Here is a 71465-nt window from a genome sequence, read left to right on the forward strand (position 1 = left end):
CACCGGCACTGTAAGGCAGCAGCTCTACCGCCGTGCCACTGTGCTGCCCAAGATAGTTTCTTGATGAGCAAATGGGTAAAAGTTTAAATATGTCGGAAGGAACTGCAGATGCTGGCTTATACCGAAGAGAGACATTTGGTCTCCAAATTTGAGGAAGGATATTCTTGCTATTGAGGGCGTGCAGCGTAGGTTTACTAGGTTAATTCCCGGAATGGCGGGACTGTCATATGTTGAAAGACTGGAGCGACTAGGCTTGTATACACTGGAATTTAGAAGGATGAGAGGAGATTTTATCGAAACGTATAAGATTATTAAGGGGTTGGACACGTTAGAGGCAGGAAACATGTTCCCAATGTTGGGGGAGTCCAGAACAAGGGGCCACAGTTTAAGAATAAGGGGTAGGCCATTTAGAACTGAGATGAGGAAAAACTTTTTCAGTCAGAGAGTTGTGAATCTGTGGAATTCTCTGCCTCAGAAGGCAGTGGAAGCCAATTCTCTGAATGCATTCAAGAGGGAGCTGGATAGAGCTCTTAAGGATAGCGGAGTCAGGGGGTACGGGGAGAAGGCAGGAACGGGGTACTGATTGAGAATGATCAGCCATGATCACATTGAATGGCGGTGCTGGCTCGATGGGCCGAATGGCCTCCTCCTGCACCTATTGTCTATTGTCTAAAATCCTGGGGTAACTTAGCGGTTCAGGCAGCACCTCTTCTTCAGAGACCCTTCTTCAGATGTGAAACGTCACCTTATTGTTTTCTCCAGAGATGCTGCATGACCCACTGAGTTACTCCAGCATTTTGTGTCTGTTTTCCATCTAACAGCCTGTTGGAGCCACTTTACTTCGCTTGGTCTTCCTATCCCAGGTCTCTCCACCGTCACCACCAGAAACTTCAGCAGAGCGCGTCAATGTTTTTTTTTAATATCAGAGGGAGATAGTTTCTTGATGAGCAGAAGGGGTAAAAGTTTAAATGTGTCAGAAGGAACTGCAGATGCTGGCTTATACCGAAGACAGACACAAAATGCTGGAGTAACTCAGCGGGACAGGCAGCAGCTCTGGAGAGAAGGAAAAGGTGACATTTTAGGTCAGAACCCTTCTTCAGACTGATAGAGAAGGCCAGAACGAAACACGGGCGGCCGTTAGTGAGTCCATCGACCCTTGCCTTGCCACCGCCCACCAGCACAACCTGAGTTCCAGACTCGGCTCCCCAAAGGTTAACTTGGGTGCACAAGAATCAGATCAGCGGAGTTAGCTTGGGGGACTGAATGGTCCACTTCTGCCACTTCATAGGTCCCATCTTTACACCCTCGCCTTCCCTACTAAGAATCTTACCACTGACTGTGGCATTGCCAGAGCACAGGAAGATAGATGAAAGAGGCCAGAGCAATGGATTAGAGGGAGGGAAGATGGTTGGACAAATATTGTCCATTTTCTCTTCTAAGATGCACAGTAATGTTTAGTTTAGTTTGGAGATACGTAGAAACATAGAAACCGAAAATAGGTGCAGAGTAGGCCATTCGGCCCTTCAAGCCAGCACCGCCATTCAATATGATCATGGCTGATCATCTAAAATCAGTACCCCGTTCCTGCTTTATCCCTTGATTCCGTTAGCCCGAAGAGCTAAATCTATGGGCGACACAGTGGCGCAGCGGTACAGTTGCTGCCTTACAGCGAATGCAGCTCCGGAGATTCAGGTTCGATCCTGACTACGGGCGCCGTCTGTACGGAGTTTGTATGTTCTCCCCGTGACCTGCGTGGGTTTTCTCCGAGATCTTCGGTTTCCTCCCACACTCCAAAGACGTACAGGTATGTAGGTTAATTGGCTGGGCAAATGTAAAAATTGTCACTAGTGTGTAGTGTTAATGTGCGGGGGTCGCTGGGCGGCGTGGACCTGGTGGGCCGAAGGGCCTGTTTCCGCGCTGTATCTCTAAATCTAAAAACAAAACCTAAAAAATCTACCTCTCTCTTGAAAACATCCAGTGAATTGGCCTCCACTGCCTTCTGTGGCAGAGAATTCCACAGATTCACAACTCTCTGGGTGAAAAGGTTTTTCCTCATCTCAGTCCTAAATGGCCTACCCCTTATTCTTAAACTGTGATCCCTGGTTCTGTTCAGCGTGGAAACAGGCGGTTTACCCCACCGAGTCCACGCCGGCCATCAATCTCCCGTACACTAGTTCAATGTTCAATGCACTTGCACATCCTACACACTAGCAGTAATTATCAGAAGCCAATTAACCTACAAACCTGCACGTCCTTGGAAAGTAGGAGGAAACTGGAGCACCTGGAGGAAACCCACGTGGTCCCAGGGAGAACCTATGAACTCTGCAGTTAGCACCCGTGGTCAGGATTGAACCTGGATCTCTGGCGCTGTGAGGCAGCAACTCTACCGCTGCGCCACCGTGCCGCCCTACAATCTTCCCCTGTAAGATAAGAATCAGTCAGGTCAGAGTGACCTGTGGTCTGATGGACAACAATAGGCTGGGTATCGTGACAGGGTACTTCTGTTACCCTATTTGGTAAGTGTCTAAAAAGATTTTTGCTCCCCGTGGTATTTCTTCTGACTTGTTTCCTAAAGCAGGAGAAATTGCGCTTCTGTTTATAATTCCTTCCAGCTGCAAGTGCTTCACGTGTCATTGCTAACCTTCCAGCCACAACCTGACAAATTGGTGAAAACTGTGCAGAGTGGTGCTTGAGAATATCCACATGGATGCTGGCATGTACGCCTCACTGGCTGAGATCAGCTTGGCTACTTCAAACCACTAGGGGTTATTATTTAACAACAAAGAACTTTTATTCAATTAAGCAGTCACAAAATCATTCCATTCCATTCCCCACCACCTCCCAACTGCTTCAAACCGCAGTGTCCACTCCAACCTCCCTCCTGCATGTGCCTGGGACACAGCGCACTGTCACTTAATCTCAGTCACCCTGCACATGTACGTTACTGTTAAAACTGCCAAAGAAAAAAGGCAGCCGCCACTTATCCTCAGGGCTAGTGGAATCGAGGGATATGGGGAGAAGGCAGGCACAGGTTACTGATTGTGGATGATCAGCCATGATCACAATGAATTTGGCTTGAAGGGTCAAATGGCCTCCTCCTGCACCTATTTTCTATGTTTCTATGAACTGTCACCGATCCACCCTGGTGTCTCCAAACCAGCAAAAGCAATCGGTAGAAAGGAAGGCAAATAGCAATGTTAGCATTCATTTTGAGAGGGCTAGAATGTAAAAACAGGGATGCAATGCTGAGGCTTTATAAGGCAGTGGTCAGACCACATTTGGAGTATGGTGAGCAGTTTTGGGCCCCACATCTGAGGAATGATGTGCTGACGTTGGGAAGGGTCCAGAGGTTTACGGGAATGATTGGGTTAACATTTGATGAGCGTTTGACGGCACTGGGCCTGTGGAATTTAGAAGGATGAGGTGGGGACCCCATTAAAACTTACTGCATAGTGAAAGGCCTGGATAGTGGATGCGAAGAGGATATTTCCACTAGTGGGAGAGTCTAGGACCGGTGGCCATGTTGTCGGAGTAAAAGAACATACTTTTAGAAAGATGATGAGGAGGAATTTCTTTAGTCAGAGGGTGGGGAATCTGTGGAATTCATTGCCACAAACAGCTGTGGAGGCCCTCAATGGATATTTTAAAGCGTAGATTGACAGATTCTTGATTAGTACGGGTGTTTGGGAAGGCAGCAGAATGGGGTAGGAGGGAGAGATAGATCAGCCAAGATTGAATGGCGGAGTAGACTTAATTGGCCGAATGGCCTAATTCTGCTCCTAGAACTTGTGAACAGTCAACCAGATACCGATTTCAAATTAATTTATTCAATCAGTTCACATGATCTCAGTACAAAAGGCAGTAAGTTACAGTACTGTGTGACTCATAATCCATAACATTTTATACAACAATGCCTATGACTTCAAGTTGATTATTAGTTATAAATCCTTTCACATTCGATGCAGGAACATTGAAAATCTTATTACATGAGTAATCATGTAATAATTAAGGTGTGGAAAGCCATTCAGCCCATCTAGTCTCCCTGTACTGCAATCTAATTCATCATATTTTTTCCATGTTTCCTCATGATATTGGAGGCCATTCTGGCCACCAGCCCTCAGAGTAAACCCATTCTCCCCCTCATTTCTCAACAATACTGCCTGGCTCAGATTTTACCAAACGCCAACACTTTAAGGTCAATTTACAATGGGCAATTAACCTGCCTACCTGCATGCCTGGCTTGTGGGAGGAAATCTGAGTTCCCGGAGAAAGCCCACGCAGTCACAGACAACATTGGACAGCACCGGATGTCGGGACTGAGTTTGGTCACTGTACTGATAGTGATATGAGCCACACCACTGTACTACCTGGTACAGTGGCGCAGCGGTAGTGTTGCTGCCTCACAGTGCCAGACTCGAGTTCCATCCTGACTACGGGTGCTGTCAGAACAAAGCTTTCCCATTTCATTCGACCTCACAAAGTGCAAATTGTTCGGATTAAACTCCATCTGCCATTTCTCTGCCCACTTCGACACCTGATCTAAGATCCAGCCGAACAATTTGACAGCCCTCCTGACTGACTGCAATTCCACCAATTTTGACGCCTTCTGCAAATTTACTAACCAACCCATCCACATTTACGCACAAGGTATTTATTCACAAAATGCTGGAGTAACTCAGCGGGTCAGGCAGCATCTCAGGAGAGAAGGAATGGGTGAAGTTTCGGGGCGAGACCCTTCTTCAGACTGGGTCTCGACCCGAAACGTCACCCATTCCTTCTCTCCTGAGATGCTGCCTGACCCGCTGAGTTACTCCAGCATTTTGTGAATAAACACCTTCGATTTGTACCAGCATCTGCAGTTATTTTCTTACACTACATATACGCACAAGTCGTTTATACAATTCACAAACAGAGATCCCAGCACATATCTCTGAAACTCCACTGGTCTCAGACCTGCAGCCAGAATACCTATCTTCCACCACAACCCTCTGTCTTCTATGAAGAAGACAGTTCTAAATCCATATGACCAAGACACCATGGATCCCATGCATCTTAATCTTCTGGATTAGTCAACCATGAGGGACTTTATCAGGTATCTTACTCAAATCCATACAGAGACAAGACAAAGAAACATGGCCTGTTTATAGAATCCTCCATCTACAGCAAGTATATGTTCAATCCACACATAGTTCACTAGGTATCAACTGAACGGTGAAAGTTCATGTGATAGGAGCAGAATTAGGTCATTCAGCCCATCAAGTCTACTCCGCCATTCAAATATGGCTGATCTAACTCTCCCCCTCAACTCCATTCTCCTGCCTACCCCCCATAACCCCTGATACCCTTAAAGAAAACTGAAGAACCAAAGAGCTGCACAAAAGGACACAAAGTGCTGGAGTAACTGGAGACCCGAAACATTGTCTATCCATGTTCTCTACAGATGCTGCCTGCCAGAGAAACATAGAAAATAGGTGCAGGCCATTCAGCCCTTTGAGCCAGCACCGCCATTCATTGTGATCATGGCTGATCATCCCGTGCCTGCCTTCTCCCCGTATCCCTTGATTCTGCTAGCCCCTAGAGCTCTATCTAACTCTCTTTTAAATTCATCCAGTGATTGACCTCCACTACTCTCTGTGGCAGAGAGTTCCACAAATTCACAACTCTCTGGGTGAAAAATCTTTTTTCTCACCTCAATTTTAAATAGCCTCCCCTTTATTCTTAGACTGTGTGGCCCCTGGTTCTGGACTCCCCCAACATTGGGAACATTTTTTTCTGCGTCTAGCTTGTCCAGTCCTTTTATAATTTTATACGTTTCTTTAAGATCCCCTCTCATCCTTCTAAATTCCAGTGAATGACCAGCTGAGTTACTCCAGCATCTTGTCCTTTTGTAGAGAAACACAAAACCAGTTTTTCAGTCGTGCACACTAGATACTAACCATCTGCTTGTGGTGAAATGGCCACAGCAACAAGGCACATGTGGGACAGAATGCAAGAGAAAAGATTACCCCAGCTGCTTGATGGGTGGGAGGTTACCGGTGAACACAAGGAAACGTCTTGCGTCATTGTAAACGCCAAGATTAAACAGAGTGGGCTGTTAACTTTGTTGAAGAGGAATTTTTAAGATATTGATCTGCAAAGCTTTTAATAAATGAACCAAGTACAGTCCAGTGAACATAAAATATAACTAAGCCAGGGTGAAAATAAAGAATTGAAGGTGTTTGTGCAGGGAGAAACATCAGCCAGAGCAGCAGTGGGAATGACAACCTCCCCAGATAATGTGTCTCTGTCCCTGCCCATTGCCATTTCTACCTGCTGCAGAATTAGCCATCGTCCTACGCACAATGTTCTCAGAGACAAACCCCTGACACTCGTCTTTGTGCACACCTGCTCACTACTGCTGCTTCTCCTTGCAAGCAAGACACAGCTTATATCTGCGGTCGGAAACGACAGCATGTCCTACGGCTTGTTTATGGCATCTCCAAGGCATCCCAAAAGTGCTTTGCTGGCAATTCCAGTGGAGTTATGTAGCAGCCAATTTTGCACAAAGTAACATTACACAAGCTCAAAGGGACAAAGAACTGCAGACGCTGGTTAATGCCCAAAAGGACACAAATTATGAAGAAGGGCCTCGACCCGAGACGTCAGCCATCCATGTTCTCCAGAGATGCTGCCTGACACGCTGAGTTACTCCAGCACTTTGTGTCCATTTATGCAAAGGGACAAATCTGTAAACGTAGCAACGAAAGGAGAACTATCAGAAGAAGCAAGTGGATCGGACAGCATCTCTGGGGGAAATGGATGGTCGAGATCCTTCATCGAGGGTTTGCTTTCGCATTATTCTTCATTTCTGCCATCTCCAACACGATCCCACCACCAGTCACATCTTCCCCTCCCCACCCCGTTCTGCAGGAACCACTCCAGGTGACTCCCTGGTTTATTCACCTATCTGTCACCTGACACTTTCACCTGAAACCACAGATGTCACACCTTCTTCCTCACCTCTATCCAGGGAGCAAGGAGATGTGGAAGCCGTCAATGGACATTTTTAAGGCGGAGATTGGCAGATTCTTAATTAGTAAGGGCGTCAAGGGGTTACGGGGAGAAGGCAGGAGAATGGGGTTGTGAGGGAAAGATGCATCAGCCATGGTTGAATGGTGGAGTAGACTTGATGGGCCGAATATCCTAATTCTGCTCCCATAATGTGAACATGAATAAGCACCGATGCGGTCTGACCCGCTGAGTATCTCCAGCAACTCTCCTTTGTCGTTAAGGAATCCAGCATCTGTGATCCCTTATGCCAACTTTTTAATGTCCTGGACTGATTTTAGTGATAACAATGACTATTAGTTGTGTGTAGGAAGGAACTGGTGATGCTGGTTTATACCGTAGACACAAAATGCTGGAGTAACTCAGTGGGACAAGCAGCATCTCTTTAGAGAAAGGAGTTTGTGGTTCTGACCTGAAACGTCACCTATTGCTTCTCTCCAGAGATGCTGCCTGACCCGCTGAGTTACTCCAGCACTTTGTCTATCTTCACTTTTAGTTGTGTGTTGGCAAAGCTCCCTGTGTGAAGACACAGCTGACAAGACATTATTCTGCAGCGTATCTCAGTATGTTTAGTTTAGCGATACAGTGCCCTTCGGCCCATCGAGTCCGCACTGACCTACGATCCCTGCATATTTACGCAATCCTACATGCTCTAGGGACAGTTTACACATACACCCAGCCAATTAACCTACAAACCTGTGCTTGTTTGGAGTGTGAGGAGAATCGGAGGAAACCCACACGGAGAACGTACAAACTCCCTGCATACAGCAGTCGGGATCGAAGCTGCAAAACGGTGTAAGGCAGCAAGTCTAGCCCTGCGCCACCCTGCCACACTGTGTGCAAACCACTCTCTGGGAGAGGATGTGGGCAAACAAGGCAACGTTGGAGGAAAGACTCCTGGTGTGCTGGAGGTGATGAGGCACAAATGTAGGATTTAGGAAGAAAGGGTGATGATGCCACTCCACAGGAGAACATCTGAACTTTCAGCATTGAGACTGGGAAGAATCTAGTCATGTGCAGGAAAGAACTGCAGATGCTGGTTTAAAACGTCGGCACAAAAAGCTGGAGTAACTCAGCGGGTCAGGCAGCATCTTGGAGAAAAGGAATGGGTGACGTTTCGGGTCGAGATTGAAGAAGGGTCTCGACCCGAAATGTCACCCATTCCTTCTCTCCAGAGATGCTGCCTGACCCGCTGAGTTACTCCAGCATTTTGTGTCTTTCTAAGAATCTAGTTATCCAGAGGCTGGTTGGTTTGTGTGTGGGAGGGAGAGGTGGGATGCATATCGGGAGGGGACACAATGGCTTTGATCCTTCCAGCAGGGTGTTGGGAGAAAGTCAGATCTCAATTCAGACTGTACAGTGGGCAAGCAATGGAGTAACAGAGATGTAGCGATATGACACAGGTACGGCCAGAATGACTTTGGAAACTGACCTACACATCTCCAGGTATCATCGTGGACACAATCCTCACAGGGATGAGATTGCTGAGGAAGTGCCCAGCCCATGAAAGTCCCACAAGATCCGCACGAGAGGAGTATGGAAACGAGAGTTGAATGGGAGAATCCGGGCAATTGGAGAAGGAAGGAAGGTGCACCAGCAAACCTCAGAGGATGTTGGTGCCGAGGATGGGTTTTTTTCTTTAAAGAGGATGTGAGAAGTGCTCTGGAGAAGTGTGAGATTTTTCAAAGCTGTGGCAGATAAGAGTTCAGTGTGGGGACATGTGGGGAGAAAGGTAACATTTCCTTTGCTCAGTTTTGCAGTCCCCAGAACTGAATACAGCCACTCCAAGCACACTCACTGGGAGAAGCTCAGGTTTCAGTGTATCTTCCTAAAGGATGTTTCTTTAGGAAGATGAGGAGGGTGGTGAATCTGTGGAATTCATTGCCACAGAACATTGTGGATGCCTAGTCAATGAATATCACTGCATCCCAACCCTCCATACCTAATGACTATCATTCCTTTAGTGTGTAAATTATTTTCTGTTCCTGATCAGTAACTTTTAATGCCTTCTATACACGGACCCCCTAAATCTTTCACAGTTCCTGGCATCCACTGTTGAAACAAATATTCCGATCCATCTCAGGTCTGGAGCCTGTGGTCTACACATGTCCCCACACTGAACTCTATCTGCCATAGCTTTGCCCACCCTGAACAACATTCTCTGCAACTTCCACTAACCTAGTGTTGACTTCTTATCCTGGAGCCATGGTCACAAATCCTTGACACGAGTCCCATCCCATTGTCCAAACTCATTTGCTCTAACCCTATCCAATTCCATACACTTACATTTCCTGACAGTTTCTTGTGTAAAACCTTGTCTAACACCTTAAAGTAGTCCTTCTATAAATAAAATGGCATTAACAGGCATTCCCGTACCTACAATGCTGGTTACCTGATTGAAAATTCAATGGACATCATGTCCAAATGATGAGTCCATGTTGGCTCTCGGATGAAATAATAATATATCAGCAGGAGATAATTACAAGTAACAATAAACACTCTTTTGAACGTGTGATAAGTGATCCAGTAAATCCCCTACATTTTACCAACTAAGCTGAAATTGAAAAAAAAAAAAAGTCTGCTAGAAGTTAATAAAGTGAAGCTGGTCACAATCGGTGTGGTGCATTGCTCGTGATGGCAATTGGATGTGCTTTGGTGGTTAGGGGAACAGCGTGTCCTGGTCACCATTGTGAGGCCAAGGAATGGAGTCTGTCTCCGTTACAATGAGGAAGGCAAATTCCTCATGAACCTTAGACGGCGCTTGAAAGTGAAAGGCCTGGATGGAGTGGATGTGGAGAGGATGTTTCCACCAGTGGGAGAGTCGAGGACCAGAGGACAAAGGGACGTTCCTTTAGGAAGGAGATGAGGAAGAATCTCTTTAGTCTGTGAGCGGTGAATCTCTGAAATTCACTGCAACAGAATGCCGCGGAGGCCAATTTTAATGGATATTTTTAAGGCAGAGATAGATAGATTCTTGAATAGGACGGGTGTCAGGGGTTATGGGGAGAAGGCAGGAGAATGGGATTGCGAGGAGAAGATAGATCAGCCACGATTGAATGGCGGAGTAGTCTTGCTGGGCTCGATGCCGTCAGTCTGCTCCTATCACACGAATTTATGAAATTATGAAACAGGAGTCATAAAGCTCTGGAGCGTGGGAGGGTTGCATTTGGAGGCTGCATAGTCTCTACAGTAGCTGGGGAATAGTTTGTGAGTTGGTGTACAGGGATACATCAGAAAGGCCAATTGATCTACAAAGGAGTGGGTGGGGGTGGGGGGGGGGGGGGGGGGAGAGGAAGACTAGGGGTTATTGCCTTAAAGTATGATACAAATCATTCAGATAAAACCTGACTCCAGGTCGTGTTCTGGAGCACAGCTCAACTAACAGTCTAGGACAGTGGATAAGGCATTGTACAGTGCAGCATTCTCTGGGCTGCAGATGCATGGGACTTCTGTAGTGCGGGCTTCTGTAGTACGTGAGCGGGGGCTGGCAATGGAGCACAGGGCGGAGAGAGCTGGCCCTGGAGCGCCAGCCTTGGGATGGCGAGAGGGGGCAGTGTATAATGCACCAGTCCCCTTTGCATCGAGGCACCTCCCACTCACAAGGCTCAGTTACCGGCAAGACGGGGAACTGAGATGCACTTCCGGGAGATTGTACAATAAAAACCTGGGAGTAATTAGTGTCATCTCTAGTCTCCTCCGAGTCTATATTTGGGAATACCAACATTTATAGATTTGCTGGATTTACTATAATAATTGAGACTTTTGAACTAATTATTTTAAACAGTGTTGATTTGCCACTGATCAATTGAATGATTAATGTAGAAGCAGATCAACTTGTCCACGTGCTTAGAAACTCTTGCTGGGTTCGGTTTTCCGATGCATGTGAGATCTGAAGAGAATTCTCCAGCAGCCTCTGGCGATTTTGTACATCCAGATTGTGTTGAGAATATCCAGGGCCAGGCTGGATATGATCCAAGCGCACTGTGGGCCGAGGCCAAGGCGGTAGAAGGCAGCCGTGCCGAAGCTGGAAGCCACTTGCTGATAGTAGGAGGGGATCACAGCGATCCTCACGAGAAAGAAGCTGACGGACATGGCCGTGCCGTTCAGCATCACCAGGCGGGCACTTCGGGGGACTCTCAGCACCTCGAAAAACCATCTGCAGGGACACACACATACGCACAGGACTGTCAATAGTACACTGCTCCCACACACGGCCTTCATTCGCACACCCTTCCGAACAACAGCTTAGTCTAGGAAGGAACTGCAGATGCTAGTTTACACCAAAGATAGACACAAAATGCTGGAGTAACTCAGCAGGTCAAGGGAGCATCTCTGATGGAAAAGAATAGGCGACGTTTCGGGTTGAGACCCTCCAGTCTGAAGAAGGGTTTCGCACGTTGGAGGCAGGAAACATGTTCCCAATGTTGGGGGAGTCCAGAAACAGGGGCCACAGTTTAAGAATAAGGGGTAGGCCATTTAGAACTGAGATGAGGAAAAAAAAATTCAGTCAGAGAGTTGTAAATCTGTGGAATTCTCTGCCTCAGAAGGCAGTGGAGGCCAATTCTCTGGATGCTTTCAAGAGGGAGCTAGATAGAGCTCTTAATGATAGTGGAGTCAGGGGGTATGGGGAGAGGGCAGGAACGGGGTACTGATTGTGAATGATCAGCCATGATCACATTGAATGGCGGTGCTGGCTCGAAGGGCCGAATGGCCTACTCCTGCACCTATTGTCTATTGACCCGAAGCGTCACCTATTCCTTCTCAGCGGGTCAGGCAGCATCTCTGGAGCGAAGGAAAGGAATTCCTTCGCTCCAGAGATGCTGCCTGAGCCACTGAGTTACTCCAGCATTTTGTGTCTACCTTCGATTTTAACCAGCATCTGCAGTTTTTGTCCCTACACACTACACCTATTCCTTCTCTCCAGAGATGCTGCCTGTCCCGCTGAGTTACTCCAGCTTTTTATGTGTATCTTCGGTTTAAACCAGCATCGGAAGTTCCTCGCTATACATTTCACCAGCTTAGTTTAGTTTAGTTTAGAGATACAACACGGAAACAGGTACTTCAGCCCTCGACAAACACCAATCCCTGTACTATCCTACTATCCTATCTATCCTACACTATCCTACAAACAGGAGGGACAATTTATAATTTTACCAAGTCAACTGATCGACTAGAAACATAGAAAATAGGTGCAGGAGTAGGCCATTCGGCCCTTCGAGCCTGCACCGCCATTCAATATGATCATGGCTGATCATCCAACTTAGTATCCCGTACCTGCCTTCTCTCCATACCCCCTGATCTCTTTAGCCACAAGGGCCACATCTAACTCCCTCTTAAATATAGCCAATGAACTGGCATCAACTACCTTCTGTGGCAGAGAATTCCACAGATTCACCACTCTCTGTGTGAAAAAAAACGTTCTCATCTTGGTCCTAAAAGACTTCCCTCTTATCCTTAAACAGTGACCCCTTGTTCTGGACTTCCCCAACATCGGGAACAATCTTCCTGCATCTAGCCTGTCCAACACCTTAAATTTTTTGTAAGTTTCTATAAGATCCCCCCTCAATCTTCTAAATTCCAGCGAGTACAAGCCGAGTCTATCCAGTCTTTCTTCATATGAAAGTCCTGCCATGACCAACCTGCACGTCATTGGAGTGTGGGAGGAAACCGGAGCACCCGGAGAAAGCCCACGCCGGTCACGTGGATAACGTACAAACTGCATACAGACAGCACCGGTAGTCAGGATGGAACCCGGGTCACTGGTGCTGTGAAGCAGCAACTCTACCGCTACGCCACCGTGTCGCACCAGCTGTGGTACAGAATCCCGCACCACCGTCCCCACAGTGACCAATCACTTCCATGGCAACCAAGCCCAGTGCCTGCCATCCCACCCACCGCCAGGGATGGAAATCCTCAATCTCAATGCTCTAAGATGTGGTACCTCTGCTCACCCTTTCAATTGATCGCTGCCTTTTCCGTGGTCGGCTGCATGATGATGCATTGACTATCCCATCGTTTAAGAAACAGTTGGACAGGTACATGGATAGGACAGGTTTGGAGGGTTATGGACCAAGCGCAGGCAAGTGGGACTAGGGTAGCTGGGACATTGTTGTGCGAGTTGAGCCGAAGGGCCTGTTTCAACACTGTATCACTCTATGATTCTATGACTCTATCTGCTGCTTTCAGGTACATGGACGGGACAGATTTAGAGGGATATGGGCCAAACTCAGGCAGGTGGGACAGATGTAGATGGGACATTGTTGGTCGGCGTGGGCAAGTTGGGCTGAAGGGCCTGGTTCCACGCTGTATCACTCCATGACCCATATTTATCCAACTGGTCGAACATCCCAAACAGGTTCCGCTCTTACCCATCCATGGATAACTACCAGATAGAAAATGCCACAATGGTTTTCCTCACAACCCCAGATAGAATCCACATCCCCCACCACCGTCAGCCCCATAGACGTTGGCTTTTACTGGACTAAAGGATTGCATAAAGGCAAGTTTTTGGTGAGTGTGCGTGTGAGCTACGAGCCCACAGAGGCGGGGATTCACATTCTAAGTGAACTGGAAAAATAGATTCATAGAAGAGTACAGCACAGGAACAGGCCCTTCAGCCCACAATTTCAGTGCTGCACTTGGTGCCAGATTAAACTAGAGACAAGGAACTTTAGATGCTGGTTAATACACAAAAGGACTCAAATTGCTGGAGTATCTCAGCAGGTCAGACAGCATCTCTGGAGGACACGGGGTCAGGTGGTGTTTCGGGTCGCGACCTGAAGAATGGTCTGAAGAAGGATTTCGACCCAAAAGGTCACCTGTCCATGTTCTCCAGAGATGCTGCCTGACCTGCTGAGATACTCCAGCACTCTATGCCCCCAAGTGAAACTAATCTCTTCTGCCTCCACGAGAACTTATTCTAACCAACAAAACACCAAACTGGGCAAATAAGATGTCCATTATTTTAGGTTTTAATAGAAACTTCCTTGAGAAAAGTGAAGGCACTGCTAAGTTTCCCTGAAACTGGGGCAAATGAGCTCCTGTAAGCTGGGTCACGTTCTGTTTCCCATGAGATAGGCTCATAAGGTCATAGAAACATAGAAAACAGGTGCAGGAGTAGGCCATTCAGCCCTTCGAGCCTGTACGCACCGCCATTCAATATGATCATGGCTGATCATCCAACTCAGTATCCCGTACCTGCCTTCTCTCCATACCCCCTGATCCCTTTAGCCACAAGGGCCACATCTAACTCCCTCTTAAATATAGCCAATGAACTGGCCTCAACTACCTTCTGTGGCAGAGAATTCCACAGATTCACCACTCTGTGTGAAAAAAAACGTTCTCATCTCGGTCCTAAAAGACTTCCCCCTTATCCTTAAACTGTGACCCCTTGTTCTGGACTTCCCCAACATCGGGAACAATCTTCCTGCATCGAGCCTGTCCAACCCCTTAAGAATCTTGTAAGTTTCTATAAGATCCCCCCTCAATCTTCTAAATTCCAGCGAGTACAAGCCGAGTCTATCCAGTCATAAGTGAAAGGAGCAAAATTAGGCCATTCAGCCCATGGCGTCTACTCCGCCATTCAATCATGGCCGATCTATCTCTCCTTTCTAACCCCATTCTCCTGCCTTCTCCTGATATAAAAGCAGTCCAAAACTGAAATGAAACTTACCGCTGGTTTACAAAGGGCGTGGACAGTTCTGCAATCAGTCGGAAATTGGCAAAGTACGGTAGGAGACCTCGAGCCTGTGAAGGAGAACCAAGGTGGTAAAAATGATCCGGGATAAGGATGGGAACAGAGCATTGGGTTCATTCCTGCACCCACCAAGGACCGATGAGGAAAGCTGCTTGCCCCTCAACTTACCAGCACGTACTGGTAGGCATACAGCGCTGCCAAGTGGTGACTGATGAAATACCTGTCTCCTAAAGTCTTCCAGTGCCACAGGAGAAGCACTAAATCTGCAATAAGAGTGAGAGTGTAAGCCAGGCATAGCCAGCGACCAGTGGCAGCAAGTGTGTGTGAACTGGGCACCAAACCAGTGAGGGCAAGAGGACAAAGCGCACAAAGCCAAACGCCAAGGATGAAGTGGGCAAAGCCAGCAGCCGACAAGAGCAAGAGATTGAAACGCACAGAGCCACCAGCCAATGGGTGAAGATGCAGAGATGGGCACAGCCGCCAGCCAATGAGAGCAAGGTTATGAAGTGGGCAAAGCAGGCAACCAATTAGAGCAGCTGTCGTGGAGCGGGCAAAGCCAGCGGCCAATGGGAGCCGGGTGTCCGTGTGGTCAAAGCCAATGGGCAGAGCAGGAGGCGGGAGGGCACTGCCAGGGACCAGAGAACCCATCAGGTGCGGAGAGAGTGGATGATAGAGAGGGCAGTGAGCTACGTGCAAAGCCAGCAACGCACCTGAGACAGGTTAGTTCAAGAACGTGACAAGGTTAGGTTAAATAGTCTTTTTGTAGGAAAGAACTGCAGATAGATGCTGGTTTAAATCGAAGGTAGACACAAAATGCTGGAGTAACTCAGCGGGACAGGCAGCATCTCTGGAGAGAAGGAATGGGTGGAGAAGAAGGGTTTCGACCCGAAACGTGACCCATTCCTTCTCTCCAGAGATGCTGCCTGTCCCGCTGAATTACTCCAGCATTTTGTGGATACATTAGGTTAAATAGTCTTTGGACAATCTCTGATTACACACTGGCCAGTAATCAAGTGCAGAACAATCAGTCATTTAACGTCTACCTGCAATAGCCGAGGCAAGTTTGATGGATGGTACAGTACACAGAATGCTTTACACAATCTCATTCATGTTGTTGACACTTGGTAATGTTACACAGCACAGATGGGGGAGTGCCTTGTTTAGCATTTAACCCTTGCCGTCTCAGCCAAGGGAGCGTTAGACAGGACAATGTGGATGGAGCACCATTCTGTACCTGATCTCTCTTTATGTGGTCTTTATCCCCGGGCATCTATCTTGTGCTTATTTAAAATAACTTGATCAAAACATCAACTTGGTTTCAATTAAGATGTTAACCTCACTGTCCACGATACTCTTATTGCTATAGTACCCACTAGTCCAAAAGGCTTCCAATAGGTTTGCAGGTACTATTGCAATTGTGTGATGTAAGTAAAGTAAAGGGGGAGATGTGATGTAATTAAAGTAAAGGGGGAGATGTGATGTATATGTAATATAAATGCCAGTGCCCCCTTGAGGCCAAGAGCAGAAGCTGGCCAATGGGCTTGTGCCTTGTGACTGAGGTCAGGTGACCTTCTAGAAGTTTCCTGGTGAAGGATCATTACATATAAAATCTTCTTACAAGATGTCGGGCGTATATTCATTGTGCTAGCCACAACAGGGTCTTACAGAGGACATTACAGCAATGTTTAAGAAGCATTTGGACAAGAACGTGGGTGGGACAGGTTTAGAGGGACATGGGCCAAACGCAGGCAGGTGGGACTAGTGCAGATGGGACATGTTGGTCGGTGTGGGCAAGTTGGTCCGAAGGGTCTGTTTCCACGCTGTATCACTAGGGTTTTATTAAAACTCTAAACCAAGTAAAGCGAGCAAGTTGTTGAGAATGTGCATGGTAGTAACGTTGACTAGAATGTTCCATCATAAAATCACCCATCACAGGCACAGATGTGCATCAAGATCCATATACTCTACACCACTCTAAGTTAGTGGACACTACGTACTTCCTTTCCAAGGACACCATGGCATAGACGTCAACTCCAGAGAGGGGTTAGAGTTGGCACAGAGGCTGAAGGCTCACTGCCTAGTTCGTGAATGGTTACCTTTCCGACCCATGCCATATCTGTCCTGGGAGGGTTTAGTGGGATAGTTCAGAGGGAGCTTTATTCTGCATCAGTTGCATTAGCCCTGCAGTGTTAGATGGGACAGTTAGAGTGAGTTGTACTGTATATCTAACCGTACTGGCCCTGCCTTGGGAGTGTTAGATGGGACTGCGTAAAGGGAGTTTCATTCTGTATCTAACTTTTTTCTGCCTCTTTCCTGGGTGTTTGACGGAATGGTGCAGAGAAAATGTACTCCCTGTCTAACCAGTGCCTGTGCCAACCCTGGGAGTGGGTGAAGGAATGGAACACAGGAAGCTTCACGATGCATTACCTACCCAGAATGGGAAGAGTAAAAGGCCCGGAATGAAAGCTCAGAGACATTCAGGTGTGAAGGTGGTCGATCTAAAGACTTGGTGGGGGTGTGTGCAATGCTCACCATTGATCAAGTAGCCTGAGGCGATTGCTATGTTAACCTTCACTAGCCTGGGATCCCCCCTGTAAAACACAAGAGCAAAAGCTTCAGTTGTCAAAGGCTCCTGTGCTCATTCCCCCAATTGTCCGCAAGAATCACATATCGGCAACTAGCACAGTTCACAGGCAAGATTTCACAGAGATGATCCCCAGGGCACGCAACTCCCGATCGAGGAAATGTTTGAAGACAGATGAGAGGAACCAAATGTTAAAGAGTGGTTGGCGGTTGGCAACAGCTTGAGTAGACTCTGAATCTCATGGGGAACCACAGTAATTGGGTGCGATTCGGGAAAAGTGAGGGGGATGAGGTTGGAGGAAAGCAACAATTGCCCAGGAAAGCACATTTGGATAGACTTGATCAAACACGCGAAGAAACAACAGGAAGCAATGGAGATGAACAAGTTAAAGGAAACAATCTGAAATCCTGCCTGAGAGATCAGAACTTCTTCAAGGTAGGCTTTCCTGGAAAAGAAGTGGCAATTAATTAAATAATCGACATGCCTGCCCTTTGAATCTCTAGCACAGATTTGAAGGACCATCTCACCTGCAGAACGTCTATGGACTGTGTGGCTAGTTGCTGTAACGATCATTAGAGAGAACATAATTGAAACATACAGAATAGTGAAAGGTTTGGATAGAGTGGATGTGTAGAGGATGTTTCCACTAGTGGGCGAGTCTAGGACTAGAGATCATAGGCTCAGAATTAAAGGATGTTATAGACAATAGACAATAGGTGCAGGAGGAGGCCATTCGGCCCTTTGAGCCAGCACCGCCATTCAATGTGATCATGGCTGATCATTCTCAATCAGTACCCGTTCCTGCCTTCTCCCCATACCCCCTGACTCCGCTATCCTTAAAAGCTCTATCTAGCTCTCTCTTGAATGCATTCAGAGAATTGGCCTCCACTGCCTTCTGAGGCGGAGAATTCCACAGATTCACAACTCTCTGACTGAAAATGTTTTTCCTCATCTCAGTACTAAATGGCCTACCCCATATTCTTTAACTGTGGCCCCTTGTTCTGGACTCCCCCAACATTGGGAACATGTTTCCTGTCTCTAACATGTCCAACCCTATAATAATCTTACACGTTTCGATAAGATCTCCTCTCATTCTTCTAAATTCCAGTGTATACAAGCCTAGCCGCTCCAGTCCTTCAACATATGACAGTCCCTTTTAGGAAGGAGATGAGGAGGAATTTCTGTAGTCAGAGGGTGGAGAATATGTGGAATTCATTGCCACAGAAGGCTGTGGAGGCCAAGTCAATGGATATTTAAGGCAGAGATAGATTGATTCTTGATTAGTACAGGTGTCAGAGGTTACGGGGAGAAGGCAGGAGAATGGGCTTAGGAGGGAGAGATAGATCAGCCATGATTGAATGGCGGAGCTGGGCCGAATGGCCTAATTCTACTCCTATCACTTATCACATGTTCGAGGGATAATCCACAATCACAAGAATAATCTTTTTGGCAGAGAACTGGGATGCCATGCGATCCAAGGCAGATTAAGTGGAAATCCGCAGACTAGGCACCGTGCTTGATCCTTGCCAATGGGCTCAGAATGCAGGGCATGTGGGTGGCATGGTGGCACAGCAGTAGAGTTGCTGCCACACAGCACCAAAGACCCGGGTTCTATTCTGACTAAGGGTGCTGTCTGTATGGAGATTGTACGTTCTCCCCGTGACCTGCGTGGGTTTTCTCCGGGTGCTCCGGTTTCCTCCCACACTCCTATGACGTACAGGTTTGTAGGTTAATTGGCTTCTGTAAATTGCCCCTGGTGTTGGATAGAACTAGTGTATGGGTGATGGCTTGTTGGCACAGACTCGGTGGGCGAGTTTTCATGCTGTATCTCTAAACTGAAGTAAAACATCGGGATCCCGAGATTCCCGAGAGTCACTGAGATTCAAAGGGTGAGGTCTGAACCAGAGGGAGATGCAAGACATGTCAGTAGCTTACAGCAGCTTACAGTAAGGTGAAAGGCCTGGATAGAGTGGATGTGGAGAGGATATTTCCACTGGCGGGGGAGTCTAGAACCAGAGGGCACAGCCTCAGAATTAAAAGGCATTCCTTTAGGAAGGAGATTAGGAGGGATTATTTGGTCAGAAGGCAGTGAATATGTAGAATTCATTGCCACAGAAGCCTGTGGAGGCCAAGTCAATGGATATTTTTAAGGCAGAAATAGATAGATTAGTGATTGAATAGTGTAAGAAAATAACTGCAGATGCTGGTACAAATCGAAGGTATTTATTCACAAAATGCTGGAGTAACTCAGCGGGTCAGGCAGCATCTCAGGAGAGAAGGAATGGGTGACGTTTCGGGTCGAGACCCTTCTTCAGACTGAAGAAGGGTCTCGACCCGAAACGTCACCCATTCCTTCTCTCCTGAGATGCTGCCTGACCTACCGAGTTACTCCAGCATTTTGTAGATTAGTGATTAGTACAGTGTCACGGGTTTATGGGGAGAAGACAGGAGAATGGGGTTAAGAGGGAAAGATGGAGCAGCCTTGATTGAATGGCGGAGTGGACTTGAAGACTTGAGTAGACTTGAAGGGCTGAATGGCCCAATTCTGTTCCTAGAACTTAACAACTGGCAACAAGATCTTAACACGCAGTGGAACAGGAGGGACACGTGTGATTGAAGGGGAAAATCACAGGTGAAATAGAGGAAAGAAAACTGAGTGTGGCAATATAGATGGAGACAATTAGTGAGCCAACAGCAACACCCAGCCAATTGTGGGCTGGGGCCCCATTATATTGTCTCCAGACCACCATCTTAAGCTAGGGAACACTGCTGTTCCATACCTACCACCCCAGCCCTACTTAGGGTTGGTGGACATTGGTTGGCGGGCGGTCACGGTGGCGCAGCGGTAGAGTTGCTGCCTTACAGCGAATGCAGCACCAGAGACCCGGGTTCGATCCTGACTACGGGTGATGTCTGTATGGAGTTTGCACGTTCTCCCCGTGACCTGCGTGGGTTTTGTCCGAGATCTTCAGTTTCCTTCCACACTCCAAAGACGTACAGGTGTGTAGGTTAATTGGCTTGGTAAATTTAAAAGTTGTCCCTGGTGTGTGTAGGATAGTGTTAACATGCGGGGATCGCTGGGCGGCGCTGACCTGGTGGGCCGAAGGGCCTGTTTCCGCGCTGTATCTCAAAAACATTGCTACTATCCGGGCTGCTGCTTGTGCCACCTTTGCACCAGCTCCTACTCTTGGTGACTGCCGTGAGTCCTGATTCACTAGGGGGCCCACTCTTTGTATCCGGCAGGTTTCACTTCAAGGTCCAAGCTGTGACATTTCAGGCTCTTACCAAATGCGGTCTCTGTTTACGTCATCGTCGAACCAAAGGATGTACAACGCTAGACCTCCAACGAATAGAGCATGAATGGTGGAAACACACCTGGAGAGAAACAGCTGAGAATGAGGCCAGGCAACAGTAACTGTGTGCGTTACACAAGACTCCGTCTTGGGTTAGACTGAACGAGTGCTTGTGTTGAAGACTCCAACTGCAGGTGAGTTACTCAGTGAGGCAGCAATAATTCTGTAACTAAGACCAACATGAACCACTGCATTTGGATGGAACTACAGGTGCTCCCTGACATACGATGGGGTTACGTTCCGAGAAACCCATCGCAAACCGAAAATCGAAATGTATTTAATACACGCGATCACGTGGCCGGAAGTAGCTGTGGCTCGCTACGGGTCACTGCCATTTGCACCATCGCAAAGTCGAAATATTGTAAGTCAAAGCATTCTAAGGTAGGGAGCATCTGTACTCAGCTGCATTGACCAGTATCTAACATCACACAAAGTGCTGGAGGAACTCAGAGGGTCAGGCAGTACCTGTAGAGGGGAGGGACAGATGATTTTTCGGGTCACGACACTTTGTCAGATTGAAAGTGTACCACTGAGTTCCTTCAGCAATTTTACTCAAGATTGTTATATCTATTCTTATAGGGGCAGCACGGTGGCTCAGCGGTAGAGTTGCTGCCTCATAGCGCCAGAGACTCGGGTTCCATCCTGACTAAGGGTGCTGCCTGCACGGAGTTTGTACGTTCTCCCCGTGGCCTGCGTGGGTTTTCTCCGGGTACTCTGGTTTCCTCCCACACTCCAAAGGCGCGCAGGCTTGTAGGTTAATTGGTTTAAATGTAAATTGTCTCTGGGATGCGTAGGATAGTGCTTGTGTGCGTGGGGGGAAATGCTGGTTGGCGCGGACCCGGTGGGCCGAAGGGCCTGTTTCCGCGCTGTATCTCTAAACTAAACAAAAAATATCACTCGGGTCAGTGGACTATATTCCAGGTTACTGAGGGAAGAAAGGGTGGAAATTGTGAAGATTCTAGCCACAATCTCTCAGCCCTCTTCCGTTATATGGGGTAGTTTCACAGACTGACATTCTCGCATGGTTAATAACTGACACCAAACAAGATTAGAACTGAAGGGACATTTAGATCTGACAATCACTCCAAAGACGTACAGGTATTTTGTTTAATTGGCTTGGTATGAGTGTAAATTGGCCCTAGTGTGTGTAGGATAGCGTTAATGTGCGGGGATCGCTGGTCGGTGCGGACTCGGTGGGCTGAAGGGCCTGTTTCCATGCTGGATCTCTAAACTAAACTAAATTAAAATCACATGCAAACAATGACACCTCAAGTGCATTTACATTTGCAGAATACAAGTTGGACCTGGAGGCAATAGACAATAGGTGCAGGAGGAGGCCATTCGGCCCTACGAGCCAGCACTGACATTCAATGTGACCATGGCTGATCATTCTCGATCAGTACCCCGTTCCTGCCTTCTCCCCATACCCCCTGACTCCGCTATCCTTAAGAGCTCTATCTAGCTCTCTCTTGAATGCATTCAGAGAATTGGCCTCCACTGCCTTCTGAGGCAGAGAATTCCACAGATTCACAACTCCTACCCCTATGGCCTACCCCTTATTCTTAAACTGTGGCCCCTTGTTCTGGACTCCCCCAACATTGGGAACATGTTTCCTGCCTCCAACGTGTCCAACCCCTTAATAATCTTATACGTTTCGATAAGATCTCCTCTCATCCTTCTAAATTCCAATGCATACAAGCCTAGTCGCTCCAGTCTTTCAACATATGACAGTCCCGCCATTCCGGGAATTAACCTAGTAAACCTACGCTGCACGCCCTCAATAGCAAGACATCTGAAGAAGGGTCTCTCCAGAGATGCTGCCAGTCCCGCTGAGTTACTCCAGCTTCTTGTGTCGAGCAGGGGTCACGTACCTGGAGTGCCATTCGGTTTTCTGCGCCCCAGACAGGTTGCTGTACCCCCAGCTGAGCTGTGCAGAGAGGCGCGGGGTGACCACGTGAAAGAGGACCTGGAAGACAAGGAAGCTGCCGATGACCACCTGGTACGAGCTGTCCATTCCTGCAGGACTCCTGAGGAGAGAGCACAACCCAATGAATAACGTGTCACGCACGCAGCAGTCTACTCACAACCCAGAGGTATGACCGACTCCCGCCCGATGTTGTACATCCGTGCGCCTCAGCACCTATTTCTGGACAGGAACGGCAAGCATGTTTGTAGTACTTCAAGTAACCCTTGCTCTCCCTCTCTCTCTCTCTCTCTCTCTCTCTCTCTCTCTCTCTCTCTCTCTCTCTCTCTCTCTCTCTCTCTCTCCATCCCTCCCCCTTCCCAGTTCTCCGACCAGTCTCCGACTACATTTTATATATAAACCCTATTTAGTTTGGTGTTGTTACCTTCTCCCAGCTAACAATGATCTATTCTACATTTTCATAGATCTGCATTCCCTTTGCCCTGTTTTCACACCTTCACACTTCCTTATCTATCTCTCCCCCCCCCTCCCCGACGTCAGTCTGAAGAAGGGTCTCGACCCGAAACGTCACCCATTCCTTCTCTCCAGAGATGCTGCCTGACCCGCTGAGTTACTCCAGATTTTTGTGTCTATCTTCGGTTTAAAACAGCATCTGTAGTCACTTCCTGCACATTCGTAACACTGCTCACTTGAAGAGTGGCATGTCGAATGTGGCCCGATCACTGCACTAAATACAAGTGCCTCGTTCCCACAGCTATAAAGTTAATCCTCTCCGATTTCTGCGTGAAAACTGAAGCACAGGCCATTTCCGGATTAACAGCTCACCAGACTCCAAGAGTTACAGAGAACACCAAACTCTTCCAGTGTCCCGCTTTACCAAATCCCACTACCCCATTCAGAAAAGGTCGTTCCCAACAAACTACCCTCAAAGCCTCTGGATGTTTGCAAAGTAAAAACAAATATCCTAAATCAGAATATTATTCATCACGTCAGACATTATCCTGCAGCTTATATGGCAATTCATTCTTACATATACTGATGGTAGACACAAAATGCTGGAGTAACTCAGCGCGACAGGTAGCATCTCTGGGGAGAAGGAATGGGTGACGTTTCGGGTCGAGACCCTTCTTCAATCTCGAAACGTCACCCATTCCTTCTCTCCAGAGATGCTGCCTGTCCTGCTGAGTTACTCCAGCATTTTGTGTCTACCTTCGATTTAAACACACAAGCAAGGTCCATGCCACTTGGTATGTCAGTCGTGATTAAAAAGATAACTAATCTTTTATCACAATACTTCCTGCACCAACCCAATTTTCTTGATTTCCTGAATATTCAAATATCTACCCATTCTTTCCGTCCAGAGATGCTGCCTGACCCGCTGAGTTACTCCAGCATCTTGTGTCTACCTTCGATTTAAACCAGCATCTGCAGTTCTTTCCTACATATTCAAATATCTACCCAGCTCTGTTCTGAACGTACCTTACTGTGCTTTAATTCATTTGAAACACACGAGAATGTGAATGCTTTCAAGAGAGAGCTAGATAGAGCTCTTAAGGATAGCGGAGTCAGGGGGTATGGGGAGAAGGCAGGAACGGGGTACTGATTGTGAATGATCAGCCATGATCACATTGAATGGCGGCGCTGGCTAGAAGGGCCGAATGGCCTACTCCTGCACCTATTGTCTATGAAGGAAATTTTGAAAGATTGCAAGCTGTACATCCATACAGACTTTGGACTTTAGAGACACAACACGGAAATACGCCCTTCGGCCCACCAAGTCCGTGCCGACTAGTGTTCACCCCGTATACTAGCGTTATCCAGCACACTAAGGACAATTCTACAATTTGTCCTCCTATCGGTATCTTGTTGACTCTTTTCATAAGTTCTAGGAGCAGAATGAGGCCATTCAGCCCATCAAGTCTACTCCGCCATTCAATCATGGCTGGTCTATCTCTCCCTCCCAACCCCATTCTCCTGCCTTCTCCTTCATGTCACTTATTCCATGCATCTACCAATCAAACCCCCCTCACCCGTATCGACCTATCACTTGGTGCCAGGCTGTGTCTTTTTCAGCTTTCTCTCCCTTTGTCAGTTTGAAGAAGGGCCTTGACCCGAGACGTCACCTGCCCTCCACGGATGCTGCCTGACCCGTCGAGTTCCTCCAGCATTTTATAGACAATAGACAATAGGTGCAGGAGGAGGCCATTCGGCCCTTCGAGCCAGCACCGCCATTCAATGTGATCATGGCTGATCATTCTCAATCAGTACCCCGTTCCTGCCTTCTCCCCATACCCCCTGACTCCGCTATCCTTAAGAGCTCTATCTAGCTCTCTCTTGAATGCATTCAGAGAATTGGCCTCCACTGCCTTCTGAGGCAGAGAATTCCACAGATTCACAACTCTCAGTTCTAAATGGCCTACCCCTTATTCTTAAACTGTGGCCCCTGGTTCTGGACTCCCCCAACATTGGGAACATGTTTCCTGCCTCTAACGTGTCCAACCCCTTAATAATCTTATACGTTTCCATAAGATCTTCTCTCATCCTTCTAAATTCCAGTGTATACAAGCCTAGTCGCTCCAGTCTTTCAACATATGACAGTCCCGCCATTCCGGGAATTAACCTAGTAAACCTACGCTGCATGCCCTCAATAGCAAGAATATCCTTCCTCAAATTTGGAGACCAAAACTGCACACAGTACTCCAGGTGCGGTCTCACTAGGGCCCTGTACAACTGCAGAAGGACCTCTTTGCTCCTATACTCAACTCCTCTTGTTATGAAGGCCAACATTCCATTGGCTTTCTTCACTGCCTGCTGTACCTGCATGCTTCCTTTCAGTGACTGATGCACTAGGACACCCAGATCTCGTTGTACGTCCCCTTTCCCTAACTTGACACCATTCAGATAATACTCTGCCTTCCTATTCTTACCACCAAAGTGGATAACCTCATACTTATCCACATTAAACTGCATCTGCCATGCATCCGCCCACTCGCACAACCTGTCAAAGTCACCCTGCAACCTCATAACATCTTCCTCACAGTTCACACTACCACCCAGCTTTGTATCATCTGCAAATTTGCTAATCAATAGTCAATAGTCAATAGTCGTTTATTTGTTACATACACATAAATGTGTAGTAAAATGAAAAATTACCCGCAGTTGAACAATAAGACCAATAAGATTAATCAATAAAAATGCAATAACACATACAATCACAACTAACACCAAACAAAAAGAAACATCCATCACAGTGAGTCTCCTCCAGTCCCTCCTCACTGTGATGGAAGGCCAGAATGTCTTTTTCTCTTCCCTGACGTCTTGTCCCTTCATCCCTTAATCCCTTCATCCAAATCATTAATGTTTTGTTTTTGGCTTGATATTTCCAAATTGATTGCAAACAGCTGGGGTTCCAGCACCAATCCCTGTGGTACTTTCCACAGTGTAGGGCGACTGGATAAATATGTTGAATGGGTTAGGCTCAGAACACATACCGATAAGAAACAAATATGTAGACAGATTACAGATTACAAAGCAACAGGGTTATCACATTGGGTGATTTAACTTCCGTAATGGTGACTGGGGCTTCCTTAGTGCAAAATGCTTAGAATTTGCTAGTTGTATTTAAGAGGGTTTCTTGAAACAGTATGTGGATAGTTCAACTTGAGAGGGGATGGTACTGGATCTCGTGTTGGGAAAACAAGCCTGGTCAGCAAACTGCTGTTTTAGCAGAAGAGCATTTTGGTTCCAGCGATCACAACATCACAGGTTTTATGTGCAGGATGGAACCGCAGATGCTGGTTTACACCAAAGATAGACACAAAAAGCTGGAGTAACTCAGCGGGACAGGCAGCATCTCTGGAGAGAAGGAATGGGTGACGTTTCGGGTCAGGGATCTTCAAGAATTAATCAGGGACAGTCATCGTGGCTTTGTCCACTGTAGATAATATCTTACTAACGAGGAGGTGCCAAAGATGACCGATGAGGGTAGATGTTGTCTACGTGGGTTTTAGGGAGGCATTTGATAAAGACCATCATGAGAGACTAATGCAGGAGATTAAGATGCATGGCATCCATTGTGGCTTGGTGGTTTGGTACATGTGACAATAAACTGACCTTGAAACCGTGACCTTGAAACCTTGAGACCTGGCTTACCCATAGAAGACAAAGGGAGGTAGTGGAAGGGTATTATTGTGGCTGGAGATCGGAGTCTAGTGGTGTTCCACAGGGATCTGTGATGGAAACTCTGTTGTTTGTGATATGTATAAACATTGGACATACATGCAAGACAGACACAAAATGCTGGAGTAACTCAGCGGGACAGCGTAGCATCTTCGGAGAGAAGGAATGGGTGACGTTTCCGGTTGAGACCCTTCTTCAGACTGAGTCAGGAGAGAGTGAGACAGAGATAAAGAAGGGCAAGGTGTGAAAATGAGGCATCAAAGGAGATAAAGTTCAAGGAAAATAGAGAATAGATCATTATTAGCTAGGAGAAGGTGACAAAAAAGCATACACAGATAGAATTTAGTCAGACTAAAAGACAGGCAGACTGGTCGGAGAACTAGAAGGGGGGGGAGGAATGGAGAGAGAGGGAAAACAAGGGTTACTTGAAGTTAGAGAAGTCAATATTTATACCGCTGGGGTGTAAGCTGCCTAAGCGAAATATGAGGTGCTGTTCCTCCAATTTGCGCTGGGCGTACGTGTAAATAGGTCGGTTGGTAAGTTTGCAGATTGCACCAAAATTAATGTAGTTGCATTCAGCGAGGAAGGCCGTCAAAGGATACAGCAGAATATCGATATGTGACAGGTGTGCAGAGAAATGTGAGACGTAGTGTAATCTGAGCAAGTGTGAGGTGTTGCACTTTGTGACGTGGAACTGTTTCTTGGCTGATCATCCACAACCTGTACATGGATAGGACAGGTGTGGAGGGATATGGACCAAGCGCAGGCAGGTGGGACTAGTGTAGCTGGGACATGTTGGCCGGTGTGGGCAAGTTGGGCTGAAGGGCCTATTTCTACACTGTATCACTCTATGACTCTATCTTGAAGACTAAACTAAAAGGTGAGGTGAGAGTGACCGGCCCTTGATATCAAGGCAGTATTTGATAGAGTCTGATATCACGGTAGCCAAATAAAACTGGTGTTAATGGCCATTCAAGTAGTTGAAATCGTACTTCACTCAAAGGGATTGTCACGGGGCAATTACCCCTGACCGAGGATATCACAGCAGGGGTTCCTCAGAGCAGTGCCTGGGCCCAAACTGTTTCATTAACGACATCCATCCTAATATAGACGGTTCACTAATGATTGCACAGTGAAACATAGAAACCTAAAATAGGTACAGGAGGAGGTTATTCAGCCCTTCGAGCCAGCACCGCCATTCAATATGATCATGGCTGATCATCCACAGTACCCCCATTCCTGCTTTCTCCCCCATTTCCCTTGATTCCGTTTGCCCGAAGAGTTAAATCTCTCTCTTGAAAACATCCAGTGAATTCGCCTCCACTGCCTTCTGTGGCGGAGAATTCCACAGATTCACAACTCTCTGGGTGAAGAAGTTTTTCCTCATCTCAGTCCTCAATGGCCTACCCCTTATTCTTAAAACTGTGGCCCCTGGTTCTGGACTCCCCCAACATTGGAAACATTTTTCCTGCATCTAGCCTGTCTAATCCTTTAAGAACTTTATATGTTTCTAAAAGATCCCTTCTCATCCTTCTAAATTCCAGTGAATACAAGGCCAGTCGATCCAGTCTTTCATCATATGTCAGTCCCGCCATCCCGGGAATTAACCTGGTGAACCTACGCTGCACGCCCTCAATAGCAAGAATGTCCTTCCGCAAATTAGGAGACCAAAACCGCACACAATACTCCAGGTGTGGTCTCACCAGGGCCCTGTACAACTGCAGTAGGACCTCCTTCCTCCCAGGAGATGACCAATTCCATTTGCCAACATACTCCTTGGCAAAGGCACGACGTCACGCCTGCTTGCCACATAGACCACATTGAATCAATGATTTGTAGCAAGCAACATTTACAGGCATCAGATCAAGAACCCTGCACTTACAACAACCGGGACTTGTAAATGGCGCCAAACTGGCGGCTCTGTGTACTGTCTTAGTACACTTCTGCTACACACTTGGATTGTATCTGACATGCTTATGTAATATATATCTCAGTGCTTATGTGCAGTGATACCGATACTGAACTGTATAAAACAATGAATTTCACTGCACATCGGAACAAGTGACGAATAAAATGCCATACCAATGACGTGTGGCAGGTAGACACAAAACGCTGGAGTAACTCAGCGGCACAGGCAGCATCTCTGGAGAGAAGGAATGGGTGACGTTTCAGCCTGAAGAAGGTTCTCGACCTGAAACATCACCCATTCTTTCTCCCCAGAGATAGATGCCGCCTGTCCCGCTGAGTTACTCAGGCATTTTGTGTCTTTCTTTGGTTTAAAGCAGCATCTGCAGTTCCTTCCGACAATAAGTGTGGCAGGTAACGGGCATCTCCAACCACATGCCCTGGAGCAAAACACACAGTGCTGGAGCAACTCAGTGGGTTCGGCAGCATGTGCGTGGGGAGTGGACAAAGTTGGGACATTTCTTCAGTCTGAAACTGAAAAGTCGCCTGCCCAATCCCTCAAACTGGGGATAATTTACAACTTACAGAAGTAAATGAACGTACAAACCTGTACGTCGTTGGAGTGTGGGAGGAAACCCGGAGAAAACCCACGCAGGTCACGGGGAGAACGTACAAACTTCGTACAGGCAGCACCCGTAGTCGGGATCGAACCCGGGTCTGTAGCGCTGTAAGGCAGCAACTCTACTGCTGCGCCACCGTGCCGGCCTTCTATCATCTGCAAAGTGTAAATTAGGTGCTTATTGAACACTATCTACTCTCCTAGATGAGAACAGAGGAAACAACTTACAAGAAGCACAAGATAGACACAAAATGCTGGAGCAACTCAGCGGGTCAGACAGCATCTCTGGCGAGAAGGAATGGGTGACGTTTTGGGTCGACACCATTCTTCAGACCTCTCTCTTACAAGAAGCACAACTCAATTCATTACAAAGCACCTCATCCACCAACATAAATATTCATTCCCACCACCACAAGCCACAGTGGCTTCAGTGTGCACCATTTCCAAGTTGAGTCAAGTATGGTTATTTTAGTTTAGTTTAATTTAGTTTAGTGAAACAGCACGGAAACAGGCCCTTCGGTCCACCAAGCCCGCACCGACCAGCGATTCCTGCACATTAACAATTTACACGTATACCAAGCCAATTAATCTACAAACCTGTACGTCTTTGGAGTGTGGGAGGAAACCAAAGATCTCAGAGAAAACCTACGCAGGTTACGGGGAGAACATACAAACTCCGTACAGATAGCGCCCATAGTCGGGATCAAACCCAGGTCTCTGGCAATGCAAGCGCTGTAATGGCCCCATTTATCGTTATATACACAAAGATGGTGAGGTAAAGGTACAATTATATTCATGTTTGCAGCAGCATTACAGACGTATAAACTAAAACAACACACAAAAACATAAGTATAAGAAGATAACTGCAGATGCTGGTACAAATCGATTTATTCACAAAATGCTGGAGTAACTCAGCAGGTCAGGCAGCATCTCTGGAGAAACAGAATAGGTGATGTTTGGGGTCAAGTCCCTTCTTCAGATAAAGACAGACTGCACAGCTGTCACCTATTCCTTTTCTCCAGAGATGCTGCCTGTCCCGCTGAGTTTTTCCAACGGTTTGCGCCTATCTTTGGTATAAATCAGCATCTACAGTTCCTACACAAAAACATTAATTGCACATCAATTACAGTTACTTGTCCCAGGCAACTCTGACAAAACTTTCAAAATTCACCAACTCTATCACCATGAAATGAAAGGGCAGCAGGGACACAGTACACCAGCAGTTTCTCCTCTGAGATTGAACACGTCATTGATTAGTAAGGAACACCAGATGCTAATTTACACCGAAGATAGACACAAAATCACCTGTATCCCATCAAGTTGCTCAATGCTTTTTAAAACCATTGCTAGTTTCTCTGGCTCGCCAGTGATTTCAACTGGTTCTGCTAGAATTTCTGTGCAGATAAGACACACACGGTTTAATTCTCCAGCCATTTCCTTGTGCCCCAACATAATTCCTCCAGTTTTGGTCTGAATGCTTGCAAAACTCTTCCCCTTCTCTTCTCCACTCTTCCCCCCTCCTCCCCAATCTTCCCCCTCCTCTTCCCCCTCTACCCCCACCTCTTCCCCCTCTACCCCCACCTCTTCCCCCTCTACCCCCACCTCTACCCCCTCTTCCCCACTCTTCTCCCTCTCTTCCCACCTCTTCCCCCTCCTCCTCCCCACTCTTCTCCCCTCCTCCTCCCCACTCTACCCCCCTCTACTCCTCTTCCCCACTCTACCCCCCTCTTCCCAACTCTACCCCCTCCTCCTCCCCACTCTTCTCCCCTCCTCCTCCTCCTCCCCACTCTACCCCCCTCTACTCCTCTTCCCCACTCTACCCCCCTCTTCCCCCCTCTTCCCAACTCTACCCCCTCTTCCCCACTTCTCCCCTCCTCCTCCTCCCCCCTCTACCCCCCTCTACCCCTCTTCCCCACTCTACCCCCCCTTCACCAACTCTACCCCTCTTCCCCACTCTACCCCCCTCTACTCCTCTTCCCCCCTCTTCCCAACTCTACCCTCCTCTATCCCACTCTCCCCCCCTCTCCCTCCCTCCCCCCCCAGCCCCCATTTCAGCATTGACTGGGACCATTCACTCACTGCACCTACTGGTTCATGATGGACCACCACACATGCTCAAAGCCTCTTCCACATCAATAGGACTCTCAGCCGGAAGACGTGACGCGCATTTCCGGACTCCTCGACGCGCAAGGTGGCGCAGTACCGGCGCGTCGCCAGCAGGGGGCGGCGCAACACACAGTGAGCCTGCAGTGGCGCCCCCTCACCAGCGGAGTCAAGGAGGGCAGTACTAACCGCGAGTGGTCGGCAGAGGGAGCAGCCGAGCGCCTGCAGCAGCCCTTGCTCACCAGCGGCGGCGCAGCGGAGTCAAGGGCAGTAGTAACCGCGAGTGGTCGGCAGAGGGAGCAGCCGAGCGCCTGCAGCAGCCCTTGCTCACCAGCGGCGGCGCAGCGGAGTCAAGGGCAGTAGTAACCGCGAGTGGTCGGCGGAGGGAGCAGCCGAGCGCCTGCAGTAGCTCTTGCTCACCAGCGGCGGCGCAGCGGAGTAAATCCCCATCGTCAAGACACAAGAGCAAGGCAAGGGGCAGTAGTAACCGCAAGTGGTCGGCAGAGGGAGCAGCTGAGCGCCTGCAGAGGCTCTTACTCAACAGCGGCGGCGCAGCGGAGTAAATCAGTCGCCAAGATCAAGGGCAGTAGTAATCGCGAGTGGTCGGCAGAGGGAGCAGGTGAGCGCCTGCAGTAGCTCTTGCTCACCAGCAGGGCAAGGGGTGTATCATACAGGATAATGGCAATGTGTTGGAAACACTCAACAGGTCAGGCAGCATTACTGGACAATAGACAATAGGTGCAGGAGGAGGCCATTCGGCCCTTCGAGCCAGCACCGCCATTCAATGTGATCATGGCTGATCATTCTCAATCAGTGCCCCGTTCCTGCCTTCTCCCCATACCCCCTGACTCCGCTATCCTTAAGAGCTCTATCCAGCTCTCTCTTGAATGCATTCAGAGAATTGGCCTCCACTGCCTTCTGAGGCAGAGAATTCCACAGATTCACAACTCTCTGACTGAAAAAGTTTTTCCTCATCTCCGTTCTAAATGGCCTACCCCTTATTCTTAAACTGTGGGCCCTTGTTCTGGACTCCCCCAACATTGGGAACATGTTTCCTGCCTCTAACGTGTCCAACCCCTTAATAATCTTATACGTTTCGATAAGATCCCCTCTCATCCTTCTAAATTCCAGTGTATACAAACCTAGCCGCTCCAGTCTTTCAACATATGACAGTCCCGCCATTCCGGGAATTAACCTAGTAAACCTACGCTGCACGCCCTCAATAGCAAGAATATCCTTCCTCAAATTTGGAGACCAAAAATGCACACACTACTCCAGGTGCGGTCTCACCAGGGCCCTAAACAACTGCAGAAGGACCTCTTTGCTCCTATACTCAACTCCTCTTGTTATGAAGGCCACCATTCCATTGCTTTCTTCACTGCGTGCTGTACCTGCATGCTTCCTTTCAGTGACTGATGCACTAGGGCACCCAGATCTCGTTGTGTGTCCCCTTTTCCTAACTTGACACCATTCAGATAATAATCTGCCTTCTTATTCTTACCACCAAAGTGGATAACCCTCGCACTTATCCACATTAAACTGCATCTGCCATGCATCCGCCCACTCACACAACCTGTCCAAGTCACCCTGCAACCTCATAGCATCATCCTCACAGTTCACACTACCACCCAGCTTTGTATCATTTACAAATTTGCTAATGTTACTTTTAACCCCTTCATCCAAGTCATTAATGGAGAACATGGATAGGTGACGATTCAAGGCTCGGAGCTCAACCCGAGAAGTCACCCTTCTCCAGAGATGCTGCCCGACCTGCTGAGTTACTCCAGCACTCTGTGTCCTTTTGTGCGTTAACTGGCATCTTGTAGTTCCTTGTTTCTACATTGAATATACTTGATAATTGTATTCAAGTCAGTGACAAAGATTGTAAACAGCTGGGATCCAACAACTGCAATCATCCGTGACCATCCTTATATCTGACCGTGCGATGGAAAGCCTTCGATGAAGCAAGTGAAGATAGTTGAGCCTCGCACACCGTCATGAAGAACTCCTGCAATGATGTCCTCGTGCTGCGATGATTGTTCTCCACCAGCCAAGACCATCTTTCTTTGTACGTGATAAGACACAAAAAGCTGGAGTAACTCAGCGGGTCAGACAGCATCTCTGGAGAAAAGGAATACGTGACGTTTCAGGTCGAGACCCTTGATTCCTTTTCTCCAGAGATGATGCCTGGCCCGCTGAGTTACTCCAGCTTTTTGAGTCTATCTTCAGTGTAAACCAGCATCTGCAGTTCCTTCCTGCACGTTACTTTGCACGAGATATAATTCTAACCATTGCTGTGTTTCCCCTTGATGCCCATTGACTTCAGATTCATCATGGATCTTTGATGCAGCACACCACGAACTGCTGCCCTGATGTCAATGACAGACACTGTAACCTCATGGAAGATAGACATGGTGCTGGCTCGAAGGGCCAAATGGCCTCCTCCTGCACCTATTTTCTACAGACACAAAATGATAAGTAACTCAGCGGGTCAGGCAGCTTCTCTGGAGAAAAGAAATGGGTGACGTTTCGGATCAAAACTCTTTTTCGGGTTTCGACCCGAAACGTCACCGATTCCCCTTCTCCAGAGATGCTGCCTTACCTGCTGAGTTACTTCAGCATTTTGTGTCTTTCTTTGGTGTAAATCTGCATCTGCAGTTACATCCTACACTGGTACCTCATCTCTGGAGTTCAGTTTTTTGCTCCTGTTATGGACCAAGGCTCAGATGAAGTCCAAAGCTTCGTGGTCTTAGTGAACTCCACACTTGGCACAGTGTGCAGATTGTTGGTGAGTAAATACAGTTTGATAGCATGTTATCCAATAACACTTTCCATAACTTTGCTGATGTTTGGAATTGGACTGATTGGAAGGTAATTAAGTGATTGTATTTGATCTGGGCAATCTTCTTGTGGTCAGGTAGATGTCAACATTGCTTATCCTGGAATAGCCTCACCTGAGGCACAACTAGTCCTGGGGGGCAAGGTTTAAACAATATAATTCAACTATATTATGATTAAGGGTGCTTTAAACCACATATATAACACTTGATTCCATGACATGGTGAACAGGTGCCAGGGTAACTAGTGATCGGCAATTCTATGCCCTCTTGAAAAAGCACTGTAACGTCTGCTGCCTTTCATTGTGCGTTGCATTGGGAGACAGTGCCTGGTCGGGGGGGAGTGGGCCGTTGGAGGCCCTGCAGCAACCTGGGGCTCGGCTGGACCAGATGCCCAGCACGTGGACCCCACGCGGCCTGCAGCGGTGAAGGACACCACGGCTACACTTGGCCAGGGCAACAGACCTTCATGGTCAGATCACGACCCCTGCACTTACAACTACTGGGACTTGGTAATGATGCCAAATTGGCGACTCAGTGTACCACTGCTATACACTTGTACTGCATCTGAGATGCTTATCTAAGATGTACCTAAGTGCTTATGTATAGTGATACCTGTACTATAAGAGAATAACTGCAGATGCTGCTACAAATCGAAGGTATTTATTCACAAAATGCTGGAGTGAATCAGCGGGTCAGGCAGCATCTCAGGAGAGAAGGAATGGGCGACGTTTCAGGTCGAGACCCTTCTTCAGACTGATCTGAAGAAGGGTCTCGACCCGAAACGTCGCCCATTCCTTCCCTCCTGAGATGCTGCCTGACCTGCTGAGTTACTCCAGCATTTTGTGATACCTGTACTGATCTGTATACAAGGATGAATTTCACTGTACCTCAGTACACGCGACAAATATAGTAACAAACCATACCATTTAACTGGGGATGGTTGAGAATCAAATGAACTTGGGAAAATCATGATTATTGCATTCAATATTTCTGCAGCCATTTCTTTTCGAATCCTTGGAGTGCAAGCAAACTCAAGTGTAATCTTCTTCACAGATACTTCACCATTCACTGCCGTTTAGGGTTTGTGTATCTCCATCAAATGGGCACTTCCCATTCAGAGTCCACATTTCCACTAAGTGTGCTTGGACACGTCCAAGAAACGATCATGCATTTTATTCTAATGATATTATTAATTTAATCCACACAAACCACATGTTGCTTTTTTTTTTTCTTCCCCCAACCGTAAAAGTACTTCAACATTTAATGAAGATTCATGTTCTGCAACGGGGCAGGGAAGATCAGTCACTGCCCCACCAGGGGATTTGTTCATTTCTGAGGAACACTTCACAATGATCTTCTCCCCAATGTCTCCAGCAACCTTGCCCCAACCACTGCCATAGTTGCTTGACACAGTGACTGATAATGTCATTGGGAGCTGAGAGGTGATGTGTGAGTGTCTATCACACGCAAACCATACCTGGGTGAAAACTGCCCTTTTCTAACTCAAAGAGTTGGAGCAAACTCCCTTTCTGCTTGGCGGAGATTTCCCCTATTACACAGTTTGCCAAAGTAACAATCCTGGACTGCTTCATTCTGGTGAAGCTGCAGATATTTTGCACCATATCATATAATTACACCAACATCCACAAAGTTACTGCTCTCCGGAGAATTACCCGAGATCTTCACGCAATAGTGATGGACTGAGGGTCCAATCAGCAGCCTATCCGTACCTCGACCAACCACTTGGCCATCCCATGCCATTCGAGGGGAGCACATGAGTTGTTGCATTAATCTCTTAGCATCCTATTACACTGACGTCTGGTAATGTCCAAGATGGCCGTCACTAGACGTTCAGGCAATCCCCATGCTTTGTCCCTTGCACCTTCACCAAGTGTTAAGATGGTCCCAGATGCTCCATACCCAAGTCAAACTGCACCCTTTGTCCAATGAACCCATTCCCAATGTCCAGATGGAGCCTAGACAGTTCCCATCGAAAGGCCAGGTAGTTCCTACCCAATGTTTATTCCATCCCTACTTATCCCTGCCCAATGTCCGAATGGATCCTATCCCAAATCCGGATTATCCTCATGCAAAGTCCAGGCAGCCTACCCAAGGCCACTGAAGTTGAGACATTCTCCAACTAGTTTAGACAGTCCCCATCTGATGTCCATAGATGATCTGTATTCATGTCAATCTGATTCAAGCCAATATCCCCAGCTGATGCCCACCCAATGTCTGGAGGCCTCCAACTGACGACCAACCCGTGTGACCCTCCTAGATGCTGTGCCAGCCCTCACCAGATGTCCAGATGGTACCCACCTGGCCAAGAACATCCAGACGATCCCACACATTCCTGACCTGGGGTCCAGGAGATCCCTACACTGGCACCCACCAGGTTCCCACCCAACATTGAGAAGGTGCCTCTGCTTATTCACACAGTCCGAGGAGGGGTGAAGGAATATTGCAGGGTTCCAGCATTGAAGATCAGAGCCCACCTGCTGGAAGACCCCAGGCTGGCGAAGTGCGGAGAAGTCTTCCCTCGTCCAGTTACTATGGCAGAAGTGGAGACTCTCTCGGCTCCAGGACCAGTTACAACCTTCAGCTCCGTGTGGCCGGTGGGGAACAGCAACACCGACTGGTCTACCGGTTGACACAGCCGTACAACTACTGGGGTCTTGTGCTTGCTCGGAGAGATGGCGCTTGTGTTCTGCACAGAGGGTCGAGGAGAAGAACAGAAACTAACAGGTGACAGCACAGGGGGAATGTTCCTACTAATCTGACAATGACTAGACTCTACAGGAGTGAAGGTGCTGTTCATGCAAAACTGTACAAACACTGGGCTCCGTCTGGACCTCAGACCTCACTCATCACCGACCGAGTGGCGATCAACACATCCGGCGTCGAGGGGAAGAAGCACGAGGGGCGTTCATGTTCCTTCTGGGAATTCAGCTGGACGATTCTGAAATGGAAAGAATGAACGAATGAATGAATGAACGAATACTTTATTGTCACATGTGCCAAGTCACAGTGAAATTCTTTGCTTGCACACCCAAGGTATGCAAATAGTCGCCACATAAAGGGCGCCAACAAAGTAAAAAAGTATTCCGCGCCAGGTCCTCCTTTTGTTCTCCCCCTCCTCCCTCTCACTCCAGGTCATAGAGTCATAGAGTGATACAGTGTGGAAACAAGCCCCTCAGCCCAACTTGCCCACACCGGCCAACATGTCCCAGCTACACTAGTCCCACCTGCCCCACTTTGATCCATATCCCTCTAAATCTGTCCGATCCATGTACCAGATCAGTCTGAAGAAGGGTCTCGACCCGAAAAGTCACCCATTCCTTCTCTCCCGAGATGCTGCCTGACCTGCTGAGTTACTCCAGCATTTTGTGAATGAATCTATCCGTGTACCTATCTTAAATGTTTCTTAAATGTTGGGGTAATCCCTGCCTCAACTACCTCCTCTGGCAGCTTGTTCCATACACCCACCATCCTTTGTGTGAAAAAGTTACCCCTCAGTTTCCTATTAAATCTTTTCCCCTTCACCTTGAACCTATGTCCTCTGGTCCTCGATTCCCCTACTCTGGGCAAGAGATTCTGTGCATCTACCCGATCTATTCCTCTCATGATTTTATACACCTCTATAAGATCACCCCTCATCCTCCTGTGCTCCAAGGAATAGAGACCCAGCCTACTCAACCTCTCCCAGTAATTCACACCCTCTAGTCCTGGCACCATCCTTGTAAATCTTCTCGGTATCCTCTCCAGCTTGATCTCTTTCCTATAACATGGTGCCCAGAATTGAACACAATACTCTAAATGCGGCCTCACCAACGTCTTAAACTGCATTATGACCTCCCAACCTCTATACTCAATACTCTGACTGATGAAGGTCAATGTGCCAAATGCTTTTTTGACCACCTTATCTACCTTTGACTCCACCTTCAAGGAACCATGCACCTGCACTCCTAGATTCCTCTGCTCTACAACACTACCCAGAGCCCTACCATTCACTGTGTAGGTCCTGCCCTTTCCAAAATGCAACACTTCACATTTCTCTGTTTTGAATTTCATCAACCATTCCTCAGCCCACTTGACCAATCGATCAAGATCCTGCTGCAATTTTTCACAACCATCAGATAATGATCTGCAAAACCAACCACCTTTGTATCATCTGCAAACTTGCTAATCTTGTGATCCACCTCCCCCCCTCCCCCTCCCCCCCCCCCCCCCCTACGGTGGTCTCCACACATAGGGTCCTCCAATTTGAAACTGTGCCCAAGTCATTCTAAGTCTCACAATGAAGGTGTAACCAAATAAATAGAAAAATGTGAAGCCACCCTTTTTGGTTTATGTAACACTAGGCAAGAGCACAGAAGTGTGAACACACACACACCTCCAGATTCACGGACAGTTTCTTCCCAGCTGTTATCAGGCAACTGAACCATCCTACCACAACCAGAGAGTGGACCTGACCTACCATCTACCTCATTGGAGACCTTCAGACTATCTTTAATCTGAATTTACTAAACTGCATCTTGCAGTAAAGGTTATTCCCTTTATCCTGTACACTGAAAGACTTGATTGCAATCATATATAGTCTGTTCACTGTCTGGAACTCATTGCCACAGAGGGGAGTGGAGGCCAAGTCAGTGGATATTTTTAAGGCAGAGATAGACAAATTCTTGATAAGTACAGGTGTCAAGGGTTATGGGGAGAAGGCAGGGAAATGGGATTAGGAGGCAGAGATCAGCCATGATTGAATGGCGGAGTGGACCCGATGGGCCGAATGGCCTAATTCTGCTCCTATAACTTGTGATAGCATGCAACAAAAATCTTTTCACTGTTACCTGTGACAAAAACTAAGCGAAGAGTGGAGCATTTATTGACTAATGAGAGAGTGGGGAACGTCAATCTTCAAAAGGACCACTGTAAACTTGTACACAAGCCACCAATATATATGCATAAAATGTGAAACATAAACACTTTCTTTAGTCAGAGGGTGGTAAATCTGTGGAATTCCTAGCTGTGGAGAGGATGTTTCCATGAGTGGGAGTCTAGGACCAGAGGCCACAGCCTCAGAATTAAAGGACGTTCCTTTAGTAGGGAGACGAGCAGGAATTTCTTTAGTCAGAGGGTGGTGAATCTGTGGAATTCATTGCAACAGAAGGCTGTGGAGGCCAAGTCAATGGATATATTTAAGGCAGAGATAGATAGATTCTTGATTAGTGCGGGTGTCAGAGGTTATGGGGAGAAGGCAGGAGAATTGGGTCAGCAGGCAGAGATAGATCAGCCATGATTGAATGGCGGAGTGGACTTGATGGGCCGAATGGCCTAATTCTGCTCCTATTGAGGCCAATTCATTGGCTATATTTAAGAGGGAGTTAGATGTGGCCCTTGTGGCTAAAGGGATCAGGGGGTATGGAGAGAAGGCAGGTACGGGATACTGAGTTGGATGATCAGCCATGATCATATTGAATGGCGGTGCAGGCTCGAAGGGCCAAATGGCCTACTCCTGCACCTATTTTTCTATGTTTCTATTCCTTGTGGCCTTATGTATATTCCTTGTGTATATTTGTGGAAGCATGAGTGGGATAACTGGAGATATTTCATATTTAGATCTGATTTACGGTGCTGGTCCTGAAGAGATGCAGGATCGGAGAGCGGATTGTCCACCACACCCTCAGATCCTCCTTCGTCCGCACAGCCGGGCAAAGGCAGGCCGCCCTTGGCTGGCAACCCGCCCGCTCGCATTTTGGTGTCGACCTCTTACCTGAACAACACTTAACTTTTCTAGTGGACTTTCCACACAGGGCAGGGTGAGCATTGCGCACACAGGTTTCGAGAACGTCCCCACCTTCTTACAAACAGGGTTCTTCCCTTTAAACTTATGGACCACGCAGCAGACCTGTGGGAAGTCATTGAAGAGTCTCAGAACATGCAGCAGAATGTAGTACAGCACAGCAATAGGCTCCCCGGCCCACGATGTCTGTGCCAAACATGGTACCAAGTGAAGGAAAATAACTGCAGATGCTGGTTCAAATCGAAGGCACACACAAAATGCTGGAGTAACTCAGCAGGTAACTCCCCGGCCACCCCAGTAACGGACTGTTGCAGTCGCTACGGTCAGGCAAGTGCCTCCGCTGTCACGCTGTGAAAACGGAGAGGATGAGACGGAGTTTCTTCCCACAGGCCATCAGGACTGTTAACTTTTATAACTCCAGGGACTAAATTTTGTCTTCTCCGTATTAACTTTAATTTATATGCTGTAACTGTAATTCTTTTTTTGCACAATCCGCAGGCATTGCCACTTTCATTTCACTGCACATCGTGTATGTGAATGTGACAAATAGACTTGACTTGACTTGAGGTCAGGCAGCATCTCAGGAGAGAAGGAATGGGTGACATTTTGGGTCGAGACCCTTAAACGCGAACTCGGTGGGCCAAAGGGCCTGTTTCCGTGCTGTATCTCTACAGTCTAAAGGCAGCTCAGTGGCACAGTTGGTCGAGTTGCTGCCTTGCATGCCAGAGACCCGGGTTCGATCCTGACCTCCGGTGCTGTCTGTGTGGAGTTTGCACGTTCTAGAAACATAGAAACATAGAAAATAGGTGCAGGAGTAGGCCATTCGGCCCTTCGAGCCTGCACCGCCATTCAATATGATCATGGCTGATCATCCAACTCAGTATCCCGTACCTGCCTTCTCTCCATACCCCCTGATCCCTTTAGCCACAAGGGCCACATCTAACTCCCTCTTAAATATAGCCAATGAACTGGCCTCAACTACCTTCTGTGGCAGAGAATTCCACAGATTCACCACTCTCTGTGTGAAAAAAAACGTTCTCATCTCGGTCCTAAAAGACTTCCCCCTTATCCTTAAACTGTGACCCCTTGTTCTGGACTTCCCCAACATCGGGAACAATCTTCCTGCATCTAGCCTGTCCAACCCCTTAAGAATTTTGTAAGTTTCTATAAGATCCCCCCTCAATCTTCTAAATTCCAGCGAGTACAAGCCGAGTCTATCCAGTCTTTCTTCATATGAAAGTCCTGCTATCCCAGGAATCAATCTGGTGAACCTTCTCTGTACTCCCTCTATGGCAAGAATGTATTTCCTTAGATTAGGAGACCAAAACTGTACGCAATACTCCAGGTGTGGTCTCACCAAGGCCCTGTACAACTGCAGCAGAACCTCCCTGCTCCTATACTCAAATCCCCTCGCTATGAATGCCAACATACCATTCGCTTTCTTCACTGCCTGCTGCACCTGCATGCCTACTTTCAATGACTGGTGCACCACGACACCCAGGTCTTGTTGCATCTCCCCTTCTCCTAATCGGCCCCTGTGGACGGTGTAGGTTTCTGAAGGGTGCTCTGGTTTCCTCTAACGCCTCTACGACCGTGCGGCCTTCTGCACGTTTCCCCTTAGTGTGTAGGGAGTGGATGGGAATGTGGGATAGCGTGGAACTGGCGCGAATGGGGTGATCGGTGTGGACTCGGTGGGCTGAAGGGCCTGTTTCCTTCCAATCGATCTGTACAATCTGGGCACTTACCAAAAACACGGCGATGGCGGCCCCGGTGACGAAGCCCACCAGCACGTCCGACCAATGGTTGCGGTGTTCGGACACGCGCACCACGCCCGTGAGGAAGGTCAGGCATAGGAGCGTGAGACACACCACTGGCTTGGTCAGTCGCGTGCCCTTGGCCCGGAACATAATGGTGACGTACATCTGTGGACAACAAGAAGCTTCAATCACACTGCAAAACCAGCCGGACACCAAAGACCTCTCAGCGTCACCACCAACGCCCACTGGTGGCTCACACCGCCAGGGCCAGACCACCCGGCTTCACAGTCGCAACGAGGCAGCAGCGGGTTCTAGCAGAGTGGAATGATAATATCAATCCTTGATGGAAGAGGACACTTGCAACCGTGTGTGGACACAGCAAGGAAATTCACTCACGACTTCAAGATCAAGATCAATTTATTGTCTCATGTACCACTTCATAACAAGAGGAGTTGAGTATCGGAGCAAAGGGGTCCTTCTGCAGTTGTACAGGGCCCTAGTGAGACCTCACCTGGAGTACTGTGTGCAGTTTTGGTCTCCAAATTTGAGGAAGGATATTCTTGCAACTGAGGGCGTGCAGCGTAGGTTTACTAGGTTAATTCCCGGAATGGCGGGACTGTCGTATGCTGAAAGACTGGAGCGACTGGGCTTGTATACACTGGAATTTAGAAGGGTGAGAGGAGATCTCATGAGTATTAAGGGGTTGGACACGTTAGAGGCAGGAAACATGTTCCCAATGTTGGGGGAGTCCAGAACAAGGGGCCACAGTTTAAGAATAAGGGGTAGGTCATTTAGAACTGAGATGAGGAAAAACATTTTCAGTCAGAGAGTTGTGAATCTGTGGAATTCTCTACCTCAGAAGGCAGTGGAGGCCAATTCTCTGAATGCATTCAAGAGAGAGCTAGATAGAGCTCTTAAGGATAGCGGAGTCAGGGGGTATGGGGAGAAGGCAGGAACGGGGTACTGATTGAGAATAATCAGCCATGATCACATTGAATGGTGGTGCTGGCTCAAAGGGCCAAATGGCCTCCTCCTGCACCTATTGTCCATTGTCTATTGTCTAATTAAGGTACAGTGAAATTTGAGTTACCGTACAGCCATACTAAGTAAAAAGCAACAAGACACACAGCCACGTAAAATAAAATTTAACATAAACATCCACCGCTGCGGAATCCAAATTCCTCACTGTGATGGAAGGTAATAAAGTTCAACCAGGGCCTGTTTCCATGCTGAAGATAGGCACAAAATGCTGGAGTAACTCAGCGGGTCAGTCAGCATCTCTGGAAATTGATCGATCAATCAATCAATCAATCAATAGGTCCCCATTCCTTTTCTCCAGAGATGCTGCCTGACCCGCTGAGTTACTCCAGCACTTTGTGTCTATCTTTGGTATAAACCAGCATCTGCGGTTCCTTCCTACACTATTTCCCTGCTGTATCTCTAATCTAAACTGATGAAGTTCTCCAAAGATAGACACAAAATGCTGGAATATCATCATATCATATCATATATATACAGCCGGAAACAGGCCTTTTCGGCCCACCAAGTCCGTGCCGCCCAGCGATCCCCGCACATTAACACTATCCTACACACACTAGGGACAATTTTTACATTTTACCCAGCCAATTAACCTACATACCTGTACGTCTTTGGAGTGTGGGAGGAAACCGAAGATCTCGGAGAAAACCCACGCAGGTCACGGGGAGGACGTACAAACTCCTTACAGTGCAGCACCCGTAGTCAGGATCGAACCTGAGTCTCCGGCGCTGCATTCGCTGTAAAGCAGCAACTCTACCGCTGCGCTACCGTGCCGGAGAAAAGGAATAGGTGATGTTTAGGGTCAAGTCCCTTCTTCAGATAGAGACAGACTGTGACAGCTGATGTTTCGTGTCGAGACCCTTCATCAGACTATCTGAAGGACTGACCCAAAAGTTTGGAGAAAGGTTTTGACCCGAAACCTATTCCTTTTCTCCACAGATGTTGCCTGCCCCACTGAGATACTCTAGCATTTTGTGTCTATCTTCGGTGTAAATCAACATCTGCAGTCCCTTCCTACACATGATGAGGTTCTACACCAGGGAAGACATTGTCGTAGCAAGCGAGGCCAACACAGATGTATTGTCCACCTGTATACTAATGGGCGCTGCTGTTTTGAGAAGGGTGTCAACATTTTGCAGCATGCGACCTGCATATTCTTGCTATCCCACATTCCCATCCATTCCCTACACACGTGGAACAATTTACAATTTTACCAAAACCAATTCACCTGCAAACATGCACCATTTGGAGCGTGGGTGGAGAGTGGAGCACCTGGAGAAAATCCACACACAGGGTCATAAGGGATAGGAGTAGAATTAGGCCATTCGGCCCATCAAGTCCACTCCGCCATTCAATCGTGGCTGATCTATCTCTCCCAACCCCATTCTCCTGCCTTCTCCCCACGGGCGGCACGGTGGCGCAGCGGTAGAGTTGCTGCCTTACAGCGAATGCAGCGCCGGAGACTCAGGTTCGATCCTGACTACGGGCGCCGTCTGTACGGAGTTTGTACGTTCTCCCCGTGACCTGCGTGGGTTTTCTCCGCGATCTTCGGTTTCCTCCCACACTCCAAAGACGTACAGGTATGTAGGTTAATTGGCAGGGTAAATGTAAAAATTGTCCCTAGTGGGTGTAGGATAGTGTTAATGTGCGGGGATCGCTGGGCGGTGCGGATTCGGTGGGCCGAAGGGCCTGTTTCCGCGCTGTATCTCTAAATCTAAAAATCTAAACCCCTGACACCCAAGAATCTATCTATCTCTGCCTTAAAAATATCCACTGACCTGGCCTCCACAGCCTTCTGTGGCAAAGAGTTCCACAGATTCACCACAATCGGACTAAAGATATTTCTCCTCATCTCCTTCTTAAAAGAACGTCCTTTCATTTTGAAGCCGTGATATCTAGTCCTAGACCAAGGGTTCCCAACCTGGGATAAAGGGCTTGTCCCACTTTAGGCGACTGCCAGCGACTAGGCTGTCGCCGACAGTTCGCTGGGTGTCGCGGGCATGATCGTGAGGAATCTTCCAAAGATCATAGTGGATCTCAGCACGTCGCTGAGAAATCATCCGGAGTGAAATTTCTCAGCGACAGCTGGCTTGTCGCCAGGTATCGTTGCTTATTGCGGGCGCTGTCGCATGCTGTCCCCAGGTTTGCTAGTTTCTCTTAGATGCGTTTAGAAGCACATAATATAAAAATAAGTAAAGTAATTTCAAAATATCATAAAATGCTTGTGGTTAACCAATTTATTTATCGTCGGGACATTTGACAGGTAGATTGGAGGCGACAGTTTGACGGTCAGGTAAGCATGGGAATTTTCGTGATGTTTATGGCCATCAGCCATTACATTTAAAGTGGGCTCCCAACCCAGATATGCAACCCAGAAACCAGATATGCATCTCCCGTACATTTTCAAAGAATGCCCACACACTTTTCACAAAAATCCACTTAACCACTTATTAAATTATTTTGTTTAATATAGCTATTAGTAAACTGGAAGTAAATCCTGTTTATTCCTTGTTACAGTGAAGCTTGGTTTTTAAGTAACCCATACAAGATGTTATAATTCAAAACTCCCAAGTACTTACCGACTTGTCAGTGATTTAAAGGAAAATTAGGAAGCCGGAAAACCATTGACAGCGTGGGAATTTCGTGATGTTTCCGAAGACACTGTAATCTCGACCTGACTCGGCATTGTCGCGGTCATTGTCATCGGGTAAAAGAAAAGTTTGGCGATCTGCTACGACTTTGACAGTCGCCGGCAGTCGCCTTAAAATCGCCTAAACTGGGACAGTCCCTTAAACGTACTCCCAGGGGGTAAATTTGTTGATTCTGGATTTGTACATAATTTTTTTTCAATTAATATATTCCTTTATTTGTCCCACCGGGGAGATTTGAAATTTAAAATAATTTTTATTAAACTTTTATTTAGTTTAGAGGTAGAAATGTTGTTTGATGTGATCTCATTGACTGACTGTGTTTGGTTCTGATATCTGTGCATCATTAGTTGTTCGTAAATAAGTGAAATAACGTTGTTCTGTGCTTTTATTATTGTTATTTGAACTTAAAATAATAATGTTAAAAACAGTATTTTAAAATTTCCCCTTTGTCAGTTGCTTTATAATGACAGAAGTGTAAACTCAAATTACCGAACAAAACAGGGTGGGGGGTAAATTTAGTTTTGAAAAGTTGCAAAGGGGTAAACGGGAAAGGTTGGGAACCCCTGTCCTCGACTCTCCCACTAGTGGAAACATCCTCCCCACATCCACGGTATTTATTCGCAAAATGCTGGAGTAACTCAGCAGGTCAGGCAGCATCTCGGGAGAGAAGGAATGGGTGACGTTTCGGGTCGAGACCCTTCTTCAGACGCTTCTCCTGAGATGCTGCCTGACCTGCTGAGTTATATCATCATATCATATCATATATATACAGCCGGAAACAGGCCTTTTCGGCCCTCCAAGTCCGTGCCGCCCAGCGATCCCCGTACATTAACACTATCCTACACCCACTAGGGACAATTTTTACATTTACCCAGCCAATTAACCTACATACCTGTACGTTTTTGGAGTGTGGGAGGAAACCGAAGATCTCGGAGAAAACCCACGCAGGTCACGGGGAGAACGTACAAACTCCTTACAGTACAGCGCCCGTAGTCAGGATCGAACCTGAGTCTCCGGCGCTGCATTCGCTGTAAAGCAGCAACTCTACCGCTGCGCTACCGTGCCGCCCTGTTACTGCCGAGTTACTCCAGCATTTTGTAAATAAATACCTTCGATTTGTACCAGCATCTGCAGTTATTTTCTTATACTCCCCACATCCACACTTCCCAGGCCTTTCACTCTCCAGAGCCGCTGACACCCGTACTAGTCAAGGATCGAACTCACCACTGTGTAGATGGCAGCGTACATGCTGAGGGCCGCGTCTTTGCAAGGGAAGGCTCGTCGGGCGTTGGACACCACGCTTGGGCTTCCAGTGCAGGCTTCTGGGGAGGCGATGAACTGTGAGGGCTGGTGACAGCCCAGGGCCGTGTAGTTGGGTCGACAGACGGTGAGGAAATGTGGGGTGGGGCTCCCCATGATCACTTGCCCCGCATTCACAAATATATCCGTGGCAAAGAGTCCAAACGTGTACACACCTGCGATAGAAATCAAGGTTAGCGACGAACAGCAACGAAACAACAACATCTGTATCAGAAGAACAACCACAACATCTGAGTCAGAAGTGCGGTCACGGTGGCGCAGCGGTAGAGTTGCTGCCTTACAGCGAATGCAGCGCCGGAGTCCCGGGTTCGATCCCGACTACGGGTGCCGTCTGTACGGAGTTTGTACGTTCTCCCCGTGACCTGCGTCGGCTTTCTCCGAGATCTTCGGTTTCCTCCCACACTCCAAAGACGTACAGGTTTGTCGGTTAATTGGTTTGGTAAATGTAAACATTGTCCCTAGTGGGTGTGGGATAGTGTTAGTGTGCGGGGATCGCTGGTCGGCGCGGACCCGGTGGGCCGATGGGGCCTATTTCCGCGCTGTATCTCGAAACGCCACCTATCCATGTTCTCCAGAGATGCTGCCTGATCCTTGGAGCGCAGGAGAATGAGCGGTGACCTTATAGAGATGTACAAAATCATAAGAGGAATAGATCGGGTAGATGCACAGAGTCTCTTGCCCAGAGTAGGGGAATCGAGAACCAGAGGACATAGGTTTAAGGTGATATAAGAAAATAACTGCAGATGCTGGTACAAATCGATTTATTCACAAAATGCTGGAGTAACTCAGCAGGTCAGGCAGCATCTCGGGAGAGAAGGGTCTCGACCCGAAACGTCACCCATTCCTTCTGTCCCGAGATGCTGCCTGACCTGCTGAGTTACTCCAGCATTTTGTGAATAAATTGGTTTAAGGTGAGGTGGGGGAAAGATCTAATAGGAATCTGAGGGCTGGTGGGTGTATGGAAAGAGCTGCTGGAGGAGATAATTAAGGCAGGGACTACCCCAACATTTAAGAAACATTTACATGGATAGAGCAGTTTAGGGGGATATGGGCCAAACGACAAAAGCTTTTCACTGTACCTCGGTACACATGACAATAAAATAACCCAAACTAATTTGCAAGTCGAATCGATAGTAAGGAAGGCAAACGCAATGCTAGCATTGATTTCAGGAGGGCTAGAATACAAAAAACAGGGATGTAATGTTGCGGCTCTATAAGGCGCTGGTCAGGCCGATTTGGAATATTATGAGCAATTTTGTTGCCCCTTATCTGAGGAACGATGTGCTGGCTCTGGAGAGGGTCCAGTGGAGGTTTACGAGAATGTTCCCAGGAATGGGTGGGTTAACATATGATGAGCGTTTGTGGGCACTGGGCCTGTACTCGCTGGAGTTTAGAAGAATGAGGGGGGACCTCATTGATACTTACTGAATAGTGAAAGGCCTGGATAGAGTGGATGTGGAGAGGATGTTTCCACTAGTGGGAGAGTCTAGTATGTTTATTTTAGGAGGGAGATGAGCAGGAATTTCTTTAGTCAGAGGGTGGTGAATCTGTGTAATTCATTGCCACAGAAGGCTGTGGAGGCCAAGTCAATGGATATTTTTTAAGGCAGAGATAGATAGATTCTTGATTAGTGCGGGTGTCAGGGGTTATGGGGAGAAGGCAGGAGAATGGGGTTGGGAGGGAGAGATAGATCAGCCATGATTGAATGGTAGAGTAGACTTGGTGGGCCAAATGGCCTAATTCTGTTCCTATCACTTATGAACCTATGGACTGAACTGAACTAATCTGAACCTCCTGCTGCCGGGAGAGCAGAGCAACGCCGCGGAGTGGAGATGAAGCCAGACCGACCCAAGAACCTGATGACCCTGCGGACCAGAGGGTTGAGCGTGCAGCAGTCTGCCGTGACTATGGTCCACTCGCGACGCACAAACTCCGTCTGAAAGGCAAAGGCGGCCAACTCGCCCACAACGATCTGCAAGAGAAAAGCACAGGAGTTTGCTGCTTCTTCACAACACAAACACACTTCGAGATGTCCACAAGTCTTGGTGGGACCAGTCTGTTACTGAAGGTGCTCCTCAGGTTGACCAGTGTGTCATGGAGGGGGTGAGCTGGATTGTCCAGAATGCTCCGCAGTTTGAGGAACATCCTCCCCTACAAGACCACCTCCTATGAATCCAACTCCAACCCCAAGACAGAGCCAGCCTTCCTGATGAGTTTGTTAATCCTATTGAAGCTAGTTAATATCAGAGAAACTAGTTGAAATCACAGAAACTAGTTGAAATCAGAGGAACTAGTTGAAATCAGAGAATAAGGGTTCGTCCATTTAGGACTGAGATGAGGAAAACCTTTTTTACTCAGAGAGTTGTGAATCTGTGGAATTCTCTGCCACAGAAGGCAGTGGAGGCCGATTCACTGGATGTTTTCAAGAGAGAGTTAGATGTAGCTCTTCGGGCTAACGGAATCCAGGGATTATGGGGAGAAAGCAGGAATGGGGTACTGATTCCGGACGATCAGCCATGATCATATTAAATGGCGGTGCTGGCTCGAAGGGCCAAATGGCCTACTGCACCTATTTTTCTGAGAGAAACTAGTTGAAATCAGGGAAACTAGTTGAAATCAGGGGAACTAGTTGAAATCAGGGAAACTAGTTGAAATCAGAGAAACTGGTTGAAATCAGAAAAACTGGTTGAAATCAGGGAAACTAGTTGAAATCAGAGAAACTGGTTGAAATCAGGGAAGCTAGTTGAAATCAGAAACTGGTTGAAATCAGGGAAACTAGTTGAAATCAGAGAAACTGGTAGAAATCAGGGAAGCTAGTTGAAATCAGAGAAACTGGTTGAAATCAGAGAAACTGGTTGAAATCAGGGAAAGTAGTTGAAATCAGAGAAACTTGTTGAAATCAGAGAAACTCGTAGAAATCAGGGAAGCTAGTTGAAATCAGAGAAACTGATTGAGATCAGGGAAAGTAGTTGAAATCAGAGAATAAAGCAAATATTTAGCGTGAAAATGAATATGAAAATGGTTCTTACTGTTGCCATGGGAATGGCTGAAGCCAATGATTGAAGCAGGACTGGTGGGAGGACACTGGTCTCCTCTGGCCCAGGGTATGGCTTCATGTACGCACTGTCGTAGCAGAAGAAGCCCTGTCGGTGCACAGCGAATGTGTCCGTGAACTCAAAGTAGTACGTCAGCAGCACCATCCCAACCATGATCAGTAGCTGAAACACAACATGGTGTCAGTGGGGAAGCAGCAGGGGAAGGGCGAGGTGGGGTGGGGGGGAGAGAGACGTAGAGAGACAGAGAGACAAGAGACAAGTTTTGTCATTTACATTAATGATCTGGATGATGGTGTGGCAAATTGGATTAGTAAATATGCAGATGATACTAAGATAGGTGGAGTAGTTGATAGTGAGGTAGATTTTCAAAGTCTACAGAGAGACTTGGGCCTTTTGGAAGGGTGGGCTGAAAGATGGCAGATGGAGTTTAATGCTGATAAGTGTGAGGTGCTGCATTTTGGTAGGACAAATCAAAATAGGACGTACAGGGTAAATGGTAGGGAATTGAGGAATGCAGTGGAACAGAGGGATCTGGGAATAACTGTGCATTGTTCCCTGAATGTGGAATCTCATGTGGATAGGGTGGTGAAGAAGGCGTTTGGTATGCTTGCATTTATAAATCAGAGCATCGAGTATAGAAGTTGGGATGTAATGTTGAAATTGTACAGGGCATTGGTGAGGCCGAATCTGGAGTATGGTGTGCAGTTCTGGTCGCCAAATTATAGGAAGGATGTCGACAAAATGGAGAGGGTACAGAGGAGATTTACTAGAATGTTGCCTGGGTTTCAGCACTTAGGCTACAGAGAGAGGTTGAACAGGTTGGGTCTTTATTCTTTGGAGCGTAGAAGGTTGAGGGGGGACTTGATAGAGGTTTTTAAAATTTTGAGAGGGACGGACAGAGTTGACGTGGGTAGGCTTTTCCCTTTGAGAGTGGGGAAGATTCCAACAAGGGGACATAGCTTCAGAATTGAGGGACAAAGGTTTAGGGGTAACATGAGGGGGAACTTCTTTACTCAGAGGGTTGTGGCTGTCTGGAATGGGCTTCCGGTGGAAGTGGTGGAGGCTGGCTCGATTTTATTATTTAAGAGTAAATTGGATAGGTATATGGATAAGAGGGGATTGGAGGGTTATGGTCTGAGTGCAGGTAGATGAGACTAGGTCAGGGAGAATGGTCGGCGTGGACTGGTAGGGCCGGACAGGCCTGTTTCCATGCTGTAGTTGTTATATGTTATATGTTATTGTTATATGTTATATATATGGAGAGAGAGGTAGAGAGAAAGAGGTCGAAAGAGAGGAAGAGGTAGTGAGGGGGAGAGATGTAGAGAGACAAAGAGGAGATATATATGGAGAGAGTCGAGAGAGAGGCAGAGATATAGAGGGGGAAAAAAGGAGAGAGAGAGGGGGAGCAAGGGGAGGGAGAGAGGGGGAGAGAGAGAAAGGTAGAGAGGGAGGTAGAGAGGGAGGTAGAGAGGTAGAGAGGGAGGTAGAGAGGGAGGTAGATAAAGTAGAAAGGTAGAGAGAAATAGAGAGGTAGAGAGGTAAAGAGAGAGAGGGGTAAAGATAGAGAGCTAAAGAGGGAGGTAGAGAGGGAGGTAGAGAGGGAGATAGAGAGGGAGGTAGATAAAGTAGAGAGGTGGAGAGGTAAAGAGAGAGAGGGGTAAAGAGAGAGAGCTAGAGAGGGAGGTTGAGAGAGGGAGGTAGGGAGAGAGAATAGAGAGAGAGTGAAATATAGAGAGAAAGTTGCAGAGAAAGAGAGAAAGGATCATTGAGTCAAAATGAGAACTTAAAGCAGAGGAGTGGAGAAATGCCAAGCTAAAAAGAATGAACAAAAGGAGAAATGTAGGTAAACACAAATTAAAGTAAACATGTGGGTGAACCTGGCAGAAAAATACAAAAGCTGAAAGCAGAGAGGGTGGAGAATGAGAAATAAGATGATTTCAGTAAGAGGAAAGAAATAAGCAACGAGGGAAACAAAATGAGACTAAAATAAGGGCATATTAATTACGAAGATAGACACTAAGAGCTGGAGTAACTCAGCGGGACAGGCAGCATCTCTGGAGAGAAGGAATGGGTGACGTTTCGGGTCAAGACCCTTCCTCAGACTCTGAGTCTTTGTCTCCAGAGATGCTGGCTTTCTCACTGAGTTACTCCAGCTTTTAGTGTCATCGGCGGGGTAGACTTGATGGGCCGAATGGCCTAATTCTGTGCCCAGGACTTATGAACAACAATGAGAAGGCCTGCCCTACCGGGAGGTGGTGGCTGATCTGGCACTCTGGTGTCAGGACAATAGCCTCCTCTTGAATGTCACTAAAACGAAGGAGCTGATTGTGGACTTTAGAAGGGCTCAACATCCAAGGACGTACACGCCACTGGAGATAAATGGGTCTACTGTGGATAGGGTGAGCAGCTTTAAATACTTGGGAGTCCGCATCACAGAGGATCTGACATGGACAACGCACATTGCCGCACTGGTGGGTAAGGCAAAGCAGCGCCTTTACCACCTTAGACAGCTGAGGAAATTCAGAGTGTCTCTGAGGATCCTTCATTGCTTCTACTCTGGGGCTGTAGAGAGCATCCTGTCCAGCAACATTACAGTCTGGTTTGGGAACAGCTCTGCCCAGGACAGGATGGCCCTGCAGAGAGTAGTGCGTTCGGCAGAACGCACCATGGGAACTACACTCGTCCCCCTGCAGGACCTATACATCAGGAGGTGCAGATCCAGAGCAAGCAAGATCATGAGGGACCCCTGCCACCCCAGCAACGGACTGTTCCAGATGCTACGATCAGGCAAACGCCTCCGCTGTCACGCTGTGAAAACCGAGAGGATGAGACGGAGTTTCTTCCCACAGGCCATCAGGACTGTCAACTTTTATAACTCCAGAGACTACATTTTTGTCTACACTATAGTAACTTATTAACTTTATTTATATGCTGTAACTGTAATTCTTTTTTGTGCACAACCCGCAGGCATTGCCACTTTCATTTCACTGCACATCGTGTATGTGTATGTGACAAATAAACTTGACTTGACATGGCAACATTCCTTGAATCAAACGCACCTCAATGGTCAGGAAGCAGGGAATGATGGAGACACTCCGACGGATGTCTTTCTCTTCGCGAGGCATCTTTGACAGCGTTGGGTTCTCCTGATCTGAAAGAGAACATGGCAGTGTGTTTGTGAATCATGTTTGTAACAGCATCTAGTAAAGGGCAGCCGGGACAATTGGATTACATGGAGCAATCACATCTCTTGGGCCTATTCTCAGTAGAGAGAGCAAGGTCAACCATCTTAACTTTTCACTCCCCTAACTTACACTAACCTCACTCTCCTGAAAAGACTATCAACGTACCAGTGTAACACTGGGGCAGATAATTTAAACAAAGGTCAGTCTTTATTGAAGATAGACACAAAATGCTGGAGTAACTCAGCGGGACAGGCAGCATCTCTGGAGAGAAGGAATGGGTGACGTTTCGGGTTCAGACCCTTCTTTAATGCTGAGTTACTCCGGCACTTTGTGTCTTTCTTCGGTTTAAACCACCTTCTGCAGTTCCTTCTTAGACAAGAAAGGTTGAGAGATGGAGACACAGGGAACTGCAGATGCTGGTTTACACAAAAAGACACAAAGTGCTGGAGTAACTCAACAGGTCAGGCAGCATCCCTGGAGAACATGGATAGGCGAGGTTTAGGGTCGGGACCCTTCTTCAGGCTGAGAGACGGCCTGATTGTTTGAGACTGAATGTGTTGGAAGGAACTGCAGATGCTGATTTACACCAAAGATAGACACAAAATGCTGGAGTAACTCAGCATTGAAGAAGAAGGGTCTGAACCCGAAACGTCACCCATTCCTTCTCTCCAGAGATGCTGCCTGTCCCGCTGAGTTACTCCAGCATTTTGTGTCTATCTTCAATAAAGACTGACCTTTGTTTAAATGATCTGCCCCAGTATTACACTGGTACGTTGATAGTCAGAGAAGATAAATACATTTGAGGAGCCAAGGCCTAGATTTGAACCCTTGTTTGGTGGTAACTGGTTGGGTGTGTGAAGGCACAAGGTTCACCTCACCTCGCCCACACTTTACCTCTCCTCTCCCCCCCCCCTCAGCACTCCACTTTAGCCTCTAAACCCTACCCTGCCCTTCTGCTCCCCTCTACATTTCAACAAGTCTCAGCTCAACCCTCTTGATCCCAAATGTGGTAGAGTTGCTGCCTCACAGGGCCAGCGACCCGGGCTCCATCCTGACCACGGGGTGCTGTCTGTACGGAGTTTGTACGTTCTCCCCGTGACCGCGTGGGTTTTCTCCGGGTGCTCCGGTTTCCCCCCACACTCCAAAGACGTGCAGGTTTGTAGGTTAACTGGCACTCCCTCAGTACTGCCGCCCATTCCTTTTAAATCAAAAATTAAAACCTCTCTCGGCCACCTCTCCCCTCGTCTCCACTCCCCTCCCCTGCCCATTCCTCCCCTCATCTCCCCTCCCCTCATCTCCCCTCCTCTCATCTCTCCTCATCCCCTCCTCTCCTCTTCCCTCTTCTCCCCTCATCTCCTCTTCCCTCTCCCCCCTCATCTCCCCCTCTCCCCTCATGTCCTCTTCCCTCCCCCTCCCCTCGCCCCTCCCCCCCCCCCCCCCCCAATGCCAATGAAGATGGCACTTCAACGCCCAGTGTCCCGGGCCCCCCCTTGTCCCGGGCCTGTCCCGGCCCCCCCCTGTCCCGGCCCCCCCTCCCTGTCCCGGGCCTGTCCCGGCCCCCCCCCCCTGTCCCGGGCCTGTCCCGGCCCCCCCCTGTCCCGGGCCCCCCTTGTACCAGTCCCGGCCCCCCCCCCCCTTGTCCCGGGGCCCCATTCACGCCTTTGTTTACAGCCACCGCCCGGGGATAAACTGTGGAGGCGACAAGAGACAACCATGGGATTGTAGGCTTACCTTCACACCGCACACATCTCCTCTCCTCTCCTCTCCTCTCCTCCCCCCCCCTCCTCTCCTTTCCTCTTTCCTCTCTCCTCTCTCTTCTCCTCTCTCCCTCTCCCTTCCTCTCTCCCCTCTCTCTCCTCTCCTCTCCTCTCCTCTCTCCTTCCCTCACCTCTCCTCTCTCCTTCCCTCACCTCTCCTCTCTCGTTTCCTCCCCTCTCCTCTCCTCTCCTCCCCTCTGTCTTCTCTCCTCCCCCCTCTCCCCCCTCTCCCCTCCTCTCCCCCCTCTCCTCTCCTCTCTCCTCCCCCCTCTCCTCTCCTCTCCTCCCCCCTCCTCTCTCCCCCTCCCTCTCCCCCTAAACCCCGGTCCGATGCAGGGAGCGGCGCTTCTGTATTCGGGTCACGTCTCCCACACAGCGAGGTGTCTGTCAGCTCTAGACTGGTCTCCTGTCCCACGGCGCCTCTATCTCCCCCCCGACCCCGACCCCGGCCCCACTAACCCGGGCCCTGGTGCTGGTCCGACCCCCGCAATGAGATAGATGGTGGTGCCCAGAACATCACCCCTTCCCACAGCCTGGCCCAGCACTAGAGCACACAGCCTGGCCCAGCACTAGAGCACACAGCCATGTTCATGTTGCAGGACAAAGAACCAGCATTAACCCCCTCTCCACCCCTCCTCTCCTCTCCTCTCCCCTCTCTCCCCTCCCCTCTCCTCCTCTCCTCTCCTCCCCTCCCCCCTCCCCTCTCCTCCCCTCTCCTCCCCTCCCCTCTCCCCTCTCCCCCCCACCTCTCCTCTCCCTTTTCCCTCTCCTCACCTCTCCACCCCTCCTCTCCCCCTCTCCACTCCACTCCTCCCCTCTCCTCTCCTCCCCTCTCCTCCCCTCTCCTCCCCTCCCCTCTCCCCTCTCCCCCCCACCTCTCCTCTCCCTTTTCCCTCTCCTCACCTCTCCACCCCTCCTCTCCCCCTCTCCACTCCACTCCTCCCCTCTCCTCTCTTCCCCCTCTCCATCCAACCCCTCTCTCCCTTCCCCCCACCTCTCCCTTTTCCCTCTCCACCCCTCCCCCCCTCCTCTCTCTCCTCTCCTCTCCTCCCCTCTTCTCTCCTCTCCCTTCCTCTTCTCTCCTCTACTCTCCCTTCCTCTGCTCTCCTCTACTCTCCCTTCCCCCCCACCTCTCCTCTCCCACTCCTCTCCTCTCGCCTCCTTTCCACCCCTCCCCTCTCTTCTCCACCCCTCCTCTCCCTTTTCCCTCTCCTCTCCTTTCCTCTCCACCCTTCCCCCCTCCTCTCTCTCCCCCTCTCCTCTCCTCCCCTCTCCTCTCCTCTTCTCGCCTCTCCGTTCCTCTTCTCTCCTCTCCTCTCCCTTCCCCTCCTCTCTCCCCCCTCTTCTCTCCTCTCCATCCCACCCCACCTCTCCTTTCCTCTCGCGTCCTTTCCACCCCTCCCCTCTCCTCTCCTCTCCTTTCCTCCCCTCTTCTCTCCTCTCCCTTCCCCTTCTCCTCTCCCTTCCCCCTTCCCCCTTCTCCTTTCCTCCCCTCTTCTCTCCTCTCCCTTTTCCCTCTCCACACCTCTCCACCCCTCCCCTCTCCTCTCTCCCCCTCCTCGCCTCTCCTCCTCTCTCCTCTCCCCTGCTCTCCTCTCCCCCACCTCTCTCCTTTCCACCCCTTCCCTCTCTTCTCCACCCCTCTCCTCTCCACCACTCCTCGCTGGATTAGCAATGTTTTCGGTTGGGAACCTTCTTCAGGATCTTGTATATCTCTCTCCAGCTTGGTTTGCCCAAAGCTGAACATGATATTCCAAGATAGACATTAAAATGCTGGAGTAACTCAGTGAGACAGGCGGCATCTCTGGAGAGAAGGAATGGGTTGAGACCCTTCTTCAGACATACACTACTCCAAGTGTCTTGTCCAACTGCAACGTACCACCCATCGTCTACGTAGAAATAAAGAACTGCAGATGATGGTTAATAAACAAAGGAACACAAACTGCTGGACTGACTCAGCGAGTCAGAATGTATCGCTGGAGAACATGGTCTACAGAATACTCTGGAGAAGGGTCTTGCCCCAAAACGTCACTTATCCGTGTTCTCCACAGATGCTGCCTTGGCAATAAACAATAGACAATAGGTGCAGGAGGAGGCCATTTGGCCCTTCGAGCCAGCACCGCCATTCAATGTGATCATGGCTGATCATTCTCAATCAGTACCCCGTTCCTGCCTTCTCCCCATACCCCCTGACTCCGCTATCCTTAAGAGCTCTGGCCTCCACTACCTTCTGAGGCAGAGAATTCCACAGATTCACAACTCTCTGACTGAAAAAGTTTTTCCTCATCTCAGTTCTAAATGGCCTACCTACCCCTTATTCTTAAACTGTGGCCCCTTGTTCTGGACTCCCCCAACATTGGGAACATGTTTCCTGCCTCTAACGTGTCCAACCCCTTAATAATCTTATACGTTTCGATAAGATCCCCTCTCATCCTTCTAAATTCCAGTGTATACAAGCCTAGTCTCTCCAGTCTTTCAACATATGACAGTCCCGCCATTCCGGGAATTAACCTAGTAAACCTACGCTGCACGCCCTCAATAGCAAGAATATCCTTCCTTACTCGAGCATTTTGTGTCCTTTTCTTAAAATCCCAATTTCTGTACTCAATGCTATTACTGATGAAGGCCAGCCGTGGAGAATGAAATTGAATTAGTGTAGGGCAAATGGACACTTGATGATCAACACATCTGTGCCCGTGATGGGTGACTTTATGATGCCTCGATGGAAGATCTAGTCAACGTTGCTCCCATGCACATTCTCAACAACAACCTGCTTGCTATACTTGGTTTAGAGTTTTTGTAGAATCATAGAGTGATACAACGTGGAAACACACCCTTCGGTCCAACTTGCCCACACCCACCAACAACATCAACACTAGTCCCACCAACACTAGTCCCATCAACACTAGTCCCACCAACACTAGTCCCACCAATACTAGTTCCATCAACACTAGTCCCACCAACACTAGTCCCATCAACACTAGTCCCACCAACACTAGTCCCACCAACACTAGTTCCATCAACACTAGTCCCACCAACACTAGTCCCATCAACACTAGTTCCATCAACACTAGTCCCACCAACACTAGTTCCATCAACACTAGTCCCACCAACACTAGTCCCACCAACACTAGTTCCATCAACACTAGTCCCACCAACACTAGTTCCATCAACACTAGTCCCACCAACACTAGTCCCATCAACACTAGTCCCATCAACACTAGTCCCACCTGGCTGCCTTGACCCATATCCCTCTAAACCTGTCCTATCCATGTAACTGTTTAAATGTTTCTTAGGCCCCATAGCAGAAGCATCCACGTCGCGGGGCTGGAAACTGGAAGTGTCCTGAGCTAATTCTGCTACCATCATCCATTGTACAAGTGATGGCTCCCACTGATTGTCGCCGGAAGCTTGTGCCCTTTTCAGGACGGACGATGACAGCGGTCTAACATTTGAAACATGGATGATGGACATGAAAGAAGAAGAATGCCTCTTAAACGTTGTGATAGAACCTGTCTCAACTCCATTGTGATAATGTCAACGACTTCCAGCAGCTCGTTCCATTACACCCGCCACCCTTTGTGTAAAAACGTTACCTATTAAATCTTTCCCCCCTCACCTTAAGCCTAAGCTTAAGGGCGGCACGGTGGCGCAGCGGTAGAGTTGCTGCCTTACAGCGAATGCAGCGCCGGAGACTCAGGTTCGATCCCGACTACGGGTGCCGTCTGTATGGAGTTTGTACGTTCTCCCCGTGACCTGCGTGGGTTTTCTCCGAGTTCTTCGGTTTCCTCCCACACTCCAAAGACGTACAGGTAATTAGGTTAATTGACTGGGTAAATGTAAAAATTGTCCCTAGTGGGTGTAGGATAGTGTTAATGTGCGGGGATCGCTGGGCGGCGCGGACTCGGTGGGCCGAAGGGCCTGTTTCCGCGCTGTATCTCTAAATCTAAAAAATCTATTTTGTTACAGCCTTCATAGAAAACAAGCATAGATTAAGGAGCATACACTGTAGACACGGGTGTCAGGGGTTATGGGGAGAAGGCAGGAGAATGGGGTTAGGGGGGAGAGATAGATCAGCCATGATTGAATGGCGGAGTAGACTTGATGGGCCGAATGGCCTAATTCTGCTCCTATCACTTATGACCTTATGAGCTGAATTCCAGAGTTGTGGTGAAAATGAAGAAGAGAAGAGTGTTTTAGTTTTAGCTTTAGTTTAGAGATTCAGCGCGGAAACAGGCCCTTCGGCCCACCGAGTCCGCACCGCCCAGTGATCCCCGCACACTAACACTATTCTACACCCACTAGGGACAATGTTTACATTTGCCAAGCCAATTAACCTACAAACCTATATGTCTTTGGAGTGCGGGAGGAAGCCAAAGATCTTGGAGAAAACCCACGCAGGTCACAGGGAGAACGTACAAACTCCATACAGACAGCACCCGTAGTTGGGATCGAAACCGGGTCCTTGGCGCTGTGAGGCAGCAACTCTACCGCCGCGCCACCGTGATGAGGAGGGAGGTGAAATAAGGAGAATGGAGGCAAGAGAAAGGAAGAACAGAGGAGAGAAGGAGAGTGAAATAGAAAGAGAGGGAGATGAGCGATCGTGAGGGTGGAGAGATGGGTGAAGAGGAGAGGGCGTAAAGGAGGAGGTGGAGGGGGAGAAGAAGAAACCAGAGAAAGGTGGAGGGAGGGGGAGAGACAGAAGAAGTGAATAAAGAGAGACAGTCAAAGAAGAACAAGGAAAAGGGACGAATGAATGAATGATTGAATACTTTATTGTCACATGTGGCAAGTCACAGAGAAAATCTTTGCTTGCACACCCAAGGTATGGAAATAGTCGCCACATAAAGGGCAGTGACAATGGTACAAAGTACCTCAGCGCCAGGGCCCTCTTTGTCCCCCCCCCCTCACGGCGATCCCCCACGCCGGGCCCTCATCGTTCTTCCCCCGGCAGGGACGTCCTCACTTCCACGTAGTCCATCCTTGTCCATCATCGACCGCCGTGCCGGCCTCTCCAATATGGCCGCCGGGTCCTCTCCAAATGCCTCAGTCGGGCCCCAGGAAGGTGAAGGGGAGCGAAGGAGGGAAAGAGAGAGAGAGAGAGAGAGAGAGAGAGAGAGAGAGAGAGAGAGAGAGAGAGAGAGAGAGAAAGAGAGAGGGAAAGAGAGAGGGAGGGAGAGAGAGAGAGAGAGAGAGAGAGAGAGAGAGAGAGAGAGAGAGAGAGAGAGAGAGAAGAGGGTGGAGTGAAGGAACGAACAGCAGAGTGAAGGAGAGGGGGAGGTGGGGGAAGGGAGAAAAGAGAAATGGAGAAGAGAAGTGAAGGAGAGGGGAGAGCGAGGGAGGAGAAGAATGAAGGGGTGAGAAAGAGAGGGAAGTGAATGTAATGGAGTGGGGCGGGGAGAGGGAGGGGGTGAAGGAGAGGGGGTGAGACCAGGTGAGTGCGTGAGTGCGGCCAGCTAGGTTTGTTTACTGCATCTCCCTGAGAGCCTGCATGTAAACTGAGCCCAGAACCGGCGGTAAATTATTTACCTGCGAATGATTGTGTTTCAGCATTCCTCCAGACTTTTCCCCAAACTGAACCAGCTGGTTCTGGGCACAGCTCCATGCTTCTGCAATGTGCCAAACAGACAGAGGTGATCAGTACTGCGCACAAGGGCGGACAGAAGAGGTAAAGACAGGAAGGACTAGCCCGCCCCAGGCAGACAGGTGAAGGGCGAACCGTCTCATAAACCCTGACCCACGCCCAGCTTCTCCTCTTCCAGCACCTGATCCACAGCCAACTGAAGGTAAGATGCAATGTTCATCGGATAGGCTCTGAAGCTAGCTCAGGCCCAGGCCATGGACAAAGGCCAACAGCGGAAGAATAAATGTAAGAAGGAGCTACAGATGCTGGTTTAAACCGAAGACAGACACAGAAAGCTGGAGTAACTCAGCGGGACGGGCAGCATCTCTGGAGAGAAAGAATGGGTGACGTTTCGGGTCGAGACCCTTCTAAAGACTCAAGTCGACCCGAAACGTCACCCATTCCTTCTCTCCAGAGATGCTGCCTGTCCCGCTGAGTTACTCCAGCTTTTTGTGTCTAACTTTTTTTTTGGGGATCAATAAGGACTTCTTTCCCCAGGGTAGATCTACTTCTGCCTCATGTATCGGCTGTTGCAGGCAGTGGGGGCTTTAACTGAGACTGGGAAAGTAACAGGAAAGAACTTTGAAGAAGTTCTCCTGCTCTCCCTGACAAGAGTTTGAGGAAGGGTCTTGACCCGAAACGTCACCCATTCCTTCTCTCCAGAGATGCTGCCTGACCCACTGAGTTACTCCAGCTTTTTGTGTCTGTTTTAGGAAGGAACTGGTTGGAGATTCATTCACCTGATAATTTAATTTTGTTGAGATTTTATTTTGTTGATTTTAGTTTGGAGAGATTTAGTTTAGAGATACAGCTGGGAACAGGCCCTTCAGCCCACCGAGCCCCTGCCGACCATCGGTCAGCCATTCACATTTATTCCATGTTATCCCACTTTCACATCCACTCCCTACACACAAGGGGCAATTTGGAGAGGGAGAGAGAGAGAGAGAGGGAGAGAGGGAGGGAGAGGGAGAGAGAGAGAGAGAGAGAGAGAGAGAGAGAGAGAGAGAGAGAGAGAGAGAGGGAGAGAGGGAGAGAGAGAGGGAGAGGGAGTGGGAGGGGGAGGGGGAGAGAGAGGGAGAGGTAGAGGGAGAGAGAGAGAGAGAGAGAGAGAGAGAGAGAGAGAGAGAGAGAGAGAGAGAGAGAGAGAGAGAGAGAGAGAATAAAGAGGATATATTAAAGCTGTAAAAAAAGAGGATATATTAAAGCTGTAAGTGGTGTAAATACCTAACAGATCAGGAAGCAGATTGGAAACCCCTTCTCCATCTGACAAATGGGGGCAGTATTGTCGCACTGACTGAGGAAACTCTGAAGCTGGTGAGTTTTTGGTTTCACATTGGACTTTGCTGTCAGTTTGCCAGTTGTGCACGACTACATCCAGTAGGCCTAGAATGCACAACTCTATCATGCATGAAGCATTGCACAATGACCTTCGTTCGAACTAGCCTGGGTCTCTCTGCACAGTGTCGTTTAATGTGCCAGCAGAAGAGTTCATCTTTAACTGAGGTGCCTATTGGTTTCCACACAGAGGCACCCTTAGTCCAACGTCACCATTAAGGCTGCTAAACAAGATAGGAGGTAGACACAAAATGCTGGAGTAACTCAGCGGGACAGGCAGCATCTCTGGAGAGAAGGAATGGGTGACATTTGGGGCCAAGGCCTTTCTTAAACGTCACCCATTCCTTCTCTCCAGAGATGCTGCCTGTCCTGCTGAGTTACTCCAGCATTTTGTGTCTATCTTTGGTTGAAACCAGCACCTGCAGTTCCTACCTAAAACAAGATTGGAGTCCATGGTTTAGTTTAGTATTGTCATGTGTACAAAGGTACCGTGAAAAGCTTGTGTTGGGGGAGTCCAGAACAATGTTGGGGGAGTCCAGAACAAGGGGCCACAGTTTAAGAATAAGGGGTAGGCCATTTAGAACGGAGATGAGGAAGAACTTTTTCAGTCAGAGAGTGGTGAAGGTGTGGAATTCTCTGCCTCAGAAGGCAGTGAAGGCCAGTTCGTTGGATGCTTTCAAGAGAGAGCTGGATAGAGCTCTTAAGGATAACGGAGTGAGGGGGTATGGGGAGAAGGCAGGAACGGGGTACTGATTGAGAGTGATCAGCCATGATCGCATTGAATGGCGGTGCTGGCTAGAAGGGCTGAATGGCCTACTCCTGCACCTATTGTCTATTGTCTATTGTCTATTGTTGTTTGCTAGCCAGTAAGTGGAAACACTATGATTACAATTAAGCCGTTAGTGCAAGATAAAGTCCATTAAAGTCCAATTAAAGATTGTCCAAGGGTCTCCAGTGAGGTAGATATTAGCTCAGCACTGCTCTCTGGTTGTGGTGGGATGGTTCAGTTGCCTGATAACAGCCGGGAAGAAACTGCCCCTGAATCTGGAGCTGTGCGTTTTCACACTTCTATATCTCTTGCGTGATGGGAGAGGGGAGGAGAGGGAGTGACCGGGGTGAGACTGGTCCTTGATTATGCTGGTGGCCAGGGCACTAGAGGCAAGGTACCATCATGGATAGAAAATTGGCAATCTGGTCCGTTTGTTGTTGGCTGCCGGTGACTAGTGGTGTTCTGCAGGTTCTGTCAGGTACACAACATCTCACGTTATGTCTGAATGATCTGGTGGATGGAATTGATGGACTGGCTGGTGAAGCAGGCTAAGAAAGGTTGGTGCAGAACAACAGCCCCATCAGGCAAAAGATGGACATGGAGTAACTCACCGGGTCAGGCAGCATCTCTGGAGAGAAGGAATGGGTGATGTTTCAAGTCGAGACTCTTCTTCAGCTTTTTGTGTCTAACTTCGGTTTAAACCAGCATCTGCAGTTCCTTCCTCCCCATCAGATACAACACATCTTTAACTACATCCTACCTCATTCATTGCAGGATCACAATGGCAGACACGGAGCGACTGAAACAGAGGCTTCAGGCTATAACGGTGAGTGGCGAGAAGGATTCTAGTAACGTCAGACACCTCGTTGCTGCAGGTGGGGCAGCAGAAAGACATGTATACATCAGGAGAAAAAACTGGAGTTAACGACTTGCAAATGATGGGCTCCGATTGTCCACAAGAACTTTCCAAATGAAACCAATGTCCAAACTGGGGTCATGGTCCATTTGTGATTGCTGTCTGACCTGAACTCATTGTGTAAGGTTCGCTTATTGTACTGCATTTATTGATGTATGATTTATAATAACGCTATATATATATATATATATATGTGTGTGTGTGTGTGTGTGTATATACATATACTGTATATGTATGTGTGTGTATACAGTATATATATATGTGTGTGTGTGTCTGGGTATATACATATACTGATATACTGTATATGTATATGTGTGTATATAGTATATATATGTGTGTGTGTATATATATATATATATTTATGTGTGTGTGTGTGTATAAATATATTTCGAGTTGTGTTATGTGTGTGTGTCTGGGTATATACATATACTGTATATGTATGTGTGTGTATATAGTATATATATGTGTATATATATATATATGTGTGTGTGTGTGTGTGTGTGTGTGTGTATAAATATATTTCGAATTGTGTTATTATAAACCTTACATCAATATATATCGCAACAAGGACAGGATCCCCCTCGTTCTCACCTTCCACCCCACCAGCCAGCGGATCCAACATATCATCCACCAACATTTCCGTCACCTACAACAGGACCCCACCACTGGCCATATCTTCCCATCCCCTCCCCTCTCTGCATTCCGCAGAGACCGTTCCCTCCGCAACTCCCTGGTCCACTCGTCCCTTCCTACCCAAACCACCCTAACCCCGGGCACTTTCCCTTGCAACCGCACGAGATGCAACACCTGTCCCTTTACCTCCCCCCTCAACTCCATCAAAGGACCCAAACATTCTTTCCAGGTGAGACAGAGGTTCACCTGCACCTCCTCCAACCTCATCTATTGCATCCGCTGCTCTAGATGTCAACTCATCTATATCGGCGAAACCAAGCGCAGGCTCGGCGATCGCTTCGCTGAACACCTGCGCTCGGTCCGCATTAACTTTTTTTTTTTTTATATCAAAAAATACTTTATTCAAGTTATAAATATCATTTACAAACCATCATTTTTAAACAAACCCATCCGACATTTCCGGAGGTTACATATTCAATACAGGCATTTACTTGGACATTTACATACATTTACATACATATCCCTTATTTGGAGGGGCGTCTCTCTCCCCCACACCCTGCCCCCCATGTCCAGCAGCGGAAGGACCCTAGACTGTGGTCCTCCCCCACAGGGCCTTGGCGTTGGCTGCACCAAGCTTCAGAGCGTCCCTCAGCACGTACTCCTGCAGTCTGCAGTGGGCCAGTCGGCAACATTCCTTGACGGACAGCTCGCTCCGCTGGGAGGTCAACAAGGATCGGGCAGACCAAAGAGCGTCTTTCACCGAGTTGATGACCTTCCAGCAGCACTCGATGTCAGTCTCGGAATGCGTCCCTGGGAACAGTCCGTAGAGCACAGAGTCCTCTGTGACGGAGCTGCTCGGAATGAATCGTGACAGGGACCCCTGCAGACCTCTCCAGACTCGCCTGGCAAATCCACACTCTTTGAAGAGGTGGGCCACCGTTTCCTCTCCGTAGCAGCCGTCCCGAGGGCAGCGTGCGCTGGTAGTGAGGTTCCGGCGGTGCAGGAAGGATCTGACTGGGAGGGCTCCCCTCACCGCCAGCCAAGCCAGGTCTTGGTGCTTGTTGGTGAGTACTGGCGATGAGGCATTTTGCCAGACAAGCTGGGCTGTCCGTTCTGGGAACCACGCCACAGGATCCATGGAGTCATTCCCCTGCAGTGCCTGCAGGACGTTCCGTGCTGACCACTGCCCGATGGACTTGTGGTCAAAGGTGTTGGTCCGGAAGAACCTGTCCACAAACGACAGATGGTTCGGCAATGTCCAGCTGACTGGCACATTGCGTGGCATCTGCGCCAGGCCCATCCTTCGCAACACCGGGGACAGGTAGAACCTCAGCAGGTAGTGGCATTTGGTGCCCACGTGCCTTGGCTCTATGCTCCGCCTGATGCAGCCACACACGAAGGTGGCCATCAGAATGAGGGCGACGTTGGGCACGCCTTTACCCCCGTTGTCTGCCGACTTGTGCATTGTGGCTCGTCGCACCCGGTCCATCGCCGACCCCCAGATGAAACGGAAGACGGCCCGGGTGATCCCCTTGGCGTGGGAGGGAGGGACGGGCCACACTTGCGCCAAGTACAGCAGCCCCGAGAGCACCTCACACCTGATGACCAGGTTTTTCCCCGTGATGGAGAGGGAGCGCTGCTTCCACAGCTCCAGCTTCTTCCCCACCCTGGCTATCCGCTCCAGCCAATTCTTGTTACATGCCTCAGCCTTCCCGAACCAGATCCCCAGCACCTTCAGGAAGTCAGGCTTGATGGTGAAGGGGATGGAAGATCGGTCGGGCCAGTTGCCAAAGAGCATGGCCTCGCTCTTCCTGCGGTTTACCCTGGCCCCCGTGGCCAACTCAAACTGGTCGCAGACGCTGATCAGTCTGCGGACCGACCCTGGATCCGAGCAGAAGACGGCGACATCGTCCATGTACAGGGAGGCCTTGACCTGAGTGCCCCCACTGCCTGGCAATGTCACTCCTCTTATGCTCGCATCCTTCCTGATGGATTCGGCAAAGGGTTCAATGCAACAGACGAACAAGACAGGGGAAAGAGGGCAACCCTGCCTGACTCCAGACCTGACGGGGAAGCTGTCTGATTCCCACCCATTAATTTGGACTGCACTACAGATCTCGGAGTAGAGCAGTTGTATCCACTACCTGATTCCCTCCCCAAAGCCCATTTTGGAGAGCACGTCCCTCATGTACGTGTGCGATATCCTGTCGAAGGCCTTCTCCTGGTCCAAGCTGACCAGGCAGGCATCCACCCGTCTGTCCTGCACGTAGGCAATGGTATCTCTCAGCAGCACCAGGCTGTCTGAGATTTTCCTGCCAGGTACAGCACAGGTTTGGTCCGGGTGGATCACCTGTCCCAGAGCAGACTTGACCCGGTTGGCTATGGCCTTAGACAGGATCTTGTAGTCTACATTCAACAATGTGATGGGTCTCCAATTCCTTAAGTCATTCATCTCCCCCTTCTGCTTGTAGATCAGGGTGATGTTGCCCTTCCTCATAGAGTCTGACATGCTGCCGGCTAGAAGTATATCATTGTACACTTCCAGCAGGTCCGGGCCCACCCAGTCCCACAGAGCCGAGTACAACTCTGCCGGTAAGCCATCGCCTCCGGGAGTTTTACTCGAGTCAAAGGAACGGATGGAGCCAGTCAGCTCCTCCAGGGTCAGTGGTTGGTCCAGACTCTCCCGCTTGCTGTCGTCCAAGACTTCCGTGATGGAGGACAGGAAGTTCTGGGAGGCGGTGCTGTCTGTGTTCTTTACATCGTACAGATCCTTATAAAAGGATCTGCAGATCTTGAGCATGTCTGACTGCGAGGATGTTACCGAGCCGTCCTCCTCCCTAAGGCTTTTGATCACAGAGCTCCCCCTGTGAACCTTATGGAAGAAGTAACGTGAGCACGTCTCATCCTGCTCAACATGGCGGACCCTGGACCGGAAGATGATCTTGGAGGATTCAGAGGTAAAGTGCCGAGCTTGCCGGCCCTTCAACTCTCTCAGTTCCTCCCTCACATCCACCCCTCTCCTCTGCAGAAGGAGTAGCTGCTGCAAATCTGTCTGGAGTTGACACAGTTCCCTCTTACCCTGTCTTGCTCTCTGAACACCTTTGGAGACGAAGAACTTCTTGATGTTCTCCTTTGTTGCCTCCCACCAGAGTGTCGCGGAGTCAAAGAGGGGCCTCACAGTTCTCCAACATGCGTAGTCCCTCTTTAGCTCCTCAACGTTCTCCGGGGTCAACAGCTCCACGTTTAACTTCCACGTCCCTCTGCCCGCCTTCCGGTCCTCCTGTAGGTGACAGGTGGCCTGAAGGAGGCAGTGGTCAGAGAAGAACACCGGCGCGAGGTCGGTGTGTCTGACCGTGACGGCCTTCGATGTGAAGAGGAAGTCTATCCGGGACTGGGCTGAACCGTTCGGTCCTGACCAGGTGAACCGCCGCTGGGCTCCGCCTGCAGGGTCACTGAAGGCGTCGCGCAGCTTTGCATCTTTGACCGTCTCCACCAGGAGTTTGGAGGTGCCGTCCAGTCTGTGGTTGGCACTGCCGGATCGTCCAGCCGCATCGATGATGCAGTTGAAGTCACCGGCCAGAACGAGCGGTCTAGACGTGGCCAGCAGCGGTGGGAGCTGCTGGAGAACGGCCAACCGCTCGCTCCGCCTGGGTGAGGCATACACATTTATCAGCCGGAGCGGAGAACCATGGTACATTACATCCACCACCAAGAGTGGTCCGCATTAACGCCACTGATCTCCCGGTGGCCCAGCACTTCAACTCCCCCTCCCATTCCCAGTCTGACCTCTCTGTCATGGGCCTCCTCCAGTGCCATAGTGAGGCCCGCCGGAAATTGGAGGAGCAGCACCTCATATTTCGCCTGGGCAGTTTGCGGCCCGGTGGTATGAACGTCGACTTCTCCAACTTCAGATAGCTCCTCTGTCCCTCCCTTCCCCTCCTCCTTCCCAGATCTCCCTCTATCTTCCTGTCTCCACCTATATCCTTCCTTTGTCCCACCCCCGACATCAGTCTGAAGAAGGGTCTCGACCCGAAACGTCACCCATTCCTTCTCTCCCGAGATGCTGCCTGACCTGCTGAGTTACTCCAGCATTTTGTGAATAAATCGATTTGTACCAGCATCTGCAGTTATTTTCTTATATATATATATATAAATAGATATAGTCTGAAGAAGGATCTCGACCTAAAACGTCACCCATTCCTTCTCTCCAGGGATGCTGGCTGTCCTGCTGAGTTACCCAAGCATTCTGTGTCTACCTTCTATACACACATATATATATATATATGTATATATATAGTAGAGTCAATATATATATATGTATATATATGTATATACATATATACCAGGAACGGGTAAACTGGTGACAGGAACAATCTATCTGAGCTCCTGTCAATGGAACTATCTCCAACTGAAGTATCCATCCACAGATTGGTAACTCTTTGCTTAGGAAACATAAGGCAGGAATTTATACTCCTGCCCCACTTCTATTAAATTATGGCTAGTAAATTGACTCTGATTTAAGTGTTTAGTTTAGTCTAGTTTATTATTGTCATGTGTACGGAGGTACAGTGAAACGCGCTTGTTTGCGAGCTATGCAGTCAAAGAAAAGACTACATAGATTACAATCAAGCCGTCCGCAGTACACAGGTAAAGGATAAAGGGTGCGACATTTAGTGCAAGATATATTAGAAGAGACAGCAAACGATTAAGTGGTCATTGGTCTGTTTCTAGCATTTCTACTTTTATGAGGTGTTTTATTTATGCATGGTGTACCTATTTTGTTACCTCTTGTTACCACACCTTCCCCAGCCAACAATGGGCCATTGTGGGCTCCACCCTTCCTGAGGCCACCGTTGCTGGCCCTGATGAGACCACACCTGGAGTATTGTATTGCATTGAGTATTGTGTGCAGTTTTGGTCTCCTAGTTTGAGGAAGGACATTCTTGCTATTGAGGGAGTGCAGCGTAGGTTCACCAGGTTAATTCCCGGGACGGCGGGACCAACATATGATGAAAGAATGGGTCGACTGGGCTTGTATTCACTGGAATTTAGAAGGATGAGAGGGGATCTTATAGAAACGTAAAATTCTTAAGGGATTGGGCAGGCTAGATGCAGGAAAAATGTTCCCCATGTTGGGGGAGTCCAGAACAAGGGGTCACAGTTTAAGAATAAGGGGTAGGCCATTTAGGACTGAGATGAGGAAAACCATTTTCACCCAGAGAGTTGTGAATCTGTGGAATTCTCTGCCACAGAAGGCAGTGAAGGCAAATTCACAGGATTTTTTCAAGAGAGAGTTAGATTTAGCTCTAAGGGCTAACGGAATCAAGGGATATGGGGAAAAAGCAGGAACGGGGGAATTGATTTTGGATGATCATTCATGATCATATTGAATGATGGTGCTGGCTCGAGGGCCGAATGGTCGACTCCTGCACCTATTTTCTATGTTTCTATGTTTCTGATTGGTTCTGGCCTTTTCTCACCTCCAGTTTATTTTCCCCCCATCCCACTTTCATTGGGAAGAAAGGTTCCCACCCGAAACGTCAGCTATGCTTATTCTCCAGAGATCCTCTGAGTTACTCCACCATTTTGTGTCTATCTTTCGCAATGGAGAGGATGTTTCCAGTGGGTGGGAGAGTCCAGACCAGAGACTACGGCCTCAGAATAAAAGGACATACCTTGAAAATCAAGGTAAAAATAAAAAGTTTGATTCAAAATTCTGGCTTCTTTTGTTCAGCAAGAGAGAAAGGCTCAGGAGAAGATTGAAAGCCTGAACAGAGAGCTGGAAGTGGACAGACTCCTTCTGAGACAGACGAAGGTAGGTGTAAAAAAATAGGAGAGATTCTCTTCGACTGTCAAACAGAACAGGTGCTCAATATTTGATCTGTCTTTCAGAGGAAATCGTTGCGGGAGAGATGGCTTTTGGAAGGATCGATGAATTCTTCAATAGACTCAGCGAGCCACGAACACGATGATGTGAACAACAGGTTATCAGAAGCACAGAAGCTGCAGGAAAGGATCTGCAGGTCAGAACTAAGATTGCTTCAGCTGTTTATGGCCCCATTTACATGTCGTTGTATTATAGTTCGGTTTAGTTTATTGTCACGTGTGCCGAGGTGCAGTGAAAAGCTTTTGTTGAGTGCTATCCAGTCAGCGGAAGGACAAATCATGATTGCAATTGAGCCGTTTACAGTGTGAAGATTCATGAGGACACGTCAATTAATATTTTTAAGGCTGGGATAGATGGATAGATATTTGATTAGTACAGGTGTCAGGGGTTATGGGGAGAAGGCAGGAGAATGGGGTTTGAAGGGCGAGATAGATCAGCCATGATTGAATGGAGGAGTGGACTTGATGGGCCGAATGGCCAAATTCTGCTCCTATCACATATGATCTTGTGACCTTGTGATAAGGGAATAACATTTGGTGCAAGGTAAAGCCAGCAAGGTCCGATCAAAAATAGTCCGAGGGTCACCAATGAGATAGATAGTAGTTCAGCACTGCTCTCTGGTTGCCCATCTCACATCATCTCACCACATCATCTCAGCCTGTCTTTACTAATACAACACATCATGCCCCCTATTTAGGCACAAACAAAAAACCTGGAGTATCTCAGTGGGTCAGGAAGCTTCTCTGGAGAAAAGGAATAGGAATAGCTCTCTCAAGAGAGAGCTAGATACAGCTCTTAAGGATAGCGGAGTCAGGGGGTATGGGGAGAAGGCAGGAACGGGGTACTGATTGAGAATGATCAGCCATGATCACATATGGGCGGCACGGTAGCGCAGCGGTAGAGTTGCTGCTTTCAGCGAATGCAGCGCCGGAGACTCAGGTTCGATCCTGACTACGGGTGCTGCACTGTAAGGAGTTTGTACGTTCTCCCCATGACCTGCGTGGGGTTTCTCCGAGATCTTTGGTTTCCTCCCACACTCTAAAGACGTACAGGTATGTAGGTTGATTGGCTGGGTAAATGTAAAAATTGTCCCTAGTGGGTGTAGGATAGTGTTAATGTACGGGGATCGCTGGGCGGCACGGACTTGGTGGGCCGAAAAGGCCTGTTTCCGCGCTGTATATATATGATATGATATGAATGGCAGTGCTGGCTCGAAGGGCCGAATGGCCTCCTCCTGCACCTATTGTCTATTGTCTATTGACGTTTTGTGTCGAGACCCTTCTTCAGACTGAGAGTCAGGAGAAAGGGAAATGAGAGATATGAAAAGTGATATGCATAAAACAAATGACTGAAAGATATGCAAAGTGACAAATTAAAGGCGATTCCTTTTCTCCAGAGATGCTGCCTGACCCGCTGAGTTACTCCAGCTGAGTTACTGTGCTTCGTGACTCTGTGACTCTGTGAGTAGACCCCTTATTCCACTCCAAA

General features: G+C 48.5%; 2 protein-coding genes across 5 annotated transcripts; both read right to left on the bottom strand.

Annotated features, from left to right (window-relative positions):
- Window positions 1-8210: 8210 nt before the first annotated feature.
- Window positions 8211-31461, bottom strand: LOC144610741 (TLC domain-containing protein 4-B-like). 2 transcript variants are annotated; one of them, XM_078429681.1, is made up of 8 exons: window positions 31396-31446; window positions 29296-29463; window positions 22552-22707; window positions 20613-20702; window positions 17276-17334; window positions 14912-15006; window positions 14720-14793; window positions 8211-11203 (listed from the first exon to the last, which is right to left on the bottom strand). In XM_078429681.1, exons 3-8 carry the CDS (start codon window positions 22692-22694, stop codon window positions 10894-10896), a joined length of 771 nt encoding a protein of 256 aa, XP_078285807.1. In that variant the 5' UTR covers window positions 22695-22707; window positions 29296-29463; window positions 31396-31446; the 3' UTR covers window positions 8211-10893. The 2 variants fall into 2 exon arrangements, with proteins under 2 accessions (XP_078285807.1, XP_078285806.1); XM_078429680.1 differs by lacking the exon at window positions 29296-29463 and having other exon boundaries at window positions 31396-31461.
- A 3931-nt stretch (window positions 31462-35392) lies between these two features.
- plppr2a (phospholipid phosphatase related 2a) lies at window positions 35393-55005 on the bottom strand. 3 transcript variants are annotated; one of them, XM_078429306.1, is made up of 8 exons: window positions 54789-55005; window positions 52932-53023; window positions 49846-50034; window positions 48665-48788; window positions 46721-46971; window positions 41796-41972; window positions 40021-40155; window positions 35393-37209 (listed from the first exon to the last, which is right to left on the bottom strand). In XM_078429306.1, the coding sequence occupies exons 2-8, from the start codon at window positions 52995-52997 to the stop codon at window positions 37177-37179; spliced, it is 975 nt and encodes a 324-aa protein (XP_078285432.1). In that variant the 5' UTR covers window positions 52998-53023; window positions 54789-55005; the 3' UTR covers window positions 35393-37176. The 3 variants fall into 3 exon arrangements, with proteins under 3 accessions (XP_078285432.1, XP_078285433.1, XP_078285431.1); XM_078429305.1 differs by having other exon boundaries at window positions 35397-37209; window positions 40037-40155; window positions 54789-55002; XM_078429307.1 differs by lacking the exon at window positions 40021-40155.
- Window positions 55006-71465: the final 16460 nt, after the last annotated feature.

Source organism: Rhinoraja longicauda, chromosome 37, assembly GCF_053455715.1.
Source record: "Rhinoraja longicauda isolate Sanriku21f chromosome 37, sRhiLon1.1, whole genome shotgun sequence".
NCBI classification, from domain to species: Eukaryota; Metazoa; Chordata; class Chondrichthyes; order Rajiformes; family Arhynchobatidae; genus Rhinoraja; species Rhinoraja longicauda.

Excerpts from the sequence above, each read along its gene's own strand:
- LOC144610741 (XM_078429680.1), bottom strand. Across the intron at positions 14,794-14,911 it reads ATGCCTACCAGTACGTGCTG|GCTCGAGGTCTCCTACCGTA; the intron begins GTAAGTTGAGGG and ends TCTCCTTCACAG. Across the intron at positions 11,204-14,719 it reads ACGCCCTTTGTAAACCAGCG|ATGGTTTTTCGAGGTGCTGA; the intron begins GTAAGTTTCATT and ends GTGTCCCTGCAG.
- plppr2a (XM_078429305.1), bottom strand. The coding sequence starts at position 52,997 with ATGCCTCGCGAAGAGAAAGACATCCGTCGGAGTGTCTCCATCATTCCC. Across the intron at positions 50,035-52,931 it reads CCTGCTTCCTGACCATTGAG|CTACTGATCATGGTTGGGAT; the intron begins GTGCGTTTGATT and ends GTTGTGTTTCAG. Across the intron at positions 48,789-49,845 it reads CAGCCATTCCCATGGCAACA|ATCGTTGTGGGCGAGTTGGC; the intron begins GTAAGAACCATT and ends TTTCTCTTGCAG.